We start from the raw sequence: 60,119 nt of genomic DNA on the forward strand, positions 1-60,119 counted from the left end.
TGAAGCTTATTGCTTGTTCTTCGTGAAGTCTAGAGGTGATGAGTAGTAATCTAAGCACATCTCGCTGGATTTGGCAGAATCTGGTCCAGTAAACTGCCCCATTTTCCTGTAAGTTTATCTAGCCTACTAGTCTTTTCCAGCAGCAACAGGAGATAATATTTCAGGAGAACGTGCAAGGCAAAATATCTTCAGTTCATTCCCCTCTGCTCTCCCAGCATCAGCGATTATCCCATCATGGGTGCTGGTGGGTACCAGCCTGCCTGTTCCCCCTACTATCTGTTGGCAGACCTATTGCCCGGGAATTTCTTCAACCCTTCTTTGAATCTATTCATGTATTTGGCTCTTGTGGCAACCTGCTGACTGAAGGAGGACTTTGTTAGTTGTTTCAAACTGATTTCCTCCTGCTTTGAGTAATAGTTTTGATTTGCTGCACCTTGCTTGTAAGCTCCCAGCAGCCTTCCCTTCTCCAGGTTGAAGGGTCCTGACCTTCTCATCTTGCCTTGCAAAGCAGCTGCCCCATCTCACTAAGCATTTTAGATGTTGTTTTTGTTTCTCCAGCTCCATCGTACTCCTCTCGGAGATCAGGACTACACAGTACTCAAAATCAGAGAATCACAGAATCGTTTATGTTGGAAAAGACCCTTAAGATCATCAAGTCCAACCGTTAACCCAGCACTGCCAAGCCCACCACTAACCCATGTCCCTAAGCACCACATCTCCCCAGCTTTTAAATCCCTCCAGGGATGGGGACTCAGCCCCTGCCCTGGGCAGCCTGGGCCAGGGCCTGACAGCCCTTTGGGGGAAGAAGTTTTTCCTAATATCCAACCTAAACCTGCCCTGGTGCAGCTTGAGATGCACCAGGGTTTTCTGCAGCAGCAAAGTGATGCCCTGAGTGTTGGACGTGTTCAGGGAAGGCAGAGAAATAACAATGTCTCGGCTTTTTTTGGCTGCCACCTTGAACACACCTTGGCCGCACGTTGAGCCAGCGATTCCAGAGAGCTGCTGGTGGCAATCCAAAATCTCAGCTCCAGCTGCCGGTTCCAACCTCAGCATCACACAAGCGTGGTTTAGACCCTTTTCCTCCAGACTTTATGTATTCCTATACCAAAGCTCATTTGAAACTTTCTTCTCTGCTTTTTCTCTTTTTGAGAGCCTTCTGGAGTTGCTTGCCATCAGTGTGGCACCTGATGACCTGGGAAGAGCTCACCTGCAAACGCTGAGACGTTGGGCTGCTCTTACTCCTCCAGATGCTGAGGAGGATGTTGAAAAACCCCGGATTCAGTCTCTGGTGAACCACACCGTGAACCCTTTTCCATCCTGAAAAGTGACCATCAGAGCCCTCCCTTTGGCTTCTTTTAACTAGCTTTCGAGCAATAAAAGGACCTTCTCTCCAGGGGCAACTTAGTTTCTTTAATGGTCTTGTCAAGGGCTTTTTAAAAAAATAAATATAAAATCCTGTGGTTTTCCCACCCAGAACATAGAATCCACATGCTTTTTCATGAAAAAGCTTAAATTTTATTGAATTTACTTTTGTCCAGTGCCTTGAACATAACAGGAGTTAAACTGTTCACGCAAGAAAGCAGTAGCCAATAACGGCTGGAGAAAGGCCTGGTGGGAGAATAAAAATATTGCTTTCCCCAAAATGCTAATGCTGCCAAGTCAAGTCGTTAATAGAGACTTTTTCTCCAACGCAACAGCAGCAAGGACAACTTGGCTTGGCTTGCTCGATGCATCCAGTGCAGAGGCCTCGATCTTAAAACCTCTGGTTAAGTAACGCTCAAAATAAGCCCTTTTCCCCCCAAACGAAGACCTGGCGATGCTCTGTTCCTCCGCTGTAACTCATCCCAGGGACAAGCAGGACCAGCTCGAAAAGCAGGGTCACGCCAACTGCACCGCGCTCTCCCTCCCTTGTAACACATTTAGGTGACCCACCTGGAAAAGATACCCCGAGGCACCAGTTCTGGTGCTGTGGTTTTGCAGCACCGATTCTACCGAGTCCCGCTGCGAGTGAGTTGATGTCTGTCAACGCCGACACCGCGCAAGGGATGCGAAGATGCTAAAGCCACGCCGAGCCAGGCAGCGCGAAGAGACCCATCACAGCCTCGCCTCGCTCTGGGTTTTGGTACCCAATATGTATTTTTTGATGTTCAGCAGCAGGGCAGATGTTTGGGCTGTGAATGACACGGGTTAAGGCTCCTCTTTGGTTCCCATCCTTGGATTGAGGGCTGAGAATGCAGTGAGGAAAGAAAAAGATGAGAAACCCCCTGCTTTGAGCAAGACATTGAATGATGTGAGCTCTGGAGACCCCTTCCAACATAAATCCACGATCCTATGATTTCTTTTTTAGGGGTAAAATATGCTAAATATTTTGCAGGGAATCTGGAAGTGTGCGTGGGGGATCTCCACCTTTCTCCTCCAAGCAATTTTTCTTTAATACTTGGATCTTCTCATCACTGTGCTAGAATTCAAGGGTTGTAGGTAAACTTCCTAATATTGGTATTACCACGTATAAAATTAAACCTGATTATTACAAAATTGGTAGAAAACAGGACCTGGAATCCAATACGAGCTCCTCTGGGAATTAAAACCTGGCTGCTGCTGGACCCAGCAGATACCTGTGGGTGGGTGCATGAAAAATACAGAAAATATAAATTTAGGAGCTTCACTGGACTTCCCGATGGGTCAGGGTCTTATTTGCAACATGGATTCCCCTCCCTGCCTCCACCAACCAAAGAGAAAAAGCTATTCCCAGTGGAGTTGTGATCCTTCAAAAGGAAAACACCGCCTGACTCGGGATAAGGTGTATTTTGCAGCTTTGGGAGGTGGTGGCTCCCTCTTGGGCAGCGAGATGCCGGGTCAGCCCAGGCTGTGATTTGCAGCGGCGGATGGATGAACTTGGCACACGCCGTCGTGTTTAAGAGTAGAGTAACGATGTCTTCCCCGGCTTGGATCGCAGCCCTTCCACCATGCAGGAGAGGATAAACACCGGCACAGCCGCCGCTCGCCCGCCGGCAGCTGCCTGCGGGACGGAGACCGTCCTCGGCGCGAAGGTCTGCCTGCACGGGGGCTTCACCCGTGTCCTCAGCCGACCTTTGTGAACCTGATCCCCACGCCGTGATGTGAGGGTGTCACCTGAAACCAGCCAGCCCTGCTTGAATCATCGCTTTTCTTTTTTAATTTATTGTATTTTCCCAGTTTGGAGGCAGAAGTGAGAAATCAAAGGGGGGGGGGGGAAGTTTTAAAAAAAAGAAAAGAATTGGGGTCAACACGAAGCAGCAGTATTTCAGTCGTCCTTTGAGAGCTTGTCTATACTCACGCTGTGGGTGTTCTCGTTGCAAACACTAAACGGGAGACGTTTTCCCTTAGTAGGGCAGGCTCCCGCGCCACGGCCCTCCTCGCCTGGCCATAAAAGGGCAGCGTTTTCTGCAGGACCCCCGGGCCCTCCGAAAGCCGACGGGCTTTTGGGAAGGGACCTGCCCTGTTGCATCACGACGCTGCTTGCTTTGGACCTTGCAACCCTCCTGTTAATACTGCTTTGGCTCATTTTTTTCTTGTGCCTTTTGTTTTGTCTCTCCCCTCCTCCTCTCAGGAGGTTGGAGGGAGAGAGGCCAGAGAGCCTCCAGGAATGTTCTTGCTTTCCCTATTTTTTTTTTTTTCTTTCTCTCTCTCTTGGCCTGATTTGATCCTTTCTTTTCCATGATCCATATGCCTGCTCAGAAAACCAGCTGCTGAGTAGAAACCAGTTGCCAAGCCCATGATACATCCCCAAAGGGCTGACCATGTTCCCGGCCTCCATCCTATGTCCCATGGGTGAGGCCATGGCCACCTGGAGGGCTCTTCCACCGACTGCTCCACCCAAGCACGCACATGCCCTGACGTGCTGGGGGCTCAGCGCCGGCTCAGGAAGGGCGGACGCCAAGGAAGGTCATCTCGCCATCTCCTGGAGCTTCTGAAGCTCATCTCACCGTCCATGGGACTTCCAGCCTACAGAAGATGCTCAGCAGAGCACGTTTGTTGCACTTAAAGCAGTGAAGCCAGCCCAGGAAGGCAGAGCCAGCGCGAGGACATGGTACCCCCTTGGAGATACCCTTCCAAGTCTGCTTGGTTCTTCACAGAATCATAGAATCATTTAGGTTGGAAAAGATCCTGAAGATCACCGTTAACCTAACACTACCAAGTCCACCGGTAAACCATGTCCCTAAGCACCACATCTATGTGTCTTAAATATCTCCAGGCTCTTGCGTGGGTCCTCACAAACTCAAACCTGTCTGAGCTATTACAGGGTATCAGCTTTCTTCTTGTCCCTTCTCCTTGCTGATGCTTCTCTCGGGGAAGACTGAAGCTGTGGAAATGCAAATTGCAGTATCAGGGATCAGTTATACCAAGGGAATATGACACTCTCCTGCTTTCCCTAGATGTTTTCCAGTCCCTGTATTGTTGTGGCTGGTCCTTCATTTTAAGACCCCTTATGACCTTGTGGAGTTACTGGCTTGCTATCTCATGACCCAGCAAGAGAAAGGAAGAGGGAAAGCTACAGGAGATGGCCCTTTTGTGGGCACCACGCTGCTGGAAGGAGGCGGGGAGGAGACCTAACACTTCTCCTGTGTCACCAGGGCCTCCCTCCATGTGCTCTTCATTTACCAGTTTCTTCCCTTTTGCTGGAGAACCCGTTCCCTAACAGCGACTGAACCAAACCCTGGACCCCCAGATCCTTCTACGGTGAGCTGGACCCCCATTACCCTTTCATTGGTCATTCTCCCCAGTGATAGTCTATGCAAGATATGGCAGAGCCATCTCCCAGGAAGACTCCAGACCTTCCAAATCTTTGCATGAAGGCACCGAGAGCCTGGAGTTACCCCCTTTCAGAAATCCTGGCAGTTGAAGAAAAAAAGCTCCCACGAGAGATCAGTTGTCCATGTGCCCCATTAACCTTAACCTGCGCGGAAGCACCCTACGTCTCACCCTGCTTGGCCCTCGTGCGGTGGGATGAGGAGCAGAAGAGGTGGGCTAATGGGTTAGGACAGCCCCTGCGCTGCATCGGTCGCACACAAGACCAACTTGCCTTTCCTACACAGCACAGCCACCAAACCGGGTTGGGTGGGATTTGCTGGGAGCTTCGGGAAGTTGTTTCGGCAAATTCCACGTGAGCCCGTGGGCCGTTATGGCCAACGAAACCACACGTGTTTCATCTCTTCAGAACATCGCTGTATGCACCATCGTCAAATAGTGTTTCACCGAAATGTGTCATTAGTTGTGCCCCTTCCAGGACATTTCTCCTTGCGTTGGTGGCAATGGCCAACAGCTTCTGCCACACCAGGAAGGTAAAACTGTGGATGGCAAAGGCCAGGTCTCCATGGGAGGGGTGGGCTCGGCATCCCTCAAAAGGCAAGGACCTCATGGTGAGCCCACCAGAGTGGCATCAGGGCTTTGACCATCTCTGCCTGTCCCTGCAGACCTGTGTGCTTCAGAGCTGTGAGGGCTCCAAGCTCTGGAGCTCCCTGGTCCCCTCTGCCACGTCCGTGATGGTGCCGCAGGGATTTGGGCTCTGGAGCAGAGCTTAAATCCCCGGCTCCCACCTCCGGCCTCATCTCACCCTCACCCCGGCGCTGGCTGCGTGTCAGCCGGGTGTTTTCCAGGAGCTTATGTAGCTTTTGGAAAAGTTTCCAGGGTAGAAGACTTGCTGACGGGCCAAACACTCATCTCATGAAAAGCTTTCTGATAGGGGAGAGGTGCTGGTGGCATCAGCCAGGACTTTTTCCTATAGAGCGGAGCAGGGTTGAGAGCAAGAAAGGGAATTAAAAAAAAAAATATATTAAATAAACCCAGCGCAGGCAGGACGTGGCTACGGCGACATTATGCAAAAAGCCGTACACATCTGGAAGAAGTTACTGCGCACGGCAACCAAAGCAGAGTCTAAACAAGTGCAAGACGTTACCACATTTATGTCTGCAAAAGGGAGTGGTTAGGAAAAGGAGAAGAGCCTGGAAGGTGGGATGAAGATGGAGCAGCCCGGGGGCTCCGGGGATGCCCCCAGCCCCGCTGTCGCGTGGCCGGTGCCCTTCGGAGCCTTTGTGTTTCTCTGCTTTTAGGGTGGTAGAAGGGAATTCGTTTGCCCTTGACATTTTGGATGGCGTCTGCACAAATGGTGGGGGCAGAAGTGGGTCTTGGAGGTGGTCACCATCCCGATGAGCCTCGGTTGGGTGTCTCGTGGGTCTTCTCCTGCCCTGGTGGAGCCCAGTGCCGACGGGCAGAGCTTGTCCTGGTGTCGGAGGCGTGGGAGCGTTGTGGGACCCTGCATGGTGCCTCCCTGGACATGCTGGGGCTGCTCCGGCTTTGCCCCCTCGGTCCCCAGCATGAGGGTTTTGGGGTGACCCGGCTCCCAGCCGAGGCTGGGGGGCGTTGGGATGCTAAAACCCACCCCCCTGCTCAGCCTCGGGGAGACCCAAGCAGCGCCGGGGGCAATATAACGAAGCCCTGCTTTATTTTGGGGGGGGCTGGCTCTGCTCTGCGCATCAGGTCCCAGGGCCTGAGGGGTTTTGCAGACCCCCACTCCTAAAACCAAATGTGCCTCTGCCTGTGAGGGATCCCCTTTTCCTCCCCACAAAAAAAATCCCTTTTTTAATAAAACATTGGGGGTTTATGCCCCAAAAAAGCCTAACTTTTTTTTTTTTTTGGGGGGGGGGGACACACGCTCCGTGTGCCTCAGTTTCCCCCAGCAGGGTACCGAGGATGCTCCCGGGGGGATGCAGTACCGCAAACGCGGCTGTAACCCGGGGCTGGGGTGGTGCTGGGGGGGAGGGGGGGTGGTGCGGGGGGGGGGGGCCCACGCGTGGGCGGTGTGGCGGCTGCGGGAGCCTGTCCCTTTAAAGGGGCAGCCGCGGCCCCATCTGATGCGGCGGCTCCAATCAGCGGCCCTCGGGCTCTTGGCAGCCGGAGCCGCCGCCGCCGCTCCGCATTCCTCCGTCTTCCTAAAAGGGGCTAACATGGCGATGGGCAGGATGAGGTGAAGAAGAGAAGGAGGAGAGAGAGGAAAAGGAAAAAAAAAAAAAAAAAGAAAAAGGGAAAAGAAAACGGGGGGGGGGAGAAATAGGGAGGGGAAAAAAAAAAGGGGGAAAAAAAAGGAAAAAAGGAAAAGAGGGACGGGGGATGCAAGCAGGGCTGGCAGCGGCGGCGCGGTAATTTCCTGCCTCCCCCCCGCCTCCTCCAAAAGGCAAAAAAAAAAAAAAAAAAAGGCAAAAAAGCCAGCCAAAAAAAAAAAAAAAAGGAAAAAAAAAAAAAAAGCAACCAACCCAGCAAACCACCCAACCCAACATTTCTTTTTTTTTCATGGAGAGCAAAAACCCCAGGCAAGCGGAGGAGGACCGGGACTCCTTTGCGCGGAGACCTTTGCATCAAAATGGTAGAGCTTTGCAACCCCCCCTTTTCCCTTTTCTCTTCTTTTTTTTTTTTTTTTTTTTTTTTTTTGTTATTTTCCCCTTCCCTCCCCCTTCCCTCCCCCGCTTCCTCGCCCTCCCGGGGCTTTGCTGACTTTGCAACGGCCTCCGAAACTTGCCCAAACCCTTGCAAGGGCGGTGGAGGTGGAGGTGGCAGGAGGTGGCGGGGGGGTTTGCATGGGCGAGCCGGCGGCGGGCTGCATCCTGGCGGGGGGGGCACGCGTGGAGGGGCCGCCGTGGGGAGGGGGGGGGCAGACACCGCCACCCCCCCGCGCAATGGCTGTTTGCATTGCCAGCCGCTTTTGGGGAGGGGCGGGGGGGGCTGCGTGGGCCCCCCCCGTGTTGTGGAATGGGGGGGGAAAGGTTTCGCGTTTGGTCAGAATTGCCCCAAAATGCTCCCCCCCCCCCCCGCACAGGCCCTTTTTTGCGTGGGGTGAGGGGGTGCGCGGCGGGGGTGGGCTCGCCCTCGCCCCTGCGGTGCCCTAGGGGTGATGCTGGGGGGGTTTGGGGGTGCCCGGGGGGGGTTGCAGAGGGGTCTGACCCCCCTGAGGGGGGGCCGTGCGGCCCAGCACCCCCAGGGTCGCGGGGGGCCGCTCCCCCAGGCCCCCCACCCCCCCTCAGGGCTCCTGCTTGGGGGGGGCGGGGAAAATTTGGGGAGGGGGGGAAACTTTTGGAGCCGCCGGGGTGCCCAGGCCGGAGGATTTGCTGGCGTTGCGGGAGCGCAGGAGCAGCCTGCCGCTTCCTCGGCCCTTTTTTGTTCCCCGGATGACTCCTTCATTTTGCTAATTCCTCATCTTTTCCCCCCTCCCAGGCTCGCTCCTGCCCTACCACAGGGCCCCCCCTTTTCCCAGGGGGATCTGGGGGATGCTGGGCTCACCCCGATACCCCAAGGAGCGAGGCCGCGAGCGTGGCGCGAGGAGGGTGCAGCACCTCACCCCGCTTCGGGTTTGCAGAGGGATTTTCCATGCACGCTCTTAAAAAAAATAATAATAACGGCCGTTGCACCGGGAGCCGTGCAGCCGGGGCTCTCGCCCGCGGTAGTGACCTATTTTAGTGGTCGGTGGACTTTTGGAGGGGTTAGTTTGACTTGCAGAGAGCAGGCCTGAGCCGGGAAGATGCACGGGAAATCCCTTGGGATGCGCCGTGCCCAAGGACCGTGGTTCCCGGTACCCTGGTGCCTTCCTCATCCCTAAAAGTCTGGGGTTGTGATTGCCCCAGCGGTGGCTCTGCGCCCGGAGTAACACCCTGGGAGGCGTTCGAGCGGCTTTTCGGAAAGGGGAAGAAAGTACAAGCTTTGGAAAAAATGAAAAAGCATCGCTGCCCCAGCGCGCGACATGATGGCCGGGATGCTGGGCTGGGGCTCGGCACCCCCCGGCCCCGATCTCGGGGGTAACCGGAGCCGGGTTTGGGTTCGTGCCGGCCGGCCACGCTCGGCCTGCGAAATTCCTACTGGCGTTAAATTGGCAGCTGAAACCGCCCCTGCATCCCCTCCGGAGGGAGATGCTGGTGGAGACCTCCCCGAGTGGGACCGGGAGAGGCACCGGGGTGGTTTTTGGGAGCGTTTTGTGCCCCGAGGTGAGGCTGGAGATGCCCGGAGCCCACCCGAGTGGGCAGCGCAGCGAGGAAGAAGGGGAAAAGTTGGGAATTAAACCTTTCCTCCACACCCAGCCTCAGCAAGAACCAGAGGAAAATTTGCTTTACGGAGCAAAAATCCTCCTTGGAAAGATATTAAGGGATTTTTTTTTTTTTTTTTTTTTTAATTTTTTTTTCTCGATCTGGGGTGAAACCTTGCTGGGTGCAAACGTTTCAGCTCTGACCACGGAGTTTCCCCGAGGATGCCGGCTGGGCTAAACACCGCACCGGGGGCTTTGCCGGCGCGGCCGGAGCGTCCCCTTCGCCGCCCGGCTTGGCGTCACGGCAGAGCTTTGTTCTCCCCGCGAGGAATTAACGGCGCGTTAGGTTATTACCAGGCAAACGCCGGAGTCGGGTGAGATAAACGGCCTTGTATTTCTGTCTCACGTCTGGAGGAGAGGCATGTCAGCCCCTTCATAAAAATAACCCGCTGCTGCCTTTGGAGATGTCTTCTTTGTAAAAGGGAGGGAGAAGCAGGAGGTTGCCTGTGAGTCGATTAAATATTGGTTATTTTTAAGACGCAGATTTTTCTGTTTAAGGAAAAATAGGGAGAAGCCTTTTGCGGATGAACTGAATGTGTCAACGCATCAGAGGGTCTTTGAAGGTCTCGGAGGAATGGCTGATTTCCTCATCTTCCCTCCTTGCTCCGGCTGGAGGAGAAAACTAAGGGTTCTCCCGCGCTGCTGTGTTTAAGCCTTTTTAGATGGGGACGTGGCAACGGCCGTGACAAAGTGCTCTCCGGGAAGAGCAAGAGCTGAAGTTTTTATTTTGCTGCCACGTTTGCGTGGCCCTAAAAAAGGGGATCCCCAGGTCCCCCGCGTGGTTTGCATCCTAGATGTCCCCTGACATCCCGTGGGATCTGTGGTCCCTGAAAGGCTGGAGGAGCTGATGGCGGTGGGGAGGACGAGCTCAGGGCCAGGCTCTGCGCCACCTGCCCCTAATTTTTCCTCTCTTATTTCTAAAGGAAATGCGTTGCGTTGCCGGAGCGGTATTTGCAGGGCAGGGCTGGCCCCGTTGCGTTTCCCACGTGGGGACACCTGAGGGCTTGTCCCCATGTCCTTCAGGGCTGCTGTCCCCTCTTCTGCCAACCTCAGTGCTTCGGCTGCCTCTCCTGATGGTGAAACCTGGGATGACTTTGGATATGGGGAAAGACTGGCCGTGGCGGTGCAGATATGGTGGGTAGAGGACTTAATTACAATAAATTGTCTTTTTTAATTATTATTTTTATGGTTATATCTTTTGCGCGGAGCCAGGATGCCCTGTCTGAGTTAAAGCCCTGCTCCCCGAGCTGCTGAATTTGCTGGACAGCCGTGACAAAAATAAGCCATTTTAATGCATGTTCATAAAAATGTTACAAGTGTTGGGCAGGAAGGCTGGCTGGACCAGAGGAGCACGGCTGGTGCTTCCCAAAGAGCCCCGGTCAAGGTTGGGTTTAGGATGGAGCTGGAGATGGGGACCATCCCTGGGGTCAGTGCCAGGGTTTGGAGAGGATGCTCTGGGATGGAAAGCCCTGCCCAGGGTGCTGGGAGAGGCTCAGCCTTGGACCTCTCTGGCAATTTTGTGGTCTGGAGTTGGGTTAGAAAGTGCTGTGGTTTTAGGGCCTGATGGGAGCTGAGTTTGGCGCAAACCTTGAAGGTTTCATATCCCATCTTGCTGTTGACCTACCTGGAAGGTCACAGTGGCTTCCCCGGGGACGGACACGGCGGTACTGGGCAGGGGGATGCCGTCGCCTGGTGCCAGCCTAATTCAGCAGCCCATGGGAGGAGGCTTCGTGCATCCATCCGCCGCGCTTTCCAGGGAGCTCAGCCCCTTCCCGGCCATTGCGCGGCAGCACGTGGGTGTGGGGCCAGCTCGGGGACACGATGGCGTCAGGCTGTGCACAAGCTGTGCGGTGCCTGCCCCGTTGCACCCATCCACGCTCCCTGCGCTGAATTTGGGGTCCCTGGGAGTCCTGTGAGCCACTGGGGGCTTGGTGCACCGCCTGCCCCGCTGCATCCATCCTTTCCCTTGGTGGCACTGGGGACATCCATAGAGCCTTGAGGGCACGATGCTCGCCGCCTCCCCGGCCTCGCGCGGCTCGCGCCGGGCTGGGCAGCGGTCCGGAGCTGGCCCCTGGTGCAGCCGCTTGGCCGACGGCCCGGCTGGGGAGGTCAGCGTTGGGTTTTGTCCTTGTTTCCTCCCTCAATCTTTCCTCCGCTTGTTTTTCTCGGGCAGGGGAGGGAGGGGGACAGTGGCTTTGCGTGTGTGTGCGTGTCCCGGGCTCTTCCACCCCGGCAGTGACTCCGTGGGGGGTCCCGCATGCCCCGGACAGGAGAGCAGCATCCCATCCCGCTGCCTGCGCCCATGCCAGGGCGGCAGCTGGGGACATCTCCATCAGCCGGGTGTCACTAGCTGTGCCAGGCGCTGGCGGGGACCCCACGGCTCGGCTGCTCCGGCTGCGTTTGGCGTTTGCCAGGAGGATGCCAGCTCTGCCGAAATCCAGCTGCAGTCCCTCGGGGTTTAACCCCAGACCTTGCTACGGGCTTAGCGCAGATCTTGAATTACCTGCAGAGCTTTTGCACCGCGTGTTGGGTCTCGCTGCACCCAAAGAAACCCCTTTTGGCCCTGACCGGGGGGACGAGGACGGACGGACGGATGGGTGCATCCAGCCTGGCTTCAGTGCCTCTGCTCTCCCACCGGAGCGGAGGGACTGGGGCTTGTCCTGGGCTGAAAATAATGCGGCGTTGGGCTGAAGGCTCGGTATTCGTGCAGCAGGGATGCTGTGTTTGCGCAGGGGATGGTGCTCACCTTGGCACGTGTTGGGATGGACACTGAGGTTACCGAGCCGATCTCAGGGCTTGGCAAAGCCCTTCGCCATCGCCCGTGGTGGAACAGAGGGATGGTGTCCCCAGTGCCATCGTGGTGGTGGTGGCATCCCCTGGGAGCAGCTTTGCAGCATCGCCTCACTGGACCGGTTTGGGGATGGGGGGGTGATGGTGGGGTTGGCCTGTCCATCCGTCCGTGCAAAGCATCATTGTGGCTTTGCAGCTCTGCATGCGAAAGAAAAGGAGAAAGACACCCAGAGCGGCTGGCGGGGTTTAAAAAATTAAAAAAATATAAATAAGAAAGCAACCAGCCATTAACCCTCTGCGGGCTGTGCTGCTGGGAAGCCAGCGCCCGCTCCCAATGGGGCGAAGCCTTGTGTTGCTCATCCCACCTCGTCCCCCTGCTCTTCCCGAGCCATGGGTGGCCGTGGCGCTTGCAAGAAAAGCCCGAATGAACCTTTTCGCCGTTTGCAGAGGCGGCTCCCCGGCTGCCAGGGGACAGGGGTGGGGGAAGGATTTGTCCCCATTCCGTTGCGCTGAGGATGGTCCCGCTGGGCCTGGCGCTGCTGCCGGCTTCCCAGGCTGCTCCCTGGAAAAGCATCTTGGAGCCGAAGCCTGTAAATGCTGGATGCTATTATAAAATAGATAATAAAAAAAAAAACAACCAAAGGGGAGCGAAAAAAAAAGCCTGGGAAGCATCTGACTGTCCTCCAGCTGGGCTGCCCCTCTTCTTCACTTGTTTTTCAGGGTGCCTGACACCCCAGGGTGGGATGGGTTCTGGGAGCATCGCTGAACCCCTTCCCCTTGCTTTCCTCTCCCTGGAGCCTGTATATGGCTCTATTTTCGGCAGCCTCAAGCCTTTTAGAGGGCACATAGGGAAAATGACCGTTTTAGATGGTATCACCACCATCCTAAAGGACGTGGCCATCCCCGGCCTCCGGAGCTGGGATGGGACCGTCCCCGGCGAGCGCCTGGTCCAGCCCTGGCAGCATCCCGGCGGTGGGCGCTTGGGGCCGTGCCGGCCGGCGCCTCGCCAGGCGGGGCTGCGGCCGAGCTATTGTTTTCCCTTCCTGCTTGTTTTTCCGGACAACCCTCCCCTAATTAAATAAAAACACCCGTCGGAGAAGCGAACGAACCCCGTGTCCCGTGCCGGGGGAGGGCGAAGCGCTCACGGGAGAGGTCCCTGGGGAGGGGGGCGATGGGCAAGCAGAGCGGTGAAGGTAGGCGGTAGGCGAGGAAAGGGTGCGTTGGGATGTGTTTTACCTCACTGCCAGGTTTCCATGCATGGCTGTGGTCCAAAACTGGGTAGTTTTGGCGATGTATGGGATGTGTACGGTCCAGGTAGCTCTGCTGGTTCTGGGGTGGCTTCATCCCGGTGCATCCCAGTTTCAGGAGTCATGGGAAGATGTGAGCATCACATCATCCTTAAAAAAAAACCTATATGGCCACAAAACTATGGAGAAAAGGCTGCAGGTCTCATCCAGGGGTCTTGAAAGCAGAGGGCAAATTATAGGGGATTAGGGATTAAAACCCAAAGCGTGGATGTTTTTGGAATTTCTAATGATACTCCTGTGTATCATTTCAATTAATCTGTAAAAATAGGGGTTTAATGCTGTTTCTTTCTTTAGCAAAAGTCAAGCTGTGGCATTAAATAGTTTCAACCAAGTTCTTGCTCCCTGAAATGCAGCGGTGTTCAAACTGAGAATAGGATGCGGGCTTTTTTCTAGAGGAGCAAGTGCAAACGTTGTCTTCAGCTGCTTATTAAAGCACTTTTCCTTAATGCAATTTAATACTGAAGGTCAATGGTAAATGTTTCAGTGGTTGCGAATGATACTGAAAAGCAGATTGCTGTTTTTCATGGGAGTTTTGGGGTTGAAAAATTTTAAGGAAATCCCTAAATTTTGTGCTGAATGAAAACTGGTTTGCAGGCAGCCGGTCTAACCGCTCTGCCCGGCGTGAAGCGGGGACTTAAATTCGCTTTTTATGCAGCAAAACCCTGTCTGTGTGCTATTACCGGAGAGAGGTACTCGTGGTCCTCGGTGCTCTGGTGATGAGGGTGATAGATGTGGCTATAAATAAAGGGAGGCCGGTGAATGTCAGAGATGGTCTTCTGGGGGGCTGCAAATTTGAGTATTTAAATATATCCAGGGTGACCTGAACTACCGGTCCCTCAGGGGGGTTTGGTGCTGCAGGAGCATTTAGGGATCCGGCTCTTAATACCTGCTAAGATAAATAGCATTTTATCTTAGCACAGGGATTTAAATCCAGCAGCAGCCGCCTTTGCAGGGAAGTGATCGGGTGTTGGTGTGGCTGTTTAGGGAAACTGAGGCACGCGGGGGGATGCGGGTGGAAGGGAGCGGGGCCATTCTCAGGCTCCATCTCCTATAGCGGGGTTTTTGGTGGCTGCCCCGGTCCAGTGAGCATCCGCATCTGCTCCAGCCGCCGTTCCTATGTCGCTCGTATCTCTTCCTCACGTCCCCCGCCGTCAGGGCTCGGCCGACCCGCATCCCTCCGTCCCCCTCACCCCGAGCATCCTCCCGGTCCTCCGGCCACCCTCCTGCTCCGCCGGCCGTTTCGGGACAGGGCTTTGGCAGCGGCGCTTGAAAATGTTCTTAAAATAGAGCCGGAGGGCAGCGTCAGGGCGGGGAGGGCTGTCTGGAGGCGCTGCCGTCCCCTCGGGGTGGGGACTTTGTGGCCACGCTGCTTTCGAATAATTTTTACGGGGTTTTTCTCGGTGCCGACCATGGCAGGGCCCTGCTTGGAGGTTAGGAGTGCATGGAGGGGGTTGGCGGTTTTGGGGTTCGCTCCGGTTTGATGCACCCAGCAAGCACCCCAAACCCAGGCTGGGGCTGGGGCTGGGATGGGTGACCTGCTCCTGCGGTGCCACGTTGGGCTGCTCGTGGGACCAAACTGACCCAGAGGGCCAAGGTGGTGATGGTGGAAAAGAGCAAAACTGTGATTTTTTTTTTTTTTTTTTAAAGAAGTATTTTTAAAAATATTTTTAAAAAATGTATTTTTCAATTTTTTTTAAATATATATATATATATTTAAAATTTTTGTGGTTTTCTGGGGGAAGGGTAATGGATTTAACCCTTCCATTAATCCAGATTAATTGGGCTTCTCCGCTCCGATGGGGTTGCAGGGACGGGAGCTGCCGGAGGGGTATTTTGGGGCAAGTTGGGGTCTTTCTTGGGATCTCACCCCAGCGGGCGCCTCTCGGCTTGGCTGGGGCTCCGGCTCCGGGCGAGCTCACGAAAAGCATCTGATAGCAATAAAGAGCAAAAACCTCCCGCTGACAAGCCTGGGCTGAAGTCACCGACGGGACGCGGCCAAGACACGCATTGTCCTCGCTGCTGCTGGGACTGATTAGAGCCGCCTGGCAAGCCCCGGCGCTGGGTGAGGGGTCAGCCCCTTTTGCCAAAAAACCTCGATCCGGAGCAAAAAAAAAAAACCAGCTTTTGTTTTCCAGGCTGGGCTGTGCAGAGGCGATGCCACCCAGCGGACCCAATTCCCCCCATTTTGCACCCATTTCTCCACGGCTGTGGCCGTGCCAAGCTTGGAGCATCCTATACGGGGAGCAAGGTGAGGTGGATCCCAGGAGGAAAAACCTGAATTTAATTTTTTTTTTCATAGCGAAAGCAAAGCAGGAGAGTCCCTGGCAAACAGCAAACCGCTCTGCTGAAAGCTTGCTGTCTCCTCGGCGTTCGATATTTATAATATCATTATTTATTTTCTATGCGCTCGGGGGGGCTGAGCCATCCAAGTTCGTCTCGTCGAAATGTCCTTGGCAGTCGTGAGGCTTAGAAAACGGGGGGGTGAGTGGATGTTCCAGCTGGGATGCAGTGTTTTATAACGTACATGTATAAAGAGTATTTATATATTTATATATTTATGTATTTATGTATTTTTATATATAAAGAGTTTATATAAATGAATATATAAAATATATAAAGAGTTTAAATATATGTAAATGAATATATAAAATATAAAAGAAATATTAAAAAAAAGTAAATTATATATATAAACCCCCCTCTTTTACTACCTCTTTGCCCACTCCAGGCTGCAGAGCCAAGAGTTTGGAGAAGAGCTGTTTTTCCCCTGTTTTCCCGGGTGCGAGCGTTTGCTGGGGCTCTCTGGGGCCGTCGGGACGAAGCTGGTGACCCCATTGGTTGGGTGGATTGGTTGCGGAGCAGAAATTCAGTGAAAATGAAAAATTTTGGCAGGGAGGAGGAAGGGGTTTTTTTGTCTGTTGAGAAAACAGGGAAGAAAACACCCTTTTTTTTATTATTTAAACATTTTTGTCTGTGTGTGCTTTTGCCTTTGGCTCACAAAAAAAAAAAAAAGACAAACAAAACATGTCTTGCTGGAATTTGTGTGTTGATCAAGAGCTGCCATTTGTCCCAGAAAAAATGGGAGCTGAGAAACTCTTTCTGGAGCGGGAGGTGCAGGATAAACCCAGCAGGTTGAAGCCTCCATCTCCGCCGCTGTTCTGCACCACGTCCTTGGTCACATCCCGCAACGGGGGGGAAAGAGGGCGTTGCCGTGGCCGGATCCGTCTCCATCCATGCATTGGATGTTCAGCACAGAAAGCCAAAGGGAGGCAGGGGGAAAGCAGATATCCCACCTGCTTTTAATACAGGGCATGGGATTTAGGGTGTGGGGTATCCCTTGCATTTGGGATGCAGCTGGCAAACCCATCCTGGGGCTCATGAGAGGTGATGAACGTCCAAGGGTGGTCTGCACCACGCAAAATACATGTGAGCTAAATTAAATATCCAGCCAATGCAGCCTGGGGAGTGCTGGCAGTGGCTGTATTTCTTAGCCTGGGGATGCTGCTCCCTGATTTGAATTTTTCCAGGTAGTGCCATTCCCCAGGCGATTTAAAATGGGCATTAAAAAAGCGCATAAATCATCCTGGTGAATCCAGCTAGTGAGTTAGCTGCTAACGTGAGTCAGAGCACCCGGCGTAATTCGGCAAATATTAGAGGATATTGTGTTTTATGTAATTATCTTGTAGAAGCAGGGAGGTTTAAAATCCTAATTTCCTTCTATTTAGGGGGTTAAATCTCAGCTGGTGCCTAAAATTGGCTTCCTGTGTGGGGCAAATGTCCCCCGGGTTCTCCATCTGGTTCAGGAGGTCAAGGCATCCCCTCTCCTGCATGACATCTCCTCCGCACGAGCATGGACAGCTGAGCCAGGCTTTGGACCTCCTTGGTGGTGGGGTGACCATGGTACCTCCTGCCCAGGCTGAAGGGATGTGACTGGGTGCTCGTGTGGCCTCGGCCTGTCCTTTCGTTGGGCTTTCTCCTCCTTGGTTGAATCTCCTGGACTCACGTTGGTGGTGGAGCTTCTTGGTTGGTGTTTCCAAGCTGGGTCTGGTGGTGGAGCTTTTTGGTTTGTGTCTCCAAGCTGGGCCTAGTGGTAGGGCTTCTTGGTGTTTTGAAGCTGAGTCTAGTGGTGGAGCTTTTTGGTTGGCATCTCCAAGCTGGGGCTGGTAGTGGAGCTTCTTGGTTGGCATCTCCAAGCTGGGTTGGGTGGTGGAGCTTCTTGGTTGGCATCTCCAAGCTGGGGCTGGTGGTGGAGCTTCTTGGTTGGCATCTCCAAGCTGGGGCTGGCAGTGGAGCTTCTCAGTTGGCTTCTCTGACTTGGGATGCATGGACAGGGACGGGTGGCATGGCCAGGCGGGTTTTTCCTGGGGAAAGAGCCCTCCTGAGTGGTTTTATTTCCTTCCTCCCCACAGCTGATAGTCGAAAAAACGACTGACTACCCTTCGGCTGAGTACTCCCTGGTGGAGGATGTAGCCCTCCACTTCACGTGTTTGATGGACAGACTGAACGAGCAGCGCCTCTTTCAGCCGGACCTGTGCGACGTGGACATCGTGCTGGTGCAGCACAAGAGCATCTTCCCGGCGCACAAGGGGGTCCTGGCGGCCTATAGCCAGTTCTTCCACTCCCTCTTCACCCAAAACAAGCAGCTGCAGCGTGTGGAGCTCTCACTGGAGGCCCTCACCTCTCAGGGCCTCCAGCAGATCCTCAACTTCATCTACACCTCCAAGCTCCTCGTCAACTCCTGTAATGTGCAGGACGTGCTGAACGCGGCCGCCGTGCTGCAGATGAACAACATCGCCTCCTCCTGCCAGGACCTTCTTGACACCCGTTCGCTCAGCCTGGCCGCCGACATGGCCCTGCCCGCTGAGGGCTGCGCCGGACCCCCGCCCTACTACTGCGAGATCAAGCAGGAGGTGGATGCCCCTCATCCCAAGATCTATGCCCGGGAGGGCAATGACCCCTACTCAGTGCGGGTGGAGGATGGAGCAGGTGGTGGGACGCTTCCCCCTGGTCCAGCCAAGCAGTACTACAAGGAGGAGAAGGATGGTGGTCCAGGCGCCGTCTGTAAGATGGAAGGTGAAGAGTCCGAGGAGGACCTGGACAGCCAGGGCTCGTACAACCGGGAGCAGATCATCGTGGAGGTGAACCTCAACAACCAGACCCTCAATGTCTCCAAGGGCATGGAAGGGAAAGCGGCCGCCAGCGAGGCGGCTGTGATGGGGAGGCCTGATGGTGATGGGCACGACACGGAGGAGGATGGGGAGGAGGAGAATGAGGAAGGGGAGGAGGAGGAAGAAGAGGAGGAGGACGCGGAGGTGGGCGAGGAGGAGGAGGAAGAACACAGTGAGGAGGAAGACCTGGAGGAGACGACAGAAGAAGAGGACGATGATGATGATGATGAAGATGCATCGGAGGTGAAAAGGGAAAAGGGTGGGCAGCCTCGCAGAGGCAGCCGGGCATCCAAAGCCACCAAACCTGCCATGGCAACCAGGTCCCAAGAGATGGCCAAGGTGGAAGAGGAAGAGGAGGAGGAAGAGGAAGGCCAGCGAGGAAGGAAGAGGAAAAAGGAGCAGGACGGTTTGGGCCAGAAGGTGAAGCTGGAGGAGAAGCAGCACTACCCATGCAAGAAGTGCCCTCGGGTCTTCAACAACCGCTGGTACCTGGAGAAGCACATGAACGTCACGCACAGCCGCATGCAGATCTGCGACAAGTGCGGCAAACGCTTCCTGCTGGAGAGCGAGCTGCTCCTGCACCACCAGACCGACTGCGAGAAGAACATCCAGGTGAGCCAGCCCCAGGGACATCCCACCAGGGGATGGACATCCCACCAGGGGATGGACATCCCACCACGAGGGGAACAGCCCACCAAGGGGTGGGGCATCCCACTGGGGATGGACATCCCACCAAGGTGGGGACGTCCCACCAAAGGAGGAGCATCCCACCATGATGAGACATCCCAATGGGGGAGGACATCCCACCCACCAGGGAGGACATCCCACCCAGCTACACCATGGGGTGGGCTTAGGCTCAAATGATATTTTTGATGTTGTGGGTGGCACGTGGCAGACGGGAGGGAACCTTGCTTCACCCGTGACTCGTATTCAGGCTCAGGAGGGTCCCGCAGAGGAATGGGACCGGAGGATTTGTGCCGGGGGACTGTGGCTTCCCCTTGGCCGGCTGGGTGGAAACATGGAGTAATTTTTGAGGAGTAATTTTTCTTTGAGTTTATTCAGTTAATCTGGATAAAACATTGCGAGCCCCTGACGGAGACACACTCCAGCTGCTGCCGCCCAGGCTGAAACCAGTTTAGCTTAATTCAAAGATTTGCTGACATGAGTTAAGATGATTTTAATCTGCCTTTTGTGCTCTTTAGCTTGCATATTAGCAAATTTCCGAACGCATTTGACATCCACGCGTGGCTCAGGCTCGATGTATCCTTTGCCTAATGCTAACGAGATCCTCATCTGTGTTTGCAAATCGACTCCAGTAAATCAGTGCAGTTTTGGGGGGATAGGTAGGCATCCCATCGGAGCAGCAAACATGTGCGTTCCTGCAGACCCCTCCAACCCATCTCTGAATCCCCAACGAGCTGTTTTGCATGACGCTGCCACTAATAATTAAAAACCCAACAACTTCTGGAGAGCTTCACCCATCATCCTTCCCACCACGACCGGATTTTAAATGATCTTGCAGCTCTCCTAGATGAAGGTAACGCAACTCAAGCGCTCTGGAGCCCTTTGCTGATGGCACCCCAAATAAAATGAGCGATGAAGCAGATCTCGGCGTTAGGACGTGTGGGGAATGCGGAGGCAGGAGCGGTCTCAGCTCGAGTGGGTGAAGGAGCCGCTGCCCGCGCTGGCTTTTTGGTGCATCTTCCTGAAAAATTCACAGCCCTGAGGTTGATTTTTTTTTTTTGGATGCTTTTTCCCAGAATGGATGAGTGTAGCTCCGATACCTGCGCAGTGGTGGCTGTTTTGGAGCCTATTGTAAAGCCTGTGCAATTAAAAATGGGTTTTCCCAGCATATTTCTTCAGGCTCATCTGCTTTCCTGATGGATAACATGTGGCTGTCACCTCATTGCTTTTTGTTTTTCCCCCCCCTTTTTATTCCTTTTCCAGGTCATTTCTGAATAGGATGAGCCGCAACTGCCCGTGCGGTGACCTCCCTCCGCGGAAAACGTGGATCATTACCTCTCACGTAGTTGAGTGTTTTTAATTTTACAAATAGCCAAATTCACTCCATTTGCTCTGATAATATGGAGTAACTTTATCGGTGTACTATGGAATTATAGGTGGATGGAAAAGCAATTTTTTTTTTACTCTGTATCTATAATGGACAGTCTTTATTACTTGTTTTTTAACCTGATCCATGGAGGGTCCATCACTCTTAGCCCGTTCAGGTCTGCTGCTTTCTTTTGCTGCTTTGTCCCCAGATTTCATCCATGATGCTTTAGGTGTTAGGCTTCATCTCCCTCCCTGTGTTCGTTTTCCATCGCCGTCCATGGCCCTGCGCACTCCATAGCAGGCATCCTGCCTCCGCCATCTGAAAAGCAATTCATCCTCTGCTTTATCAGGTTGTTTCTCAAACTCTTCTTTTGGCCAGCTTCAGTATGGTTTTCCTCTTAACCTGCAAGAATTTATCTTCTCCTTTTTTTCCCCTTGTTTGGACGTTACTTTCACATTTTTGAGTGATGATTTTTTGCAGTAACTGAGGACACAGGGCTGAGCCCTCCAGGGTGCTTGGTCCCAGCCTGGGGGCTTTCCTACATCTACCCTCTACCTTTAATTTTAAAATTCCCCTGCAGCCTCTTTTCATTTTAAGTGGAGAAAATGGATATTGATGTGTCTTTGATAACAGGCTCTGGTCCTGAATTTGTCTGGAAATGTCTCTTAAAGCAGAAATAAAACTGTCCTGATCCATGGAAGTATTTACTTAGGAACAGTGAAACTCAGAGGACTACTCATGTTGATATTCAAGCATGGCAAGATGAAGAAGACGGGTGTTGGGAATGCCTCTCTGACCCTAATTTTGCCTCCCAGGCACCTAGATATAAATATATATAGCAAGATACTGTGACTACATGGCATAATGGAATATTTTCCACGGTCTCACAGCCTCATTCAGTGCAAAATCTGTTTGAAGATGAACAAGCATCTGTTCCTCTGGGTAGGAGAAGGTGGATGCTGTGCTGTCTGCACTGCTTCAAGCCCTGCTGGGAAATCCCCCCTGGGCTTACTGGTACCACTCAGCCGTACTGTTGCTAGATGCCTCCAAGGCATGAATTATTTTCTCAATTCACCTGCGAGGAGAAGGGATGATCTTATCCCTGTTGGCCAAGAGGAAGATGAGTCATGGGGAGATGAAAGGGAAGGAGTGTCCCTTGGCTCCTGGCAGGGTCCTCGGCTGCCTGCTGCCAGCTGTACCCATGCTCCAGCAATGGTTTCCCGTGCGAGCCTCGCTCTCCTGTCTTTCCCCGCGCACTGAACTGATCTCATGCTGAAGTTGGAGCTTTTCCTGGGAACTTTCCAAGAAACATTGAACTGGGAGCTGAAACAAATCTCTACCATAACTTCTCAGGGGAGCCTTTGCACATCCTGTTGTTCTGCTTGTGCTGATGGACTGGTTTGGGGTCTGTTTTGGTCCATTTGGATATGTTTGGAAAACTCATTTATTGGTAAAGTAGCCATAATATCTGCTGAAGATTTGAAGTTGCACTGCCCTGGCTTGGGCTTCTTCTTGTTCCTATGTTCTTTACAGCCTTCTAATGCACAGAGGGTTGGGTTATTTTTTTTATGTAATGGCTTCATTGTGTGCAAGAATAAAATCCCCAGTTGGGAATAGGGCCTTGGTGTTTATGCAGGTCCTAATACATTCGTTGGTGGAGATGCCACGTCTTTCCCTGGAAAGTCATTGTCCCTTCCTCATCCGATGGACAGAAATTTGAGTTTTGGATGTTTTGAAGTGACAAGGTCTGTAGCAGACTTGCTGGTTGTTATGATTTTTGATATCTTAACTGTAGGTTTCATAGTGACGTTCCCTTTCAATGGGTGAGGCCGATAGCCTGGTAAAACGAAAATGCTGGGGGTGCCTGGGCACGTTTCCCTGCTTCCCTACCCATCCCCTCTCTCCTTGCAGTGTGTGACGTGTGGGAAGGGGTTCAAGAAGCTCTGGTCCCTCCATGAGCACAACAAGATCGTCCATGGCTATGCAGAGAAGAAGTTCTCCTGCGAGATCTGCGAGAAGAAGTTCTACACCATGGCCCACGTGCGCAAACACATGGTTGGTGAGTGCGGGAGGCGCCGGTGCCACGGGGAGATCTCATTAGGGGTGTTCATCCATCGTTTTGGCAAGGAAGGGTGGTTTTTTTGTCCCTGTTATGTTGGGAGTTTAGGGCTGGGCTTACTGTTGGGTGAGCTTTCTCACATCAACGCAGGGGCCTTGAAATCTGGCCCAGTATTTAATGCTGAACGTATGTCTGCTCAGTGCTGGGTTTGGAGCAATCAGGCACGGCGCTGGGGAGGCTCATTTATTTTATTTAACCAGAAAAAAAGACCTCAGAAGTGATCAAAGGCGAGTTTGAAGTGTAACCATCCTTCTCTTGTAAAAGAGGACCAGACTGCGCCAGCGCTGGGTTTTGAAAAGCAAATTGCAGATGGCAATGGCAGTCGAGTCCCTGGGGCTTGCAGGCACCAAAGAGGTCAAGAAAAAGAGGGGTTTTGGCAGGCAATTAGAGGAGTACCTGATACGTTGCTGCCACGCACCTTCCTGAGATGGCTTTGGGTTTGCTGGGGTTGGGCGCCGGCGCTGGGAGCAGCAGCTGGGACTTGGGGAGATGGATGCTCAGGGTGCGGGGAGGGCGCCTGACCCTGCTCCTCTCCACTTCAGCTCACACCAAGGACATGCCATTCACCTGCGAGACCTGTGGGAAGTCCTTCAAGCGCAGCATGTCCCTCAAGGTTCATTCGCTCCAGCACTCTGGGGAAAAGCCTTTTAAATGCGAGGTAAGGTTCTGTGTGTCGTCCCCCTGCTGTGTCCTCTCAAATGGGCACAAAACCACTGATTTGGGGAAAGATCTTCCACTTCTTGGGGCTTCGCCTGTGCTTTCTGCCAGTGCAGCTGTAGGGATGCTCCCTCCTCTCCCAAACCTTCCATCCCCTCCTGGTTTGAGGGTCCCACCAACCCTATGATGAAACTGGTGACCAACACCAGGATCTCTCTGTCCAGCGCCTGGACCTTGCATTCCACCCCAAGCCCATCCAGCCTGCAAACCTGGCTGAGTATGTCCCAAAAAGCTATTTATTTGGGTTCTTTTATGGGGGGGAAATGATTTCTGCGTGGCTCCGACATGCTGATGATTTGGGGGGGGGTGGGGGGTGTTTTGGGTGCTCATCAACAGCTTATCGCCCTCTCGCCCCTGTAGAACTGCAACGAGCGCTTCCAGTACAAGTACCAGCTGCGCTCCCACATGAGCATCCACATCGGCCACAAGCAGTTCATGTGCCAGTGGTGCGGCAAGGACTTCAACATGAAGCAGTACTTCGACGAGCACATGAAGACGCACACGGGTGAGAGCTCCTCGCCTTGCCCCCAGCCTCTGTGGGTGGGCACCCTGGGGGGAAGAGCAATGGGATGGGGGTAGTGTCTGTGGGTGGATGGCAGATGGGGTTTTGGGGATGGTCCAGCCACCGGCTTCTCATCCATCTTCCCCCATCCTTAGGTGAGAAGCCCTACATCTGCGAGATCTGCGGGAAGAGCTTCACCAGCCGCCCCAACATGAAGCGGCATCGCCGGACCCACACGGGCGAGAAGCCGTACCCCTGTGACGTCTGCGGCCAACGCTTCCGCTTCTCCAACATGCTCAAAGCCCACAAGGAGAAATGTTTCCGCGTCAGCAACCCCTTGGCTTCGGACACGGCTGCCCCCCAACCCGCTGCCAGCCCGGCTCCGCTGGCCCCCGGCCCCGGCATCTCCCCTCTGCCCCTGCCGCTGCTTCATCCCCTTCCACAGACCCTCCCTCCTCCTCCTCACCTACCGCCGCCCCCTCCCCTGTTTCCCGCAGGGAGGATAAATTCGAACAACAACTAGGTGCCCCCCACCCCGGCCATGCGCCCGCACGGACTGCTCTGCCCTTCGGGAACGCCTCCCCCCGGGGAGCCAAGGCTTCGCTTGCTCTCTACCCCCCTTCCTCCTCATTTTGGGGTTGTTTTGGGGTTTTTTTAGCTTTTTCTCACCCGTCATTCTCTGTGGAGAAGGGGGAGCAGGAGGAAGCCCCCCCTTGCAAGGAGCATGGATGTTGGGGGCCGGGGGGAACCGCCGTCCGTCCATAAGGGTGTAGGTAAAAGGCGTTGCTCTCCGTTTCATCTTCCCCCTCATCGGCTTCATCTTTGTGCTTGGAGGAGCAGGATGCCGTGCCGTCCGAGGCTGAGCTCGCCGGTGTCGTGTGCCCGCTCGCTAGCCAAATGAATGCCTGCCGGCACTTTGATATTTATAATAAGCCGGAATCTAGCTAGTGGTGCTTGAATCCCTGTACTGTAAAGCTGGTCTTTCAATTCAGGCTCTTTTCCCAAGAGGTTGAGAGGTGGGCACCTCAGAGGAGCCCCTGCTGGTCCCGTCTGCCGGCCCCGGTGGCCCGCGGTGAGCGAGCAGATGTCCCCGTTGGAAAGCCGTCAGCCCGCTCTCGTTAGCAGCCCTCGCTGTGGCTTCCTTCCCTGCGACAGGTTTTCCTCCTCGATAGGTGAAAGCACAAACACTGGCACTGCGTCTCGGGACATCGGCAGCTCGCTGCCAATTCATTTTTGGGGTGCCCTAAGGGAGCTGGGCGCTGGTGTGCCCTTTCTGCTAATCCCAGCAGGAGCTGGGCTCCTGGGGATGCTCTGGAGTCGGTGAGGTGTCTCTGGGAGTGCTTAGATGGCCTCGGGACCGGTGGGAGGGTGGCTCCGTGGCAGCCCGGGACAGAGGAGCAGGACGCCACCGTTTTTTGGCAGAATCAGCCCAGAATAGTGCCTTAACAATTTGAACAAACCCCTGACCGATGGGTGAGCTCCAGGTTGGGTCCCATTGCAAGGTTTAGAGCTAAAGCAAGACCGCGTTCAGCCTGATGACGATGTCCCGTCCTCCAGCTTGTTGCCTGTGTCGCTCTCCCAAGCTTTACCTGTCCCCATGGGGTTGGCAGCCATTGACCTGCCCTGGCCTGCAGGGACCAGAGGGGACCAGTGAGGACTGTGGTTGGTTTGGTGATGCCCCACGGCGTTGGTTAGCGCTTCTCTGACCATGTTGTACTTGTTGAAGTTGAGCTGGTTTTCGGCTTCACTTGTTTAGGCTGGCTTCATGCCGGCAGAGGAGGAGGAGAAGAGGAAGGCTTTGCTGTTACATTTTTGCTGGATGCTGGGGTCCAACCTGGGTTTCTCGCTGCTGTGCTCTGCCCTGGGGTGTCGTGCGTTGGCCTGACCGTGGCTGTGTGGTCTCCCTGCCCAGGGAAGTGTCCTCTTTGGGGTGAGGGAGAGCTGGGAGCGCTGCAGGGGCTGCAGAGCATCCAGCACAGGCAGAGAGGTGCTGGCCAAGAGGTGGGGTGCATTGCAGTTGATGCCTTGCTCCCAAGGCCAGCACTGTGGATGCGTGCGGATGTGGGTCAGGTCACAGAGGAGGTGGTGAGCAGGGCTGTCGGTAGGCAAGAAGGAAGAGAGGACATTGAGCAGGCTGCAGGAGCCCTTTCCCATCTGCACCTCCGTCTGGGCGATAGCGGGGTGCTGGGGACAGTGAGCCATATCTGGCTCTGCAAGAAGTCTTGGTGCCTCATCTCCTGGAGCAAATCAGCAAAGCACTTGGGCAGCGTTGAGGCTGTCCCTGCAGAGCCAGGAGGATTCAGCCATGTGCTCAGGAGCTTTGCTGACCGGGGACGTGCAGGAGCATTAGCCTGATAGGGACAGGACAGGGGAGCACCTGCTGTTCTCCTGAGTGCGGTTTGAGGTGATGGGTTAGGTGACCGATGTCCCCTCCTGCTGAGTGGCGTCCCCCATGCCTGACGTCTCTTGGAAAGCTGCCTGCTCTTGTGGATGTTAGCATGTTGGAGCAACAAATTGCTTTTCATCCTCATGTTGGCTGGGATCCTGTGGACCCCCAGCATTGCAGTCAGTACCAGTGATCTCACCCTCATCTCCATCTGCTTTGAGCAAAGGGAGGATGCTATGGCAGAGCCGCCTCGCCGTATTAACCTTCTCAGATATAGGTACCAAAGGCTTCTCCGCTCTCCTTCCTCCATGACCCTGGGGCTTATTGGGATGGTGCAAAGCCTTCTCAAACACACGCCTGTGAGGGATGTGGTCACTCAGCTCTTGGGGCCATTGGCTTTCTAAAGGGACCATGACCCAGACTGGAAGATGATTGCTTTAGAGGAGCCTTCAGTAATACCCTTGGAGGTGCTGGAGGGCCTCAATAGAGTAGAGCCCATCCCCTCGGGCTCCCTTGCATTTCTTTCCCCTCGCACATCCTTGACATGGGATGGGAGTACTGCACCCCGAGGAGGACTCACCTTGCCTGTAGGATCTTCTGTGATGGAGCCTGTCAGCCTGCCAGCCTGCCTGGCTGGTAGACTTCTCCCCCCAAGCAAACCCCCATGCCAACATGTGCTCCCTTGTACCTGGAGGTGGCTTTCCCTGTCCCAGTTCATCCTCTCCTGGTGAGGACCTGTCCCGCTTGGACGTCACTGCGAGATGAGAGCTCCTCGTTGAGGCTAGAAGCCCAGCGGAAAGCCCAGCAACTGATCCCAGCCCAGTCCGATCCCCTTCGAGAGCCTGCCCGGAGAGCCACTTGGAGACGTCGAGATGTGACCATGCACACAGCACTTTGGAGAACCAGATCCCTGCTGCTCCCTCCCCTCTCCAAGGCCTGGGCAGTTCCCAGGAGTCCTACATGGCCTCCAAGCCCTTTTGTCTACACCCTTACTCGGCCCCGATGTCTCTTCATGTCTGGTTTTCATTAACGTACTAAGAGCTCAAACGAGTCGCTCCTGCAGTGTCTCGTCCCGCATCCATCCCAGTCGGCCCCGTTGGCACCCATTGGGTTAGACGAGGTGGGAGATGGGGGAGTTGGGTCTGTTGTTTTCAAGCTTTTTATATTTTATTTTAATTTTTTTTTAAATATTTTTTGTTTAACTCTTGCACCTTAATCTCTCACATCCCTTCTTCAGCAGACCGCAAGGGTGGAGAGGGGCTTGATTTCCATTACACAGTTCATGAATATGCCGCAACGCAACGTTCAGCTGACAACTCTGCCCACACGCCAACCCCAGATCTCTCCGGGTTTGAATTTTTTTTTCCTCCTTCATTTGAACTCTGGGGAGGGAGGAAGTCATGTGGGGAGGGTCATTTTTGGTTTATATATCCCAGGAGCCTGGTAGCACAGACCAGTTAGCCTCATAATGTCCATGAGGCATGGCTGGCCCTTCGGACCACAGCCATAACCCCAGCGCGGTGGGAAGGTGATGGATGGATGGACGGCCGGCGGGTGGGAACGGCTGTGACAGTGCAATAGAGATGAGCATCCGCTGCTAGACAATTCCACTGATGAAACTCTTGGTTTGCCCGAAGTTGAGAGGGAAGGATGGACAGACAGACGCCCTTTGTTCACACGGACGGAGAGAGCTTCCCCACACGCAGCCCTGCCTAGTGACACGTAACCACGTCGGGAGAAGTGTCGAACATGCAAAGGAAGAAAATAATAATTATAAAAAAGGAAAAAATAGGAATAAGAACAACCTCAGTAGCATGGAACTTGAAGGAAATGAATGAAACCCCAAGCACTTGCCTCAAAACTAGTTTCTCATGCCTGATGTTCGGCTCTGTATTATTTTATGGCATTCAGTATCGGTTGCCCAAACATGCCAAGTTAAGAGTGTATCGGTGGCTCTACTAGTGTGAACAAACTAAACGAAGCACTTTATTCTGTATAGATAAGGGAAGGCGGGAGGGGAGGGGAAGCTTGGATGCTTTTCGGAAGCGTCTTAAGTAATGTTCTAGGAAATGTATTATTATTATTACTTTTTTTTTTATGACCATGTGTAATCAATATATGTTTATCTTTAACTCCAAGTACAGCAGATACTCTCTTTGGGATGGTGTGATGAGGGGGATGCTGAGACGGTCGGGTTAGTGCATCTGCATGGGGCCAACTGGGGCCAGTCATTGCCTACCGCAGGAACGGGCAGGTCTTGCTTCGTTGACGGCCCCGTTGGCCAGTGTCCGGGAGGTCCCAAGAGGTGCATCAAAGCTGCCTTCCAGGGCACAGCTCACAGTCAGCCTTGGCACCAAGGGCCCAACATGCATCCCCATCCCGAGCCACCTTCTGCCTGGGGGTGCTGGGGGTGCTCTCTGGGCCACCCACGAGCAAGACAAGTCACGGTAGGCTGTTTTGGGTTGTCCCTAGAGGCTGGGTCTTTGGCCATGCTTTGAAACCTTCTTTTGGCTTTTCACCAAGGCACGTCAGGGGTCGCTGAGCTCTGAAAGTGGTGAGAGGTCAGAATTGGGCCTTTCCACTGCGTTCTCCCAGTCTTGGAAGTGTTATGACTGTTACCAAAGAGGTTGCAAGTGGAAGGACTGAATCAATAAACGATTTGTCTTTTATAAAAGAAAACCTAAAGCTCCACCACTTTCTTTGTTACCTTAGTTTTGCTGTTTCTTTTTTTTTTAAAAAGTCTCTTTTCGGGCAATTGTGTGAGAAGCCAGAGCCCAGCAGAATGGGCTTCCCATGGCGTGTTCACCGCTACCATTGCTTCACACGTATAGCCTTTGCGTTGGGTTTGGTGGGAGGTGTGCACATGTGTGTGAGACAACTGGACTGCTGTGGGGCCAACAAAAAATAGCTTTTCAGGGAAGGGTGATGAGTGGGTGGAAGGGGCTTGGTGAGGGCTGAGCTCCTGGGTTCTACTGGCTCCATGAGATTTGTGTGAGCTGTGAGCTTTGAGCTGGGGCTCCCTGAGCTCCTCTGTAAGCAGTGGAGAAACCAAGGAGCCCATCCAAAAGCACCCAGTGCCTTTATTGATGTAAAATGGAGCAGTGGGAACCTCGCCAGCTAACGTCAGCACTGATATTGGGAAGCTAATGGAAGAAGAGATGATTTTCCCCCACCCTTGGGATGTACGTACTCCTTTGCTGCTGGCATTGGCCGGAGAAGATACCCGTGGGGGACCTGTGCCACTGGAACTGTGTGCACCTGAGCCGAGAAAAGGCCGGGCAGTGAGGAGTGATGCCTTTCTGAGTATCCATGTTGGCATTTCTTAGCTGTGATTGCCTTTGGACTGAAGCAGCCTCTTGGCAAGGTGGCGGTGAACATCTCCAGGCCAGACTTTCGCTTGGCATTGTGCAACTTCGCTGCCTTCCTTGGGCCAATGCTGACTTGCACACACTGAGATTTGGCCCTCGTTGCTCAAGTGATGGGATATTTCAAGCTCTTCTGGGTCCTTTTATACAACAGCCATTTTTTCTTTTATGGTTTCTTGCCCTGTGGCAGCAATGGCATCTCCCACAGCTTTATAATTGATGTGAACCACACAGGAACACTAAGGTCCTATGAACTGTATTCCTGATGGATGGTTGTGAGGTGAGCGACCAAGGATGGGGACCAGTTTTAATCACCACCTCTCAAGCCGTTATCAAGGAACCAAATCATAAGAACTCATCGAGGCTCAGCAACGTTTCTGTTGGCTTCAAAGGGCCCAGATTTTCCCCAGGGGAGCCAAGCAACGTGGCAGCGGGTATATGGGGATGAACCCTCTCTTCGGACCAAGTGCCAACAGCTTTGCTTTCTCTGTCCGGCACAAAGAGCTGAACCAAAGGTGTTGGTTTCCCATCCCAGGCAGGAGGTGGTATCCTGCCACCACAATAAATGACTTTTAAAAAATTACTATTCTATGCATGGATTATTTTTTTTTCCTTCTTCATGTTTTTTTTTCTTTTCTGCCACAAGGTATTCGACATTTGGCAGATTCATCTTCAATTACCTTGGGAGTCGTCCACAGGAGTTTCTGCAGAATTGGGTAGAAGGTGATTTTTTTTTTTTTTTCAGTGCATTTTTCACACATTTGATTGTTTCAAAGGTTTTGTTGCCTTTTTTTTTAAGCTATTTTGTGCCAGCCAGTCACCTTGGATTTTTCTTGTGAAAATGTTTCATTACTGTTCTGATGTGATTGTCCTCTGAGGAGATTATCCTGTATCTTTTTAAATCCTTAAAATGAAACCAGGACAAGACTCTGGTTCCTTTACCCATGCCAAATTGTCTTTCCTTCCAAACATGCTTTAGTTTCTCCATGACTGCATTTTGAGCTAGACGAATCAGCCAGATATAATTTTTAATACCATAATTTTCATGCTACTTTGAGGGTAGTATTCTGCGAGGTTTGTATCTGTTCTTTTTCGTTATTGATTATCACCCCTGTTCATGGTATCATGAAATCATGTAGGCATCCAGCTTCCTTCTAGTCCTAGGTTTCAGCTAAAGTTTCAGCTTCCAAATGGGGGAAAATAAGAAGAATAAAAGCTGGGGCTGTGCAAGGGCTCTCCATGGGGCTGGTTTGCTGCATGAGGTTATCGCAGCTTTTGCTTGGTCCTTGTGTTTGGTTGCTGTGGCCATTCAGTTACAGCTCTATCAACATGCAAACACGGGATTTCTTTTGAAATAGCTTAATAATTTATTTTTAAATAAACCACTGCTCAGATGGTGGGGGCATCAGGAGATTTTTGCTCTAGCAGATCTTTGTCCTGCTGCCAGTACAGCCGTGTTTCTATCAAAACATCATTATGGATAACTTTAAAAAAAATACACATTTTTCCTCAGTAGGAAGCTCTCTTTGAGCCAAACACATCTGAGATCTCCACGTGCTTAGCAAACTAGAATACTCTTTAAAAAAAAAGGTCAGAACATTAAAAATAAGAGAAACAGCATAAATATAAAACCTTTCCCTGAAAAACAGCACTTGTCCAACCACTGGTGAGGACAGTGTGACCTGTGATTGAAGATGAGGAGCCCAAAATGCTGGAGATGAGTGCACGTGGCCCCCCCGCTTGTCTGTTCCCCCTTTCCTAACCTACTACTCACATCACTCTTCCCCTCCTACAGACCTTAGCTCCTGGCCTCTCTTCAGTCCAAAGTCAAGGTGGAGGCAAAGAACTAAGACTATTTTCTTTTCGTTGCAACTTCCAAAGCCTTTCTGCTGCCCACAGTCACATGCTCTTTTCTTTTAACTATCTCATCCCAACAACCTTCATCAAATTCCCCCCAGGTCTCTCCTGTACCACTTGACTTTGACCCTTCCTTCTCCTCTCCAAGGTGGGCTCTAGCACCATGCTCACAGCTACCTTAGGTGGGGAAATACTTTATAGACCCCCTTCCCTGGGGAACGTCAGCTTAGTCCCTTGGGACCCACTTTCTGCCTCCACTCTCTTGGTTGGGCAGGTTCAACAGCAGTTGAGAAGACGGGGAAAAATATGGAGAAAGAAGCGGAACAAGAGTATGATCTTTTTGTCCTGTCTACTGAGACTGGAACAACTCATTGCTCCATGCTTCTCAGTCTACCCCAGATCCTTGCAGGCTCCAGATCCCTTCTCTAGTTATCTTGTGAGCATCTTCAAATTCCCATAGGGCTTCAAGATAATTATTTGCCCCCTTTTCCATTTGACTAAATAAAAGGGTACCAATCACAGATGCAATGTCCTACACAGTATCCAGATGCCACACCTCTGCGCTGATAAGCATGGCCTCACCTCCCCCCATCCCTCCTTGCCCCCGACCCTCGTGGAAAAAAAATAAATCACGCCTCGCTACATCTTCGTTAGGCGCAAAACATTGAGGCGCACGGGAAGGAAAGTGGCACCGGAGGCGTACTGGATCTCCCGGAGGACCCCTTCCCACTTCTTCTGCTCTTCATCGTATCTGGGGACAGACAGACAGTTATGGTGAGGAAAGTGTCTCCTCTCCCTCGCTTCAGCTGCTTTTCATAGTGGCGGGAGCCCTGGTGCATGGTGTGATGTCCCACGGATATTATTTGGCCACAAGATACCTGTGGGAGCTGCGTGGGGACTTTCAGCTCTGGTGTGCTCTGGTTTGCAGCGCCAGGCTAGGAGACATGGATATCAGCATGTGGTCTGGCAGGGAAGGGTGTATTTTTCCATTGGGAAATGGGTTGATGGCACCAAGACTGAACGTCCATGGTGAAGGCCAGCAGGTGCCTGCTGAGGGTGCTCTAGAGCCACAGATGTGAAGGACAGGAGCAGCTAATGCTATATTAGCAGCCATCAGAAAGTGCTTTCTGCCCACTTCTCTGCTCGCATGTAAGACTGATTTCCAGCCAAAGCACTGGCTTTTCCCAAGGAGAGCATGCATTGCACAAACACTGACTGCTTCACGCCAAAGGGGAGGTCCGGAACCAGCTCCAGGAAAAATGTCAATGCAGCAACAAAGCCAAAGGAGCAGATTTTCCCTGGTATGTCGCTATATGAGGCTGGGAGGGGTCACTGAATCACCTAACGTGCCCTCCAGCACAGCACAGGGCAAACCTCACCCAGAGGCCCTGCAGCCTTGTGCTGGGGTAACAACATCCATCTCACACTGAAGGCATCAAGAAAGACAGAAACTGTCTGTTCCCTCAATGGCTCTCACTAACATCCCTCCCATGCTCCCTTGGACAGCCCCGGGGAAGACCGTCACCTCCAAACATCGTTCAGCTCTGTTGGCACCAGCTCTCCCGACTCCGTCTCCACCGTGGCGAACCCTCCGAGCAGGTAGAGCACTCCACCCAAGCTCACCAGGCTGACCGAGCTGCGCTCCTGAGGGAACTCAGTGAAAGTGTCCCACCTGCCACGTCGAGAGAGGGGACATGTTAGGGCACCCTGCCTACCTTTGCACCGAGGCTGGCCTTGAATCAGGAATCAACAACTGAATTAACTAGTAACAGATTAACTTGGGTAGGTCTACATGGGATGGGATCATACATTGACTGTTGTTAGAGATATCTGTTCCCATCTTCATAGTTCAACTTCATTCTGCATTGAGTAGATGAGTGGTGAAGGACACCTGGCATGGACCAGCAGGTCCCAGTGGTGGGACTGCAGCTGCAAGGCCCACCTAAAGTCAGAGAGTCTATTGTGTTGGGTGAAGCTGCCAAGAAGAAGCTACAGCCCTGCAGGGAACCCAAGGGCTGTACCAGTTGGTGAAACTGCTTTGAAGGTGAGCCTGAGATGATCCACAGCCCAACTGCAGTGGCACTGGTGATGCCCAGCTGTCTGAGGAATACAGACTGGGAGGAACTGGTACTGAGAGTGGCAAGCAAACTCCAGAATGGTTGGAAGTTGCTTAACGTACACCTGCAACTACCCCTTGTGTAACTATACCCTGAAGGTGTGCTCAGGTACATACTTGTTGGTGGCAATGTCATAGACTTCCACAGAGTTGGTCAAGCCGGAGTCGGTCACACCAGCTGCCACGTAGATTTTGTCTTTGTGCACGGTGGCTCCAAACAGGGACCGGGCAGTTTTCATGGGAGCCAGTTCCTTCCACTCAAACTTGGCTGGGTTGTAGACACACATCTTCTTCAGGCACTTCCTAGAGAAAGGTGAGAGAGAGAGAAGGAGCCTCGATCGCCTGCCGAGGGGCAGCTTTGCACTGCAGGAGCTGGGGGATGTCTGCTGGGAAGAAATGGGGTCTCCAGAAAGGATTTTCCTCTTCCACATCGGCATGTGTGCCTTTGCTTGGATGTGCACCCAAGGATGCCCATGCCTGAAGACATCACAAAATGTATAAGACATCCCCTCCTGGTGTGCTCGCTTTGGATAGGAGTCCTAAAAGCTCGACATTGTGTTCACATAGCTGGATAGGGGCCCGCGTAGCTAACTGCCTCTCAGGACCTTGCACACAGCCGTCAGACAGTGTTTCAGGGCTGCTGCTCCAACCTGAAGCTGTGACATATCATCGGTAACGCCCCCGTTCCCTGGGATGGCAATGTAAGGTGTGTGAATGTATGCACGCTCACACTTTTCAGACCATAATCCTTTCAGAGCAGGATCCATCTTTGCTGGATTATGGCATGTTTGCTCTGCAAACAGTCACGCTTCTGGCTTGCAAAGAAATCACTGCAATACTCCCCAAGAGAGGCTTTTTCTGCTGAGCCCATCTACTGCAGGAGGGCAGGATGGGGGTCAGTTTTGATGAAGTTTTTCGCCTCTGTTGCAAATACTCATGTGGATTTGACTACTAGGACCATGCCACTCCACAAGTCCAAGACAGGAGACCCTCAATGTGAAGGGGCTTCTTGCTCTTCAGTGCCTCTCTGAATCTGTGTGATATTTATTTATTGTGAGTAAAGGGGATGATATGTTCCCTCTCCTGCAAGGACAGTGCCATCTCCCTGATGTCCCTGTAGGACTCCTAATGGTTTGGGAAGGGCTGCAGTCACAGAGGTGAGCTGAGAGGGAAGGATCCACATCTCACATCCCATCCAACCCTCCTTAACCCATAGCATCCAGGTTGGGGAGGTACCAACTCATGCTCTTCACTCCCACTACTTTGGGGGATGACTCCCTCCATTTCTCTTGCTTTTTGACTTACTTGTCACTTCCTTTGCCACCAATGACGTAGATAAGGTCCTTGTGCGATACCACTGCATGGCCATAGACTGCATAGGGAAGGGAATCAGCTTCACCCCACTTGAAGGACCTGGATCAGGGAAAGATGGGAAATGAAAGGATTTGTAGCTTGCTGTGTGAGGCCCAGAGTACATGGCACTTTCAAGATGTAGAGGTGAGCACCAATCCTGACCAGACCTAGAGGTGAGCCCAGATCCTGACAAACAGAAAACACAATCTCAAAAATATGAGGTTTCCAATGAGATAGTGCTCAACCATAGAATCAGAGAAGCACAGAATGGTTTGGGTTGGAAGGGACCTTAAAGATCATCTGGTTCCAACCCCTCTGCCACGCTCGAAAGCCCCATCCAACCTGGCCTTGAACACTTCCAGGAATGGGGCATCCACAACTTCTCTGGTTCCAGTGCCTCACCACCTTCATAGTAAAGAACTTCTTCTTTATATCTAATCTAAATCTATCCTCTTTCAGTTTGTAGCCATTACCCCTTGTCCTATCACTATGCTCCCATGTAAAATGTCCATCTCCAGCTTTCTGGAGTAAATTTTCACCAGTAAATTTTGTGATCATGAAAAAGAAGGGAAAACAAAATATGCAGGATGTTTATGCTAATGCTCATTCTTATCTGTGGCATCCTCTGCTTTTGGGCTTTGTGCATGTGCAGCCCCTCTTCTCCCAGGACCTCACCTCATTTACCAGCATTACCAGCTAGACACAGGCAAGACAGAGCTTTCTGCATTATGTAAAAAATTAAAACCAATGCGACTTAGGGGTGAAAGATCATGAGGACAAGTTTCTTTTTTGGCCATCACCTTCCACTTTGAGGTGAAATGGTTGGCCAACACTCAGAAAGGACCCAAGGTGGGTATGTCCACATTTTGTAGTACAGGGCTGTGTTGAAGGCTCTGAGCTATCTCCAGGGCAGCTGAGCAGAAGGTGTAGATATAAGGCTTTGGAAACCCCAAACTGGTACCCAAATAGGGATGACCAATTTCTCAAGAGATTTCTGTTCATGTCCATGTAGTTTAGACCCGTCCCCAGTTTTCATACATGTAGGTTGTAGCCCCTGCACTTTATTTCACCTAAAGGAACTGAGATGCTTGGGCTCTGAGTACTTTCTGATTGTCCAGCCACTCTGGGGAAATATTTGATCCCATAGACAGCAGTTTGCCCTCTCCAGGTTTGTTGCAGTTGAAGTTTTGACCTAAATGATACTAGAAATACAGGTGGTGCTGATCACATCTCTACCCGCTTCAAATCGGTATTCAAAACACCCCCTGAGCACTTAGCAGGGGCAGACACGTCCTTTCCCAGAGTCTGCATGGGCAGATAAATGCCCCATTCTGTGGGAATTAAACTGGTTTCAAATCTCTGCCTATAAAACAGACTTGGAAGCACACACATCTAAATGCAGAGCAAGCAAAGGCTTGTTAACGCCTCTTGTTCTGCCTCTTTGGGGCAGAGAGGAGCAGTCTTTAGATGTTTCTGCCTCCTGCGAGCAGAATGGGATGGTGCCTTTTAACAAAGCTCATGACATAACATGGGTCAGAGCCCATTGCTCAAAAATATTTGTATATTAAGCCTGATATCTCTCAGAGTGGGTTATTCAGTGCCATAGCTGAATACTTTCAAAATAAACTTTCCTGTCCAAAGCCACTCCTGGTGGGACCATGGTGAAGGTTGCCAAACCTCCAAACCAATGGGCAAGAGAAGAAGGAAAAACTCCCCTTGCTCCTCTGTACAGATCCCATGTGAGCATCTGCTAAGTTTGGTCCCTGATAACATAATATCCCCATTACGGCTTCCATCTCCTGGAGGTTCAATTACAATAAACGAAGCAGCTGGAGAGAGACAGCTCAGAGCCCCAGGGTACATCTTGAGACAGTCCCAGTGGTCCCAGCATCTAGAGTTTGACCCCTGTCTCCAAAACCTTTCGGTCCCTGGAGGGCTGGAGTCATTTTGCACGGCAGCTGCTGCTTCTCCTGTCAACCACCTCCCGCCCCGCACTCGCACGTGAACACTTACAGCCGGTCATAGCACAGGACCGAATCCAAGGTCTTTTCTCCTTCTTTCAGTTCTTTCCCTCCGACCACAAAAATGGAGTTTTCCGCCTCCCCCAGGCCAAAGAGGCAGCGAGGGGAGGGCAGGGGGGGCATCCCCAGCCAGTCTGCGTCCAGATGGTCGTACTGAAAGGAAACACACGGTCATCAGTGTGTGCTCATCCAGGCCCGTTTGCTTAGCAAAGATCAGGGCCCAGCAGCTGAGGGCAAAGTCCATTCCCACATGCAGCTTGGTCTCCCCAGTAGGCACTTTCTGCAATGTCAGTCTCTGCCTGTGCCTTACCATCTGATGCAGGATGGGGGAATCTTAGTGCAAATCCAAGTCATATATCATATGACATGTGTTTTATGACAAGGCGTAAGAGCAGAGATGCACTAGCAGGAACACGTTCTGCTCTGTGCACCAAAGCCTTGACTTGGAACAAGCTTGGTCATCTTTGGATGAGAGTCCCATGCTGGACCTATAACAGACAATTCCTGGGACTGGAGGAGCTGAAGCACTTCAATCTTAGAAATTTTGCCTGAATTTCTTCAGCTGTAGCACACGCCACAGCATTTCATACTGATATTTTCCATTTCTGCCGGGTAACAGCGCGGTGTTGGCAATGTTGGCTACACAGCTCACTCCTCTGAGCCCCTTCTTCTCCCACCAATTCTTCTCCTTTCTGGCAAATGATCAGTTACCGTGTCCCTCCTCTGCTTCTCAAGATACTGACATTGTCCCGTATCACCTCAGTGTGTGTGAGAGTTCATGAGATGAAACGTGTGTGTGTCAACCTGCACAAAGGCTATTTACACAATACCTGCCTCCCCAATACGGTACAACGCAACTGAGACGGTGCTGCAAAGCCCAGAGCTCCTCTTGGTCACCAAAGTGTGCCAGATCCACCTGATAGCTGGGGAAACTGATCCATACAGCGCTGCTATCAGATGGCCAAATCCCTGTAGATGCTTGGACATCTGTAGATCAAGGCATTGCCTCATCTCCCACCAGAAAAAAAGATGTGAGAGCTTATGAGGCTGGGGGCTCTCTGGGCACCATGGCTTGATGGGAGCTGTAAACTGGGGTGAAAATTTTTAATGTAGCTTGGTAGCAGAGGAGGGATTTCATGGGTTAAGTCTGGAGTGACGTCTTGCAGCCAGTTTGGTGGGACTCTGCAAGACGAAGCTGTGATACATCATTGCCTGAAGCACTGTTTGCTATGGGCTCGGGCCAAAGAGCTTCAGCTTGCTGGGTTGCCTCCAAAGACTCGGCCTCAGCTGGGTGCCTGTGGTTATTGTCTCTTTGTAAGCTGTGGTCCACATATGTGTTATTTATAGTGCAAGCCCGAGCAGCTCGGTCACCAGGATAGTTCCTGCTTCTTGATGGATTCAGCATTGTTTTCAAGTCATAAATCTTAGAAGTGACAAATAAAGGATAGCCTTTTCCATCTGAAATGTCAATGGAATGATTTTGTTCCTGTCAAAATTTGCAAGGCCTCTGGGATTTTTCAGCATTTTTATATTTTGGTGCCTGTTCTTAAGTCTAAACTATCCCTGACCTAACTCTCCTGGCTTCAGCAGGAGGCATGTGAAATCAGGGAGGCCAAAAACAGGGTCAGAAGGTGTAAGATGCTGCTGCACTGATGCAGTGATTCAAGGGTCCATCATACAGCTGCCTGTCTACATCTGTGTGAAGTTTCAACCGAAAAAAGGCTCAAAAGACTCTCTTATTCATACAGAAACCACGAGCTATGTAATGGCACTGATGGCAATAAATTACATCTTTGCAAACTGATGGCACCTTCCAGCCCTGGGACTTGTCTGCGCCTCCCATGCCACAGCAAGCTGTGAAGGGACCACCGTCCCCTTCGTGTGGGGAAGGAGACAAAAATGGCCACACGATGCCCAAGACATTTGCTACTGAGTCAGTGGCAAATTGGGAGCTGAATATAGTAATCCTGCTGTTTGCAGCTCAGAATCACAGAATAATTTAGGTTGAAGGGACCTCCTAAGGTCTTTTATCCAGCCCCCATGCTCAAGCAGGTGCAGCTTTGGAGTTACAGTAGGTTGCCAGGGCTTTGTGCAGTCAAACATTAAATGTGTCCAAGGATGGGGGTTTTGTGACCTCTCTGGACCCCTGCTCCAGTACTCTACCACCTCCATTGGGAAGGTTTTCCTCACAGCTGACTGAAATTTCCTTTACTGCAACTCCTGGCCATTGCTTCTTGTCCCATCTTTGTGCAAATCCAAGAAGAGTCTGGATCCCTCTTCTGTGTCCCCTCCTATTAGGGAGCTGCAGACACCAATGAGATCTTCCCTTCCTCTCCTCCAGGCTGGTCAGACCCAGCTCAGCCTCTCCTTGTACCTCCCATTCTCCAGCCTTGACCATCTTGGTGGCCTCTGCTAGACTCATTCCAGTACCTCAATGTCTCCCTTGTACTGGGGAGCACCAGACTGGACACAGCATCCAGATGTGGTCTCACAAGTGTACGACCAAAGGGGAAAAAAAAAAAAAAAAAAATCACTTCCCTTGACTGCTTGCTGCAGTCGTGCTGAAACAGCCCAGGACATGGTGGACCTTCACTGCCACTCAAGGAATTACCTTGCCTGGCCAGCAACCAGACTGGTGGAGCATTGACCTTTAGACATTGGTTTTGGCTGGATACAAAGCAACCTGTCTACCTGCTCTGTGCAGGTAAGTGATGGAGCTGGCCACAGCCACTGTTGTCATCTGTTGTCCAGTGGGAATGGCTGTATCTCAAACAGCATTTCCCCCGGCACTCCCACTGCCTTCCCCCTCCATCCTGCTTTCTAGGGCTGCGGTTTCTTCCTGCGGACTTCTCATTTCACAGGCTTCACATGGGCTACATAGGCTCCAAAGCTTAACCCTTTCCAGGTGAGGACAAGCATGGTCCCTGCCCACACGGTGCAGGTGTACAGACCTACCCATGTAATGAGGCAATGGAGGGATCAAGGCCGTATATCTCAGCTTGAGAACTACCCTTACTTTATTCTTTCTGCCTGGACTTGTTATTGTTTCCTCCCAGAAGATATGTGAGCCATGAGACAAGAACAAAAGGATTTCTGGGTATGAGGGGAAGGACAGAGGATTTGCTGGATTCCTACAGGGTCAGCAGGAAGGGTAGGCGCCTTGTGTTAGCTGTCTACAGGGAAGGTGCTCTTGGGTTACAGCCCAGGCCGGGGCTCAGATTGCCTGTGCACAGCTCGATCTGATTACAGCTTTGGTTACTGCTGAGTTCGAACAGCCACTTTTCTTGTGGAGGATCCCAAAAGATGTCACACCATAGTTTCCCCCACACATAACAGAAATGGCCAGAGACTCTGAGCTGGACCTAGCAAACATCCAGGGACAAGATCAGCACTGGAAATGGGGCTCATATTGGTAGGTAGGGACATACCCTCTGTCCTTGGAGTGTTTGCTCTGTGGCTGTAGCTGCTGTTGTTCCCTTTGCTGGCACCTGGCAGAGTCACCCTGGGGTTTTGCTGGGGGGTTCATAACCAGGGAATGTGAAAGATGCAAAACTGAACCCAGACCTGATGCCACTAGCCTCCCAGTTAGTGTGCCCTATGGCAGCCAGGGCTGGACCCAATACACTGTTTGATGTGGTCCCCAGTTCATTATTTGGATCAGGAAGGGTTATTCCTATTACCTACCCCTTCAAGCCTCCTTCCTCAATGACTAGAACCCCCCATCAGTGGGATCTGCCTTAAAACTATAGGGGGAAGAATCTCTAGTAAAACAACTCAGATATCTTCATTTACAACTTTCTTTCTAACATCACATGACAATGCATATTACTGGCACCACATGGAAATTAAAAAGACTGGTGATGCTCTGAAGTGGTCAAAGAAACAAAAGAAAGATAAAGCTGGTACCTGTAGGAAGTAGGAACTCATGGGATCCTCTTTGCTGTCCTCGTTGTAGTACAGTCCTCCGACAATGAAGATCTGATTCTCTTTGGTCACCAGACTGATGTGGTTCTTTGGGATTTGAGTAGACAGGGAAGCAAAATAGCACTCGTTGGCAGTGGGATCATAAGCCACTGCTCCACTGTCGCTCACCATGAAAATAAGGTCCTGGAGGAACATCCCAAAGCGCATTGTGTCATTTAAGATCCCTGGGAGAGCATCCTCCTCTGTATCTTCCTCCTCATCTACTGCTCCATTGACAACATTGTCTTTTGCTGGCTTTTCACTGCTTTTCTTCACTTTCTTCTTCTTCACCACAGTGAATTTGCCTTTCTGGGCATCCTTCACCATCTGCAGTTTCTTGAGCAGCTCCGGGCTGGACTTCACCATGGCGTGCTTCTCCACGTGGTCCTTGATGTAGTCGTTGGGCATGAGGCGGAAGCGGATGCTTTCAAAGATGACAGGCAAGGCCTTCTGCCGGCTTTCACGGTCCTTGGTCCCCACCCACTTCATCACTACTTCGAAGACAGTCTCCTCTTTCTCAATGTTGAGGGAGTCACTGGAGATGATTGCAATAAGCTCATCGGGGGAAAGCTGGTAGAACTCCTCATCCCGAGAGACCAGTGCAAAGCGATCGCAAATGAAATCCCGAGCTGCCACGGCCAGCCGGGCACAATCCAGCATCAAGCCCAGCCTGAAGATAGCCAAGCAGTTGCTGAGGCAGAGCCGCTTCTGCAAGAAGGACACGCAGACGGTGAAGATGGAGGGGATCTGGAACATATTGGCCACAGAGAAGATGTCCTGCACATTCTGCTCTGTGATCTCCAGCTCGGAGGTGTAGATATAATGGAGGATCTTGCCCATGACATCTGGATCAACATCTTCCAAACTGACCTCCCTCTTCTTGCTCTCTTCCATGTCTGAGAGGAACATCGCTCGAAAATATGGGCTGCAAGCTGCCAGCACCAGCCGATGGCAGGGAAACTCCTTCCCCTTGACTTTTAAGACACAGTCCAGAAACTTATTGTGGTCCAACATGTCTTTGAGTCCATCCTGGAGGAGAGTTTGCTGGTAGAGACGCAGTTCTTCCACTTGATCAAAAGGCGCACCCATGGTGAAGAGTAACTGCTCCTTTTTTTTTCCCCAATCCTTCTTTTATATATATATATTTATGAATATATCTATACCTGAGCCCCTGGTAAAGAAACTTACTTAAAGCAGGACTCGCGGGTCTCCCTTCCTTCCAGACCGTGAGCACACTGGGAATGTGAAACGCTTGCTACTATCGCAGCTGTCTGTGTACTTCAGTTTCCAGCGTAGGGCTTTATATATAGCCACAGCGTTACAAAGCTTAAGGAATCCATACTGGAGCATGTGTAAGCCGATCACCCTTTAATATGACACATTGGACAAGGAGGAAGGGAGGGGGACGGGGGAACAGCTGTACTTCCAGCCTCGATGCTTCAGGAAGGGTCTGTCAGCCCATGACTCACCGCGGGGGGAGCAGGAGCTTTTGCTGCCGTCCCATGATGGGAGATGCGCACGACCCATCGGCTCAGCCGTTGTGCTTGGGAAACAGCCTCCAGATGAATCAAAGATCCAAATCTGCCTTCTGGGTCATGAATGGGAGGGCTGGGACCTTCTCCTGACACCACTAAACCGACGGCTCCGAAACTGCTAAACCTTTTGCTGTGCTAAAAATAGACCATGAAGTCAAAGCTGGAAAGATGCAATAAGGGAGCGTCTTGTGTGGGCTTTGTGGCATCCCCGACTCCCGCCAGCTCGCTCCCAGGGCTGCTTTTCTGCACAGGTTTGTCCTTTATTCTCCTCTGGAGTCAGTTTTCAGAGGACTGGAAGGGGGTGGAAAATGAAGATAGAGCTATTTATTTACACCCCTGTATGGGTTATGAGACCTATGCTGGAAATTATTTAAAAAGTCTCACTAAAGGAGGAGGCTCGAGGAGCTTGGGAGAGGGATGGCTCTGCTTTGTCTGCAATATGTGGGTGGGCCCCATGGCACAGTCTCTGAACACCTCGTCATTAATAAATCCATCTTCTCCACATCTTGGTGACAGAGAGAGAGGGTCTGAGGCAGAACAGAAGTAAAGAGAGTGCAACAGTGGGCTTCAGCTCGCAGATTAGGGCATCTAAACACAGGTATCTTCTTGTGAGTTGAGGGTCTCCTGCTAAGGTCTACTGAGATTCAACACCCCCATGTTGAAGCTGCAGCAGGACAACTTGCCTGGCCTTGAGCTGATGCTCCAGAAAGGCTGAGGTCTCCAGCAGGTCTTGTGTCCTGCTTGCATGCCCATGGATGTCTAGGAAGCCCCATGGCGCCTCAAATGACCGGTCCAGGTCCAGCTCTTCCCATGTTGCTCAGGAAGAAGCAAATTAGTTTTGACAGACATGGATGAGCAAAATAGCTATAATTATTTATACCTATCGTAAAACTTATACATGAATCTGTTTTATTTTATCTATCTGTCTCCATTACTATGGACCCTCTGGACTGGCTGACACTCAGCGATGGCATGGATTTAATTAATGATTTAATTAAGTCTATGCAAAGATATTAGCCACTCTTCCTGTTATATTTAAAACCGCATAACCCCTTACCCTGGCATGGATGTATTTATAAAAAGTGCTTTGTGCCATGATCGTTATCTACATAAGCGGGAAGAGGGAGGGGAGCTATACTGGTATGAAGCCCTTTCGTACTCGTGAGGTTCCAGCAGCATCTGGGAGGTACCAATATAGCAGGGAAATAATCACAAGCTGTTTTCGGAGCTCACATCATAAGCTTTTCTGCTGTGCTGCTCATCTGTGACAGGATCAGATGATGAGCACTGACCTGCAAACTGGGTCGAACTTCAGAAATGTTCCTCTGCTCCCAGACATCTGGGGCTGGACAACTCCATCCTCCCCTCTCCCTTCCCTCTGCATTACCTCTGCACTTTCCCAAGCTTAATCCTGCGTTGTCGTGCTACCGGCTGGGATTTTTCCTCTTCTGCCTTTAATCTCCCTTGAGCCCCAGCTTGTTTTCCTTTTTGCTGTGCTGCTCGGCGTGTGCTGCCATCCGAGGTTTGCTTCCACATTCCCCCCGTCATGAGGTGCTGCTGCTAAAATGCAGCTACAGCCCATCCCTTCCCAGAGGAGCTCCCGACCAATCGGTGGGTCTGTGGCTTCTCCCAGGTTTGTGGTCCACCCAGGGAAAGAGCACCGTGCCGGTCCCAAACCTGCTCTGGGGGTCTTCATCGGCTTCAGTGGCTTTGCACAGCAGCTGGACCAGCTCCAAGGCTTGGGGAAGCAGCCCTGGTTTTTCCAGAACACCATCTCCTCGGTGCACTGTGTTGTTTAGGCTCCCTACAGGCATGGGGAGAGACAGGTATCTCTGGGAGCTGGTTCACTGCACCTGAGTTAGACACTTGCCTGAGATGAGAGGACTCCGGTGATGTCCATCTGTCCCCATTCGCTCTAGAGAGAGTTTAAATCATGAATTCAGACTAGACACCCTTAACTGTTCCCAGTGCCTCCTAACACCAGCAGTGCTGGGATGCTGTCCAAATGACGGCTGGTGGCAACACTCACATGTGTGATCCCTGCCTTATGTTTCCACCATTTTTTGCTATATCAGTTCAATAGAGCAGCGTCCATCCCAAGCCCTGTCATCAAAATAGATGTAGATCGCGTATATGGCCCAGGCTGGACATACAGGCTGTGTCCTATGTGTTAACCCTGACCTCAAATGGTCTGTAAACCTCCCTGGCTCCTGAGCACAGCTGCATTCAGCTCAGATTGGGCTGATTCCTCCCCAGACAAGTTTCTGCCACAGTCTGGTGGGAGAGAGGGTTGATCTGGTGGACCCAAACCCTCTGAGCCGTTCTGTGCCATGGGGAGGCTCACGCGGTGCTAACGGGGAGACCCAGGGGTGCTCTCAGAGCCACCATGCACCTCTCCTGAACCCTCCTGGGGCTGGCTGTGGAAGGCCAGCAGTGCTTTATGCAGCTCAGATCCACAAGCTTCAGATCCTCTCACCCTCTGAGTATTTGGTGTTCAGATTATTTTCCTTCTTACGTTTTACGTTACATGTTTCCAGTCTGGATCTCAAGCACAGTATTTCTTTCTCACTGGTGTGTCTTCCCTCATTCCTGGTTTTCATTTGTTCGCACTGGTTGGTTGTTGCCATTTTACATCTGTTTACGCACAGGAAAGTCAACAGGATTTTTTGGGCACTTGGTCTGAGCTTTGCTGGACTGGAGAGCCAAGGACACATCTGATTGCTACAGGAGACTTTTCTCTGATGATAGCAGTGGAATTTGAGGCAGTCATCAATTCTGAGCCCTCTGCAACCATTATCTCTCGTGGAGGCTTTGATCGTAGTAAACTTGTCCCATCCGTCTTCCATTTGCTGGTTTCCAACGTGCCACCACTAAGGTAAGCTGGCCTCCAAGCAAGTACCAGCCAAGCCCAGAGGGATTTAACATCTAAAAGCAGATGAGATGGCACACGTGGATGTGTTAAGTCCGAGCAGTGGTCATAGTTACCATTTGGTTATCTCCGTGAACGCGTGAATGGGTGAATCGACTCTCCCCGGGGTACTCCCCCGAGAGTGCTGACGGCTGTATAATAGACAACACAGCCCTGAATGAGGTGGGCTGTTCTGAGATAGCCCTGAGCTAACTGACCCCAGGTCTAACGGGACTACAGCTAGTGATTTCCAATGACCAATCAGGTTATTAAGCTTGTCTCTAAGTGGGCAATAGTCCCCCCACGACATGGGAGTGGGTGAGGGTACATGGAAAGCATCCTAACGGGATGCAGTGTAGCAGGATCAGTCCCTCACATACAAAATTTTAGAACAAGAAAGGCGAATGCAGGAATTACAGCCATGTCAGGCTGAACAACAAAGTGTCCAGTGTAGGGCTATTAATTTGGATTTGTAGTTGCAATAATTGTTTTTCTTGGCTTCTCAGGCAAGTTTTACTAACAGCCAGGCAATAACCAGATCAGACGAGATGATACTCTTCTCCAGGAGAGAGATGAGCAGTTGATAAATCCCGCTCCATGGAGGCATACACTGAGGGACATGGTTTAGTGGTGGGCTTGGCAGTGCTAGGTTAACGGTTGGACTTGATGATCTTAAAGGTCTTTTCCAGCCTAAACCATTCTATGATTCTATGAGGGTCTCCTGCACAGCGCTCAACCGTGAGACATGGTTGAGGTAGAACCACTTGGGTGCTCCTGGCCCACCAGAGCCCCTGGGCTTCTAAGACCGGTAATAAATGAGGGGATAACTTCAGGCAAAGAGAGGCAAAGCCCAAGTTCTCCCATGAACTGTCTATCTAACAAATTGCTCACTCAGTTGCTGTCTAAGATTAGCTCCTTCTGGCAGCTCCAGCAGATGCGGCTGCTGGGTAAATTTAGATCCTTAGTGAATGGGTTATTTTCTCTCCCGGTGTATCCAAGTCAGGAGGGCAGTGCAGAGTCACTGGGCTTTGCCATGTGAGTCACCCACTTCGACACCGGGAGGTGGATGACTTTGTTTGTCCTCCCAGGCAGCCAGGGACCTGAGCTGAGCCACCCGCAGAGACGAGCCCTTGGTCTCGGCAGCTCAAGGTGGCTTCAGCTGTGCAAGGACACCCGTATGGAGGAGAAGAGCTGAATTTTACACTGGGAGGAAGCACATCATGCCATAGCTGTTTTGGTGGTGAAGAGTAAATCTGAAATAATGGAGATGCCATGAAACATCTACCAAAGGTACAGCAGCAGATCTCTGTTAAAAAGGGATGTGCCTGATAGTTGAAGGGGTTTTGGGGATGTGACTAGAGGTGCCACCAAGGCACGACACCTGCCGCTACTTCCAACATTTTGGGTCGGGCTCCCAGAAATAAAAACTACATGGATGAAAGTTTGATGGCAGTAGGCTCGTGGTATTTCACCAGTACGAAAGTGGAGTCAAAATAAAAGTGAATATGAATCAAGCTGCAGCCAAACCTCCAATCTGGTGATGCCGCTAAGGTAGGTTTCTGTCAAACTCAACGATGTCTTACCTTGTGTCACAATTAGGGGTGGGAGGTGAGGACTTGCAAACAGATCCTTGTGTCTCTCAGCTGTGACGGCAGCGCGTTACCCAGGGTGTCACCTGCGTTACAGCAGCGTAACAGGCGCCACAGATTTCCAACATTTATTTACTACATAAATAAATGACATTTATCAGGGACTTCACCAATTACTTTGGCAGAGCTGAAAGCTGGCTAGGGACCGATCCACAGGGAAGCCAGAACACACCAGCACCAAGCGTCTCAACCCACGTTACAAAGTGGTCCAGATTCTGCCCTCACCAAACATCAGCAGAACTCAGACATAAGGCCACTGAAAGTTACTCTAAAGTGTAAGAGAGACAGAGCTATTTTTCAATTATTAACCCACCTTTTCCCCAAGGCACCGTGTTTCACATATGTACATTTATTCAATGCACTCACTATGCAGTGTCCCACGTCTACCTCTCCAAGGAGTCTACCATGGGCCTCCCGTCCGCCACCGAGTCCCAAATCACCGCCCTTCATTCAGAGTCTTTCTCCTTTGGTTGTACATATGTGTGTGTGCTCATTCAGCCATGCAGTCATGGGCTTAGGCTGTGTGCCCTGAATTAAGTTGAGTGAAGGGATGGATGTCAGGAGATGAGCAGGAGTTGGCTACAGCATCTTCTGTTCCTCAGCCATAGGCAGGAATGTGAGCTTAAACCTTTGTCCATGGCATGTAAAAAAATGCAAGTGGGATTTGGTTTGAGTCCCAGGACATGTATCACAGCAGGATGGTCATGGTGGCCACATCGGTCTGAGACCCAGCAGTGGAGGGCCCTTTGGGTCTGAGTTGGGCCCTGGGGACCAAGCACTTGTGAGGCACGTGTTGTGTTTTTTCGGCATGCCCGCTCCCCAGGTGACCTGTACACAACGCGCGATGGCTGTGAAGCAGGTATGGCTCCCGCACTCTCATTAACTATGCCTGATGCTGGCACTAAATCATTTTTTTCAAGACATTTAGCACTGAAGGGACCTGTTTTGCAGAGATCGTAACAGCTATCACTCTGCACCGCTGACAGTGGTGGGGAGATAATTACCCTTCAATGTGCCGTTTCTGGTCCTCCTTCCTTTTGCTATAAAGACTGTACTATTTATTTATCAGTCTCTTGGTAGGTATAGATCGTGCTGAGCCATTTGACAGTCCTTACTGCACAACCATAGATGCTGAACGGTTGACAGTGGATGCTGACCATTTCTTGTAGTGAAAGAAACATGGGATGCTTGGGCTGGAAGCAACCTGGAGATGGTCTGCTCAGAGCAGGCTCAGCTCCAGCTAATCCCTTTCTCATAGCTGTGTGTCTGGCCCACCCTAAAACCTCCAGCCGTGGGACTTGGAGAGTCTCCTCTGGGAGACAGGGGCTACAGGTCCTGCAGGAAAGCTGAGTGCTGGTGGACCGAGTGTTATGGGAAGCAGGGGGTGAAATGTCAAGGCCTGCACAATGTCAGAGGGTCAGAAAAATGATGGGGATGGCTCTTGCTGGCATTAAAGAAATGTCCTGGGAGCCTGCCTCAGCAGTCTGCCACACATGGGGAGCCTGAGAAATGCCCACTGTGTCTTACAGAAAATCTTTCCTGCAGCAAGAGGGTGACTTGCGCATTCCAGGTGACTTCTGCGTGGGTGAGCTACAGCAGTCCGATTGTCAGGAGTGCTTGGAGAGCCCCTGCCAGCGGCTGGCCTGGCAGCGGCAGCTGGAGGGGAGACGAGGCTTTGGGACAAGCCTGCCAATGCCTCCCTCTACTCCACCTTTGCTTTATCACACTTCTCCTCCTCGATGGCCAGGATGCGCTCACGCTCTTTGATCAGCTGCACACCACAGTATGTGATGAACCAGATGGACAAGGTGCTGACAGGGAAACCTAGAAGATGGAGGGAGACATGGTCATCTTGGTGTAGCTGCTTGCCTAACAGGGCCAGCTCTTCTCCAGCACTGCTGCCTCTCAGATGGGCTTGGGAGGTCCCACAAGTTCATAATGGCCAATGACATTTTCCATTTTGGATCCAGTCCTCAGCTCCACCGAGAGAAGAGAGAAATTCCCAGGATCAGATTTTTAGATGAAGCGGTGCCTGAGCCCACCAAGGCATCATGGACTGCAGTTGACGTGGGAACATGCTGGAGTGGCTTTGAGCACTCCCTTACCTCCAAAACGCCTTCAATCCCCCAAGTTCAGACTTGGTGGTTGACCTTCTGCCCATTCAACCTGCCCGTGCCCATTGTTGTTCAGCACTGTGACCTTCTGGAAGCTTTGTGCCCCGCTGATGCTGAGGACCAACCCCAGCCTTGTCCTGTACCTAGTGGGGACACAGTGTGCACCCAGGAAACACACGTTTTTGTCACCTAGGTAAGTGACTGAGAGCCGGGAGCTCTCCCTCCACATAAAAAGGGTCTGACGGCATTTGTAACCATGAGTCTGGTATCCACAGCAGAGGGGAGACACAGGCTTTGTACCTGCTAAAATAGGACCTCTGAAATGAATAATGCAACCGGCAAAAGCCAGCCAGCTCAGCGGGCAGGCACTTCTGGCACACTGAGCCCAGAGCGTCACATTATCCATTTCCTACGCCAGCCCCGTCCCAGAGAGGGCTGGAGGACGCGGGCTCCTGGTGGCTATTTATACCCTGGGCTGCTCAAGACTTCAAAATAGTGCCACCATCCACTGATTGAAACGTACAGATAAGACTGTTCATTAGGAGCCTAGGATGAGGATTTGTACCTGTCACCTTCAGGTTGACGCAGGAGTAACTGCTAAAGCAAAAGGAGATGAGGAAGGACAAGTAAATCCCTTTCTCCAGCAAGGGGACCATTTCACAGCCCACCTTGGTGGGGCGAATGTGACCTTTGTGTTGCTGAAAGGAGTCTAAATCACAGCGTCAGGCTGTGCTAGGAGCTGTACAAGCACACCTGGAAGGCAGCTCATACCCTGGAAAGCTCACGCGAGAAGGATGGGAGCTAAGAAAGAGCTTCCTGCACCTTTTGAACAATAATTACGAACATTGGGAGCAGCCACCTAACAAGCCAATGGCCAGGCCACCAAGAGGACTTGGAAGTCCCAGTCCTCAGCTGCCCTATGAGTGTCCCCCCATCAAGACAAGGGTGCCTCGATGGGGAAGGTTGGTAGCATCTTACCCGTCAGAAGGAGTCTCTTGGTGACGAGCAGTGCAAACTCCAGGCTGTTGAGGGCTAGGATGTTGTAGAGGATGATGGCCCAGAAATTTGCCGCCCCAAAAACTGCCCTAATCCGCCGAGACATGGCTGCTGACATTTTGGCCTGTGGAGGGAAGAAGAGCAGAGAGTGAGGAAAAATGGGGCTGTAAAGAAAGGGGATGCACTGGTCCAACTCCAGCCAAACTCCAGCTGGGATCGCAGAGGGGTAGGCAAAAATTAGAGCAGCCTTTAGTGTCTCTGGAATGAAGGAACATAAGGGCAAGGTAAAACTTCTGCTCTGCTGCTAGACTCACGTGCATTTGGGACTCTGGACTGGTGTTTCAAGGTCCCATGGGTAGGGGCAAGATGTTATACATGGTTTCATGCTAATTGTAATGGCTGAGTATTGCTTTCTTCATCTGTTGCCTTGGGTAAGTCGTTCCTCAAGGCAGATGAATGCTGTTGTATACCAGGATTATTATTAGCCCTATGTGCAAATCACTCCCAGCCCCTGGTAGAAATTGTTTCTTAGGAATTAAAAAAAAAAAAAAAAAAGAAAAAAAAAGAGCTGAAAACTAGTGACAGCAGCAGAATGAAATTGTCACCGGCACATAATCCTCAGGGGCAGCTGCTGCGCGTGGAGCGGGGAAGTGGTTTATGGCAATCTTCAAAGAGCACAATGAATCCCCAGGCCACTTAGGGCTGAGAATTGCAGTGCCGCAGGGAAGGAGATTGCAGTGCCTGCGAGTGCTATAATCTGATTAGAAGTTCAACAAGGAGAGCAAATGGAAGGATTGCTCTCCAAAGTTTTTATTCAAAAAGGGTCTTTACTGGACCAGTTTAGGACCTCCAGACTTTAGGTCAGGCAAAACAAATAAGGAACATAACTGTTTGCAGGATGGAGTTTCCTAAGTTTTTCTTCCAACATGTGTCCGAGGCACCTTGGTCCCAGAGACAGGGCACTAAGCTTTGGAGTGGTTGGAAAAGAATTCATTCTAGTACCTAAACATTTGCTTTTATCAGAAATCAAATCAAAACCACTCAGAATGCCAAGATGTCTTGCAGAACAAGGAGAACAAATGATTTCCGTATGGAAATGTATAAACATTTCCCTATGGACAGACCTCATTGGTCTGCATTGGACATGCCTCATTGGGGCTGCATTCCTGGTTTTCTTGGACCTCCGTTTTCCCTCTGAAAGCTCCACACCCAACCTAAATTTCCCATGAAGCATCATAGCGTTGGGTGGGAATTTGCTCTGGGTGGGTGACACAGTGCATAAAATGAAGGGATACAGAGCACCAGGACTGTGCTTCCCTTGCACAGCTGAGTAGCTGATCACAAGGATGCTATAGACCACAGGAGAGAGCTTCAGGTCTCCAGGCAGGAGGCTTGGACATGGAGCTGCACGGCATCATCAGGCATGTTGCTCTTCAGTCTCAGCTGAAAATGGATCTGGCTTCTATAACCAAGTTTGAGCCCCATACAGTCATGGATATTTTCCAGCAGCAGAGTTTGGTCCGAGACCCATTGATCTTCCCCCATCCACCTGCAGCCCAACTCCTCACCTCCAGTTTGGCAAAAGGCTCCTGCTGGAAGAACTTCTGCACCCAGAGCTCAAAGTTGAGGCCAAAGCAGTTGAATACAGACCAGATGTAAACAATCTCACAGGGCCCCAGCCACAGGGTGGTGACGGCAAAGGTGGCAATGGTGGCCATGAGCTCCTTCATGATGTTGTCATGGTTCTCTCCAATGTGGTCATAGACATACCTAACGGCCAAGGAAGTGATCAGTGCTCCTCACAGTCAAGGACACCCCTCTGGAGTCCCTTCTCCCACACTCACCCACCACAAGCTCCGCACAGGCAGGTCAATCTAGAGCACCCCAGTGAGAAAGGAAGGATGTTTTGGCTGACACATTCTAGCAATAAACTGATTTTTGCTACAGTCCAGCTGCTTGTGGCTTGTGTTCCTCACAAACCTATAGCTCCTTAAGGACAAAATACCGCCCTTTCCCCCTCTTGCAGGTAAAGGGTTGATAAAACATGGGGATCTGCGGAGCTGCAGGCTCTCAGGATTTCATCACAGAGCAGCCACCACCTTCAGTACAGGTTTGCTGGTGTGTACTTATGGCTGAAGAGAGCTGAAGGGCTGAGGGAGATGTAGATGGAGCTCAGGCCATCCTTGTTACCCAGGATATGGTAGATCTGAGCTCAATTCCCCTTTCCTCCTGCTGGAACATGAACCTGTGTCTTCCTCCCTCGAGGGAACACTAAACCCACCAGACTTAAAGGGATTTTGGGGACAGGACTCTCTTATTCGCAACTTTGGAGAGGGCTGTTGCACTTTGTGGTGATTAATTCAATGGTCTGAGGGATAAACAGACCAAATATGACTCCATGCCATAGTAGGAATCACCCAGAAGAGAGGACACCTCAGCTTTGGGATGAACAGCATTTAATGCTTCATTGTTCTGTGATGAAAGAGAAGACCCTGAACCAGACCAGAGATGGTTGATTAGACACTTACTTGCAGAGCCAGTCATTAATCCCTCTGTCAAAATGCCTAAAATGCAGATGATAAAAAGCACGTTAAAACACGCAGTGCAATGACACCCTTCCACGCAGCAGTCAGCCAGAGAAGGCACCCAGTCCCCTGGCAAGATACATCTTGAACCTTGTTCACAGCAGTTCTCCGTGCTCCTTCCTTGAACAAGTCCCACTATTGATGTGGTTGCAACCTCTCTCCTTACCTACTGCTTCCTCCCCAAGAATATTTCCCTGAGCTATGGCCAGGTCTAGACTATAGGTCCAGTATAGACTGTTCAATGTAGGTAGTCTCCAACTTATAGGCCAGCTGCTCAGAAGCACAGCCCAGACCTCCTCACCCCCATGCACGTTTCATTCAGATCAAACATGCCGTCTCTCTTCATCGATGCACGTGGGCTACTCACGTTTCCGCGAAGACGTAGAGCATGGTGATGCATTTCGGGGGCTGGGGTGGGTCCAAGTGGTCCAGTCTGGCGATGGTGTTGATGACCCCAAACATGACAGCAGCTTTCACCCAGTCGTACACCAAATTGGAGTAGGCCAAGCCAGCTGGAGCAAAAATGAGAGTCAAACACGTGAAGAGGGATGTATCGCCTTCAGGACATCATGTCCCATGAGAGCATGCAGTCTATTGCAACAAACATCAAGAGGACACTCTAATGCTGTCTTGGACCAGCAAAGCTTTTAAAGCTAAGTAGCTTTTTAAGAAGCTTGAACCAAAGGACAATATCTTTTTGGGGTATTTGGGAGCAAACTGTTTATTGGTCTTGGTAGTCCAAGAAACTCATACAGATCTCATTTCTTCGAGCACAAGATCTTTTCTCCCCTCTAAGGCTTGTTAACCTATGACAAACATCACCATTCTTGACCTCTGAGGTTTTATTGTGACCTTCATTGAAATGCACCCTGTCCCAGCTCCTTGTGGCCATTGATGCTATGGCAGAGCCAGGGCCAGAACCTCTGTCTTGGAGAGGTGTCTGACACTGGAAACAACCCTTGCAGGAAAAAACACCAAAGATTTCAAATTCCTGTGCAAACAGAAGTTAAAATGCCCCCATCTTGGTGGGATTCAGCTCACAGATTAAGGGCCACACAGATTAAGGGCCTCGATGTGAGCCATGCCTGAGCTCCCACTGTGGACAAGGCAGATCTGGTCGATACAGTCAGCAGAGCCTGCAGAGGAGCTCAGCTCCCTCTGGAGTAACACACATGCTTGGTCAGTCCCCCCAGGTCTCTTAGGACACCCTAAAGCAATGCTAGTGCCATTCTAGCTGCATTAGGATTTTCTCCTGGCCTCCAGCTCCCACTCTGGAGAGACGTCCCTGTGCGAGCCCCGTGTGGATGTCAGATACCCTATGGCATCTCAAATGCTGCCATCAGATGTGTATTTGGCCAGCTGAAATCCTCCATCCAGCTGCCAGCTGAATGCCAGCACTGCTACCACTCCTCATCCCAGGAGTTTGGTTTCTGGAGGTCCCTAGACCAGCCCTGCTCAGAGCACAGCCAATGTCGAATGGAGATCAGGTTTCTCTGAACCTTGTCCATTTAAGCATTGAATATCTCTGTTTTTGGAGAATCTATATCGCCTCTGGGCCCCTGTTTCAATGTTTGACCAGTCTAAGAAAAAAAAAAATTCCTTACATGCAATCCGACTTTGCCTTGCTGCACCTTGTTTGCTGTGTCCTGCTTCTTCCCTGACAGCCTCCAAGAAGAGTCCACCTTCTCTACCACCCTCCTTTAGGTAGTTGAAGACAGCAGCTGCAACTCCCCTGAACTGCTCTCTGAACAACCTATGCCCTGTGGCCATTTCAGTGGCTCACAAACACCCATAATGGGTGGCCACCTGTGAAGGCACCTGAGATACCAATGTGCCTCCTGCAACAGCACGGGGTTGGTTTTTGGAGGTTCTGAGCTCCCTTCCAGTCCAGACAAAGGCAATAGGAACGGCTTGGTATTCAGCCTCTTAAACCCCGAGCCAAACAATTTACTCCAGGACCCTATGAGGGTGTCAAACCAATGCCATCTGACAGACCCCAGCTCTGTGCATTGTCAGTGGGAAGAAGGGGGGGCTTTACCCAAACCTGTCCAACATAGGCATAGACGAGGCCTCTCAATGGAGACGGATGGAGATCTGGATCACTCACCACTGCCTTGAAGCTGAGTACAGGTGTGAGCGTGTCCAAGCATGGCCACTCACCCAAGGACCAGTCCGAGAGGCGGTTCATGAACTTCAGGTCAGAAGGGAGGGTGAGGATGTAGAAGAAGTGAAAGAAGATATCCACAGCGATGATGGCCCCCACGTGGAGGAGGGCATGGACCCGGATGTTCCTCATCTCGTCGTCTTTGCGTCTCAGCTCTCGAGTGCTCACCTGCCGGGATGGCAAACCAGGAAAGGGCTGAGCTGAGCGACAGGATGGGCAGCATGTTCCTCCATCAGGAGAAATGTTCAAGGTCCAAATTCAATGTTGTCCTTTAGACACCATGTCACACCATGGACTACGTGGCTGAAATCTCCACTGATTCAGGAAGACCCAAGGGACTAGCTCACATGAACCACAGGGAGCCGGACACGTCCCACCCACAGCATCCCTCCAACACCCCTGCCGCAGTGCTGAGCACGGCAGCAACGTGCCTCCTGGATCACCCTCCTAGCAAAGGCTGTTCCCATCGCTGGGGTTTCCAGCAGAGCAGGCACATAGCGTGACACAGCAATGACAGGCCTGGCTGTACCTACGGGACCCTCAGTGGGGTGACAACCATACCAACCAGGGACCTAGGTTTTATGCTCTCTCTGCAGGGACGTGTTCAGAAAGTCAACTTTGCTTAAGGGTGGCCCCTTGCACAGGTCACTAAGGGGGAGCAAATGCCCGTACCCATCACATTTACAGGATGCCACAACCTGTAGGGAAGGACATCTGCATGCCCAGGAGAGGGTGGCTGGAATCCCACCTGACAGCTCTGCCCGGGCCAGATGCGTATTTTTGGCCAGGGTCATTTGGGAGGAGAAGGAGGATGACTGATGGTCTCTGGAGCTTCTGCTGCAGACACCTGCTGTATATGAGGGGAAGAGCTGCTTGAGGGGCTATCCCAAATTGGTTGGGACCTGATTGATGGGGATTTCGTCTCTGCTGAGTCTTGTACAAACAGGGCCTGGGCTTTGCCTCCAGGAGCTGTCGTGTCTCTGGCCATTGTAATATAAAAATCACCAGAGCAAGCTTTCAGGATTACACTGGGCAGACTGATGTCCTCACTCCCCCGCAGCGCCGTAAAAATTGCTGCTGTAGTCAAAATCCTCTTATGTTTATTACTTTCCCTTTATTCCTTGCAAGAGGTGGGAGCTCTCCCAACGTAATCCGCAGGCTGCCACCCCAGCCCTGTCGTCAAATCCAGATGATTCCCGAGAATTAAAGCCTTTGCTAGATTTTTTCATGTCTGTTGTATGCCAAGTGCTTTAAGGATACAAAGAGGCTGCTGGACCCTGAGCTGGAGGAGAAGCCGAGGGAGGACAGGCTCTGGCATGGAGATGTGTGGGAGGACACAGATTTCATAGAATCATAGAATCATTTAGGTTGGAAAAGACCTTTAAGGTCATCAAGTCCAACTGTAATCTAACACTGCCAAGTCTATCACTAAATCATGTCCCTAAGTGCCACATCTACCCATCTTTTAAATACCTCCAGGGACTCAACCACTTCCCTGGGCAGCCTGGTCCAATGCTTGACAACCCTTTCAGTGAAGAAATTTTTCCTAATATCCAATCTAAACGTCTCTTGCCGCAACTTGAGACCGTTTCCTCTCATCCTCATGCCTGCATGTGGCAGCAGCACCATCCCCTTGGGATCAGGGCTGTGCCCCCCACACTTCCAGCCCTACAGAAGTGAATTTGTTCCCTTGATCCTAGTAAGGAAGATGCTTTTCAGCTCAAATGGGGCTGGCCAAGCCCTGCTACAGATGAGTTCCCATCACACATGGGGTGGAAGGGCTCCACCGGGACATAGCACCAGTAGGAGGCAAAGAGATTACTCCATTCCCTAACTGGGCCATATACCCCACCCTGGGGAAGGGACTCCATCTGCCTGCCCCCATAATTGCTGTTGGGCAATTAGGAATTCACCTCTGCAATTAGCTGCAGCTCCAGCAGTGCAGGGGGGTATCTAGCCAGGAGATGGCAGTGGTGGCCAGGCCAAGACAGGACCCCTGGCTGGGGCATGGGAAAGGGGTTGGGGACTGACTTACTCCCTGTGCCTTTGGTGTAAGAGTTTTAAGCAACAGGCTGGGGGGAGGGTTGCCCGTTAAGTGGCTATAAACATCATGGTTTGTGGCTGAGCAAAAGGACCAGGACCCTTCAGATCAAGCCTTGTAGGGGCGGTGGGAGTTCAGGTCTTGGAGACACCAGCAGTTTAATGCCCTGATTTATAGACACCTGGCTGCAGTGTTAGACAAAGCCAGGGCTGCCCATCTCATCGGAAAGACTGATGGAAACTGAGGAAGGAAGAGGAACATGGGGTGAAGAGGGCACCCCAGGGCACTGCACCCCCTCCGGAGGGGCTTGGACAGTGGAGCTGCTGGAGCCGTGCTTGCCTGGACTTCAGCCCAACAGATTCGACACAACTGGAAAGATGAAGCCTTAGGATGAAACATTTCTTCCAGCAGCCGGGGGAGAAGAGTCCAGCTGGGGCTTAGCCACCCCTGGTGCGTATCTGCTGAGAATGGGCTGCTGGGGGACTCGATGCACCATGAGCATCCCTCATGGGGGACACCAGAGCTGACCTCATGATTTTCACAGTCAAATGCTATAAAAGTCCTTTTAAATAGATGCTGCAGCACCCAAGGGATCTCAATCCTGCACTCATCCTTTCAGCATGCAGCATGAGGTTGTTAATGCCTCAGGTGAACGAACTAGCAAGGAGCAGGACTTGGATCAGGGTTCATCCTGCTCATTGGAGGAAACAAGACCTGTGCAGACCCTTTTTTAGGCAACCACTACCAGCCCAACATTGGAGAGAAGGTGCTGGGCTGGGTGGGTCTTTGGTCTCCTCCTCACCAGGGAGGCTCTGGCTGCTCTCCCATACCCTGGGCTGGTTTTTCTTCCGAATTCACAAATGTTTTTCCAAAATGCTCCTGCACCCAGACGTCAACGGGGGTCCAAAAATTCAATGTAGCTGTTCTTCTTTAAAAGGAAAGAAAGGGGTGGTGGCAATCCTTCCCAGCACCATTGCTGACCAAGCAAGAAGTCCCTCCCTTAGCAAGCAGTACCAGTTTACCTTGATGACCAAGGTTGATCATTGGTGTAAAAGGACGTTGGGATGGGAGGAGTGAGGAGGGAGAGAGCACTGCCATCTTCCTTGATCTTTGGATGTGAAACAGCCACAGAGGTCAGCTGGTCCCAGCCTAGGCTTCTGCTGATGTTTTCCAGTGCTGTTTGGAGTCTGCTCTTCAAAAAGTCCCCTTGGTTGTGTGTGATACAGGCAAAGACTTGGGGCACCAGGGTATTTCACGGGGAGCAGAGGAAGCCCCTGGTTACTGAAACACAGCCTTCCACCCAATCTTACATATTTCATAGAATCATAGAATGGTTTGGGTTGGAAGGGACTTTAAAGATCATCTTCCACTAGACCAGGCTGCTCAAAGCCCCATCCAACCTGGCCTTGAACACTTCCAGGGATGGAGCATCCACAACTTCTCCGGGCAACCTCTTCCAGTGCCTCATGACCCTCATAGCGAAGACTTCTAGAGAAATAATTTCATCTTAAGAAACACAGACCATCTCTAGAAATTCATGCTCCTTGGGCAAACCAGCTGGATGGAAACATGAGACTTCCCTTGCTCTCACAGCCACCAGCATGCAGAGGTCCCGTGGATGGGCACCAACGCCTGGCTCTCACTGTGGCCTCCCAGCACTGCGCAGTGGGACAGTGTGGAGCTGCTGGGGTGACGGTGCAGGGAAACCGAGGCACTGAGCAGTGCAGGTGCCCAGTGAGCAAGGACATGAGCTGAACCCTCCCCTCCTCATCCCAGCATGGTGTTTTCACCACAGCAATGTCTTCCCTCCTGTGCCGATCAGCAGAGATGATCCCAAAAGGGAAAGGTTAAAAACCCCAAAACCCAAGGGAGAAGGTTAAAAACCCATCAGTTTATGGCCCTCCCCCCAAAAATCACGGCATCGTTGTGCAGCCCGAACTATAGCCATAGACTCTATGTGACCACGAGAAGCTCTACAACTGTTTGTACCTCCACAGTGGCAAACAGTGTTTTTTTGTAGGCACTAAACCCAAGCAAATAAACGCAAGGAGAGGTCCTCTTCCAGCCCGGCCTCAGGAGCACTCACCTGGGCATGGAACTGGTCAAATGTCATGACAGGCCCGAAGAAGAAGAAGGGGATGTAGAAGTTGTACTTGAGGAGGTCGAAGATGGAATAGATGCCCTCTTTCCTCTCAGAGCTCTCGAGCGCAAAGCTCATGCAGCGCATGATGGTGAAGCCGCTTCCTCCATAGAAAAGGACATCTTGAAGATCAAAAGCTCCCGTTACAAACCCGCTCTGGATGAGAAACAAAGAGTTAGCACCAGGAATGTGGTGTCACTTCTGTCCTCCCTCACTTTGTGGAGGACATCACTGCCAGGGCAGCAGGCAAAGCCTTTAATTATGCTCCAAAACCAATTGTTCTTGGAGCTAATGAGCCTTGCTGTTGGAAGGAGAAGAACTGGTGCTGGATTTCCCAGCTGGCTCCTGCATCCCGGGGGAGCCGGGAAGTGGTAGATCCTCTTGGCCATGTCTTCACCAAGCAGCTGTGGGCCACGCAGGGTTTGGGCTGGGCTGGGAATGTCACCCGGTCGTGGGGACATAACCCTCCCCAGGAGGTGAAGGAAAGCCAGCACAAGCCTGATGGAGAGGGGGGAATGCATTTCAGGAGGTCAGCAGCAGGCAAGGACAGGCAGCACTGTCCTTCAGAGGAACTGAATAGCTTTACAGGGTCCTGCCTGGGCTTCTCCACACCCACCAGTGAGAGAAAGTTTTAACTGGGCAGAGACCTAAGAGATAGGCATAGGCGTCACTGAACCCATCCCAGCACTGTGTTACAGGTGGGGAAACTGAGGCACAGGGTAAGACCATGTCTTGCCTGGCTGTTGCCTGAGCAGCAAGAAGGACTCAGGTATCCTGAGCTCTGGCTCAGTATGAAGCCACCAAAAGAAGACACAGCCCCTGTAGGATTATTCCCAAGCTCAGCGGCACAACAGTCCCTCCCCTCCCTCTCAAACCCTGTGGGAGCTCTGACATAGCAGGAGAAGTACCCAGGGTTTGGGGGTGCCCCAGGAGCCCTCCCTGGGGATAAACCCAAGGGGAGGGACACAAGTGGGCTGAAATGAAGCAGATGGGTGGTCCGAGACAGCACCTACCTGCCAGGAGCTGAATGGCTCCATCTTGAAGGAGGCGAGACAGCAAAGCCCGGCCACATAGCAGAGCCACTTCTGCTTGGCCAGTGCAACGGAGTAGAGGACAAGGCAGTGGGTGAGGATGATCATCAGGTAGACGAGCCCCATGCTGCTCAGC

General features: G+C 51.8%; 3 protein-coding genes across 3 annotated transcripts in view; 1 reads left to right on the forward strand and 2 right to left on the reverse strand.

Moving 5' to 3' along the window:
* Window positions 1-7,143: 7,143 nt before the first annotated feature.
* On the forward strand, window positions 7,144-24,282 carry ZBTB47 (zinc finger and BTB domain containing 47; the record flags this gene model as incomplete). Its single annotated transcript, XM_082307745.1, has 6 exons — window positions 7,144-7,399; window positions 17,610-18,980; window positions 22,333-22,480; window positions 23,083-23,198; window positions 23,618-23,762; window positions 23,915-24,282. The coding sequence occupies exons 1-6, from the start codon at window positions 7,397-7,399 to the stop codon at window positions 24,280-24,282; spliced, it is 2,151 nt and encodes a 716-aa protein (XP_082163871.1). The 5' UTR covers window positions 7,144-7,396.
* Window positions 24,283-32,006: 7,724 nt separating this feature from the next.
* Window positions 32,007-41,909, reverse strand: KLHL40 (kelch like family member 40; the record flags this gene model as incomplete). The annotated part of the gene is made up of 6 exons (XM_082328312.1): window positions 32,007-32,118; window positions 32,893-33,039; window positions 33,601-33,786; window positions 34,789-34,896; window positions 36,850-37,010; window positions 40,764-41,909. The coding sequence occupies 6 exons, from the start codon at window positions 41,907-41,909 to the stop codon at window positions 32,007-32,009; spliced, it is 1,860 nt and encodes a 619-aa protein (XP_082184438.1).
* Window positions 41,910-48,614: 6,705 nt separating this feature from the next.
* The window catches only part of HHATL (hedgehog acyltransferase like), a gene marked incomplete at both ends in the record, with an annotated part of 12,914 nt that continues 1,409 nt past the window's right edge, over window positions 48,615-60,119 (reverse strand). The window contains 8 exons of the mRNA XM_082309472.1: window positions 48,615-48,736; window positions 50,005-50,146; window positions 51,591-51,792; window positions 52,551-52,586; window positions 52,975-53,119; window positions 54,768-54,939; window positions 58,899-59,108; window positions 59,966-60,119. The exon at window positions 59,966-60,119 is cut by the window's right edge and continues 41 nt beyond it. Coding sequence (XP_082165598.1) covers window positions 48,615-48,736; window positions 50,005-50,146; window positions 51,591-51,792; window positions 52,551-52,586; window positions 52,975-53,119; window positions 54,768-54,939; window positions 58,899-59,108; window positions 59,966-60,119 — 1,183 coding nt within the window. The remainder of the gene's footprint in view (window positions 48,737-50,004; window positions 50,147-51,590; window positions 51,793-52,550; window positions 52,587-52,974; window positions 53,120-54,767; window positions 54,940-58,898; window positions 59,109-59,965) is intronic.

Source organism: Platalea leucorodia, assembly GCF_965183815.1.
Source record: "Platalea leucorodia genome assembly, chromosome: 1".
In the NCBI taxonomy this organism is placed as follows: domain Eukaryota; kingdom Metazoa; phylum Chordata; class Aves; order Pelecaniformes; family Threskiornithidae; genus Platalea; species Platalea leucorodia.